The sequence below is a fragment of the Mobula birostris genome, chromosome 10 (genome assembly GCF_030028105.1).
Source record: "Mobula birostris isolate sMobBir1 chromosome 10, sMobBir1.hap1, whole genome shotgun sequence".
Lineage (NCBI taxonomy): Eukaryota > Metazoa > Chordata > Chondrichthyes > Myliobatiformes > Myliobatidae > Mobula > Mobula birostris.
This window is the reverse complement of record NC_092379.1, coordinates 41,639,955-41,712,043: the sequence shown is the minus strand read 5'-3', so window position 1 is coordinate 41,712,043 and position 72,089 is coordinate 41,639,955. Positions and strand designations below refer to the sequence as shown.

Below are 72,089 nucleotides of genomic sequence, written 5' to 3'. Positions count from 1 at the left end.
GACTGATAAACAATTAAATGAAACTATTGGATAAAAGGTCACCATATTGCTAAGAGTCTTACCATTCATACTATATTCTGTCATCATATTTGACCGACCAAAATGAACCATCTCTCACTTATCTGTGTTGAACTTCATCTATCACTTCTCAGTCCAGTTTTGCATCCTATCAATGTCCCGCTATCCACACCATCCACAACCCCGCCAACCACTGTGTCATCAGCAGATTTACTAACCTATCCCTCCACTTCCTCATCCAGGTCAATTTGTGGCCACTGAGAGGTCCTGTTTTCTTCTGCTGGATGGACTGTAAGTGCTCGTCGAAGTGGTCTCCGAGTCTGGGCCAGGTCTCACAGGTGAAATGTCGCCTCACCTGGAAGGATTGTTTGGGCCCCGAATGGTAGTGAGGGAGGAGATCCAGGGGCAGGTGTGGCACTTCTCCTGGTGGCCACCAATTTTAATTCTATTTCCCATTCCCATTCCAACATGTCGGTCCATGGCCTCCTCTACTGCCGCGATGAGGCCACACTCGGGTTGGAGGAACAACTCCTTATTCCGTCTGGGTAGCCTCCAACCTGATGGCATCAACATCAATTTCTCCTGCTTCCGGTAATGACCCCCCCACTTCACCATTCCCCATTCCCATTTTGCTCCCTCACCTTATCTCCTTACCTGCCCATCACCTCCCTCTGGTGCTCTTCCCCCTTCCCTTTCTTCTATGGCCTTCTGTCCTCTCCTGTCAGATTCCGGCTTCTCCAGCACTTTATCTCTTTCACCAATTTCTCAGCTCTTTACCTCACCACTCCCCATCTCCTGGTTTCTCCTCTCACCCACAACCTTGTACGTCTTCCCCCGCCTTCTTACTCTGATCTCATCTTTTTTTTTCTAGTCCTGATGAAGCATCTTGGCCCAAAACGACAACTGACTGGTACAAGCTGACAGGAAGGTGACAGTAACTCAAATCACCTCACGTTACAACAGTGGTGTGCAGAAGAGCATCTCTAAACACACATGTCGAACCTTGAAGTGGATGGTGAAGAATACCATTTTCACAATACCAGTAATATTATTGAAAAAAAAATAACGTTGACTTGCAGTCTATGCAGAAGTAAACATCATGGTACCTGCAGCTGCCTAAATTGACATACAGTGGCAGGAAAACGTTTGGGCACCCCGGTCAAAATTTCTGTTACTGTGAATAGTTAAGTGAGTAGAAGATGAACTGATCTCCAAAAATCATAACGTTGAAGATGAAACATTCTTTTCAACATTTTGAGCAAGATTAGTGTATTATTTTGGTTTTGTACAATTTTTGAGTGAAAAAAAGGAAAGGAGCACCATTGAAAAGTTTAGGCACCCCAAAAGATTTGAGCTCAGAGATAACTTTTACCAAGGTATCAGACCTTAATTAGCTTGTTAGGGTTATGGCTTGTTCACAGTCATCGTTATGAAAGGCCAGATGATGCAAATTTTAAAGCTTTATAAATACCCTGACTCCTCAAACCTTGTCCCAACAAACAGCAGCCATGGGCTCCTCTAAGCAGCTGCCTAGCACTCTGAAAATTAAAATAAATGATGCCCACAAAGCAGGAGAAGGCTATAAGATGATAGCAAAGCATTTTCAGATAGACATTTCCTCAGTTCGTAACGTAATTAAGAAATGGCAGTTAGCAGGAACGGTGGAGGTCAAGTTGAGGTCTGTAAGACCAAGAAAACTTTCCAAGAGAGCTACTCATAGGATTGCCAGAAAGGCAAATGAAAACCCCTGTTTGACTGCAAAAGACCTTCAGGAAGATTTAGCAGACTCTGGAGTGGTGGTGCACTGTTCTACTGTGCAGCGACACTGAAGAAATATGACCTTCATGGAAGAGTCATCAGAAGAAAACTTTTCCTGCATCGTTACCACAAATTTCAGCATCAGAAGTTTGCAAAGGAACATCTAAACAAGCCTGATGCATTTTGGAAACAAGTCAATGGTAGAATTGAGTTTTCTTCAGTTGGCAATTCTTCTAGAAGTGCCAGGATTTGTTTTCCTCAAAGACCATTTCTATATTTTAAAGATTCTTTGCTTCCTGCAGGGAGGAAGTGTGAGGCTATTTGGCTAACCATTGGTGGGAAGGTAATTTAGATTAGGAATCAATTAAAGCCAATTGTACGGACAAATGTCAACTTTCCCCTTATTATTCTTTTGCCTCGGAGAACAATTTAGAGTGATTTCTTTTTTTTAATCCTAACTTGCCCAAAGAGGTGAATATTAATGCACTGGGATCACGAATGTAATTCTGTGTCGTTTTCTTTTCTGTGTACATTGGAACAAAAAGTCTGTCAGACACAACTGTTTCATTCAATAAATCACGACCCACCCCAACTGAAATTTGTGGCCAATGATTATAATCAATGATGGGAAGGTTCAAATAATGAAGTGCTTCAAATATTTGGGATAGCATTTTATCAGATTGCATGTTTTAATTAGTTTTAATCAGTGGCTGATGTCATCACAGTGGGTCATGACATCACAATGGCTGATGTCATCACAATGGCTGATGACATCACAATAGCTGATGACATCACAGTGGCCAAATCAGAAACCATGAGAAATATTTTGGTGTTGATATCAGATAAGCACAATCTGTTGTGTCTCAGTCTTCAGCTAGGAAATAATAGAGAGCTAAAGAGGTGATAACTCCCGAACAAAATGGGGTTGGGATGGACCAGATGCTTGCTCAGGCAGGATGAAGAGGAAAGATCTCAGGTAATTCCAAACTTGTCAGCAAGTGTTCAGTGTCCAGCTGGCCCCCGTTCTTTGAACGTTCACTTTACGACTCCTCGCTGTTATGAAAGACCAAATTAGTTACTGGTTTTCGCTGACAAGAAGGTGTTTTCACTATTACAAAAAAATGCAGCGCGCACCCCGAGCAGCGAGAGTGGCGAAAATAGTGTTCAGCGTTTCTTGTGAAGCGAGCCGTTATAGAGGCAGCGCACACCCTGAGCAGCGAAAAGTGAAATAGCGTTCAGCGTTTTGTTTTGCAGCCAGCCGTTATAGAGGCAGCGCGCACCCCGAGTTGCGAGAGTGGCGAAAAGCCAAGCTTCTTCCCCGGGAACTACACTCAACATCTCAGCATTAGGCTGTCATAGCTTTGAACTGCGTGAGATTTTCACTACAATTGACAATGCTGCAATGATTGCAGAAAACTATGACTTTAACTTTGAAAGGGCACGTCGGTTCAGGGCAGGTTTGCAGGATGTTTTGAGTGCTTACAAAGAACTGTATGATAGAAAGATGTGTGAACGTTCCAGCGTGCTGGCTGTCTTCTTGACTGCTAAGTGAAACGACGCTGTACATCAGTGGTCCCCAACCTCCGGGCCGCGGACCGGTACTGATCCGCGAAGCATGCAGTGGTGCAGCGATAGCCGGAACGCACCCAGAAAAAAGCCGAAATAAACAAGCTAATTAATTAGGTGCTGCCTGGCATGTAAATGTCGGCCCAGATCAGAGACGATGCAATCAGCACCTAATTAATTAACACACATAAAAGTTGCTGGTGTACGCAGCAGGCCAGGCAGCATCTATAGGAAGAGGTGCAGTCGACATTTTGGGCCGAGACCCTTCGTCAGGACTAACTGAAGGAAGAGCTAGTAAGAGATTTGAAAGTGGGAGGGGGAGGGGGAGATCCGAAATGATAGGAGAAGACAGGAGGGGGAAGGATGGAGCCAAGAGCTGGACAGCTGATTGGCAAAAGGGATATGAGAGGATTATGGGACAGGAGGCCTAGGGAGAAAGAAAGGGGGAGGGGGGAAGCCCAGAGGATGGGCAATAATGGATGGGGTACGAGGGGGAGGTGGGGCATTAACGGAAGTTAGGGAAGTCACCGTTCATGCTATCAGGTTGGAGGCTACCCAGTCGGAATATAAGGTGTTGCTCCTCCAACCTGAGTACGGCTTCATCTTTACAGTAGAGGAGGCCATGGATAGACATATCGGAATGGGAATGGGAATGGGACATGGAATTAAAATGTGTGGCCACTGGGAAATCCTGCTTTCTCTGGTGGACAGAGCGTAGGTGTTCAGCGAAACGATCTCCCAGTCTGCATCGGGTCTCACCAATATATAGAAGGCTGCATCGGGAGCACGGGACGCAGTATATCACCCCAGCCGACTCACAGGTGAAGTGTCGCCTCACCTGGAAGGACTGTCTGGGGCCCTGAATGGTGGTAAGGGAGGAAGTGTAAGGGCGTGTGTAGCACTTGTTCCGCTTGCAAGGATAAGTGCCAGGAGGGAGATCGGTGGGGTGGGATGGTGGGGACAAATGGACAAGGGAGTCGCGTAGGGAGCCATCCCTGTGGAAAGCGGAGGGGGAGGGAAAGATGTGCTTAGTGGTGGGATCTCGTTGGAGCTGGCGGAAGTTACAGAGAATTATTTGTTGGACCTGGAGGCTGGTGGGGTGGTAGGTGAAGACAAGGGGAACCCTATCCCTAGTGGGGTGGTGGGAGGACGGGGTGAGAGCAGATGTGCGTGAAATGGCAGAGATGCGTTTGAGAGCAGAGTTGATGGTGGAGGAAGGGAAGCTCCTTTCTTTAAAAAAGGAGGACATCTCCTTCGTCCTGGAATGAAAAGCCTCATCCTGAAAGCAGATGCGGCGGAGATGGAGGATTTGCGAGAAGGGGATGGTATTTTTTCAAGAGACAGGGTGAGAAGAGGAATAGACCAGATAGCTGTGAGAGTCTGTAGGCTTATAGTAGGCATCAGTAGATAAGCTGTCTCTAGAGATAGAGACAGAAAGATCTAGAAAGGGGAGGGAGGTGTCAGAAATGGACCAGGTATTCAAGGACTCGGCAGCTAACCTCAATGAGTATGCCTCAGCTGTCACAGACTTCTTTGGAAATGCACGGAGAACTGTGTGTCTCACAAGACGATCCAGGTATTCCCTAACTGGAAACCATGGATGAATTATGAGGTCAAATCCCTTTTAAAGGCTAGGGCTGCGGCTTTTAGGTCCGGGGATACCAGTGGCTACACAGAATCCAGGCGTGAGCTCCGGAAAGCCATTAGGGGTGCCAAGAGGCAATATCGAGCCGAGTTGGAAGCCCAGGTTAACCAAAGGGATGCCAGTAGACTATGGCAGGGTCTAAATGAGATCACTGGGCACAAAGAAAAGGCTGGGAATTTCTTGTGTGATTCTTTCAAGGGTAACATGTTTGAGATGAACATTAAACTTTGAGGGTTTGGGCTAATAGGTTGCAGCAGGTTAGTGAAATATATGGAAGGATATAATGGGATGCATTGAAAGGGCAGGGAGGGGGCAATCCAGTGGACGGATGTACAGAATTTAAGTTGCTGGATGTTAAATGTTTGCAAGCTTCCTGCCCATCTAATCTTTATTTTATCAAATCAGAAAATACTAACAGCTCGGGAACTAATCTATTTCCATTCTCTTGCCCTTGTGCAGTCTGCTTCCTCAGAAGACAGTGCCCCTTCATCAAACAAAGCTGATAGAAAGACTAACACCAGCCCTAGTTTACAGTCATGCCAAGGATCCTGCAGCTCATCTGACGAATCTGTATCCATGACACAATCAGGTATGAAGTTTCTGACAGCTATGTGTGAGCTTTTCAGTATTTATACTCGGTAGGTACTCACAGAATTCCATGTAAGCACAGCTAACATTACAGCTCAGTACTGATGGGAGAGTCTCAGCAAATCTAGTTGCTCATGAAGGGTTGCAATTGTCCATATCAGCAGAATTGTATTCAGCTGCAAACTGTAATCTCGAGGCCTGGTCTATCACTCCTTTTGACCATTACTATCAAGCTAGGGACCAATGCCAGTTCAGTGGTGAGTATAGAAAGAAGTTTTACAAGTTGCATTGGGTGGATCTGAACTGAATAGAGCTGCTACACAGAACCATCAGCTTGTTAAATGGCAAAAGCAGCATGCAGTAAACAGATGCATCACACACAATGCTGGAGGAACTCAGCAGGCCAGACAGCATTAAAGGAAAAGAGTAAACAATCGATGTTTCAGGCCGAAAACCTTCACGACTGGAACGGAAGGAAGAAGGAGTCAGAAAAAGAAGGTGGGGGAAAGGAAGGAAGAGATACAAGTTGGCAGGTGATAGGTGATACTGGGAGAGGTGGAGCGGTTAAAGTAAAGAGCTGGGAAGTTGATTGGTGAAAGGGGTAAAGGGTTAGAGTAGGGGGTATTTGATAGGAGAGGACAGAGGACCATTGAAGAAGGGAAGGAGGAGGAGCCCCAGTGGGAGGTGATGGGCAGGTAAGGAGATGAGGTGAGAGAGGGAAACGAATGGAGAGGAGGAGGAGGCAGTTACTGGAAGTTTGAGAAATTGACGTTTGTGCCATCAGGTTGGAGATCACCCAAACAAAAAATAAGCTCTTTGCCGCTCCAACCTGAGGGTGGCCTCACAGTGACAGGAGACCATGGACTGACATAATGGAATGGAAAGTAGAGTTGGAATGGCTGGCCACCGGAAAATCCCGCTTTTTGTGGCAGATGGAGCGAAGCTGCTTGACAAATGTCTCCCAGTCTGGTCTGATCAATATATAGGAGGCAACACTAGATACTATAGGTGATCCCAACAGACTCACGGGTGAAGTGTCGCCTGGCGTGGAAGGGCTGTTTGAAGCCCTGAATGGTAGTGAGGAAGCAGGTGTAGGGGCAGGTGTGGCCCTTGTTCTGCTTGCAAGGATAAGTGCCAGGAGGGAAATCAGTGGGGAGGGATGAGTGGACAAGGGAGTCGTGTAAGGAGTGATTCCTACGGAAAGATGTGCTTGGTGGTGGGCTCCCTTTGGAGATAGCAGAAGTTGCAGAGAGTTACGTGCGGGATGCAGAGGCTTGTGTGGTGATAGGTGAGGACAAGAGGAACCCTATCCCTCGTGTGGTGGCAGGTGGAAGGGTTCAGGGTGATTTGTGCAATGTGGTTGAGGGCTACGTTGATAGTGGAGGAAAGGAAGCCCTTTTCTTTGAAGAAGGAGGATATCTCAGTTGTTCTGGAATGAAAAGCTTCATTCTGGGAGCAGATGCAGTGGAAATGGAGGAACTAAGGCCAGGGAATGGCATTTTTGCAAGTGATAGGGTGGGAAGATGTCTTGTCCAGAGAGCTGTGAGAGTCAGTGGGTTTGTAAAGAGTATCAGCAGATAAACTGTCTCCAAAGATGGAGACGGGGATCGAGAAAGGGGAGAGAGGTGCAAGAAGTGGGCCAGTTGAGGGCAGTGTGGAAATTGGAGAAAGTTGAGGAAATTGATGAGCTCAGCATGGGTGCTGGAAGCAGGACCAATGCAGTTATCTTTGTAGCGTAGGAAGAGTTGTGGAGTGATGCCCGTTTAGGTTCGAAACATGGACTGTTCCACAACTGTTAACTCTCTTCCGTAGCTGTTGCCTAGCCTGCTGAGTTCCTTCAGCATTTTCTGGGTATTACTTTGGATTTCCTATATCTGCAGATTTTCTCATCTTCAATGAAGAGTTCAGCAGTTCCCCAACCAATGGATCTGATCAAAGTTCTGCCACCCTGGATCACACAGTCGTGATGGTGATAGGTTAGCTAACATGAGGACACTTCTCCAGTGAAGATCCCCACCTTCAATTAAACCAGAGCCTGGAATGAACTTTGTGAAACTATATTCAACTCGAAGAACTGAGTGAATGATGCATCTGTGCTTCCTCCCAAAGTCCTCACTGTTATAATGGTAGTTTTCAGCCAAATCAAAGAATGAGCGAGTAGCAGGAACAGCAATAATAATGAAAAGGGACAACCTCCGATGTGTCGTGCTTAAAGTTGCACTTCAGAACTAAATGCCTAGCAAGCCAAGCATATCCAGTACAGGTCTGTCAGTGGCAACTACATGTCCCTAGTTATGTTCTATCCACCAAAAACAGAGTATATCCGATCTGGCTAATTACTGTCCTATCATAAAAGTAATGGGAGGTGTCACCAACTGTGCTCTTAAGGGACATTTGCTCTTCAGTAATCTGTTCCCCCATGCCCATTTTGACTTTCCAGGGTCAGAGTTAGTGCAGTATTTACAGGTGATTTGAGTGACTGCCTTTAATGAGGCTGTATTTGACAGGGTGTGGGATTAAATAGCCCGAATCAAATTGAACTCTGGAAATCAACATGAAAACTCACTGGCAAGATTTGTACCACACAAAGGAAAAGGTTTAAAAGCAGTGGTCAGTGAGTTCTAACTTTGGTTAGTGAAATGCTGCGTGTAATCTATTTTGCAGCAAGTATTTCTCTGCCTATTGATGCAATGCTCACCATTAGCTTCCATTTTTTTAAAAATCCAATTTTATATTTAAATTGTTTCCTGATGTTTCCCTGCTTATGATCTCAATGAGTCCACAACTGTATTTGCTGTTGAGAGTGTGAGCCATGTCTCCAACGAGGCCGTGACTCTGGCCGGTCAGTGTCCGACGAGGTTGGGGCTTCATGTGCGTAATTGGTATTTTGGGGGATATCAGTATTTCTTTCCTTCCCTGTTTGCCCTTCATCTATTGGCTTACTGGGCCAATTAAGAAGACATTTAAGAGTCTATTGCCTTGCTCAGCTGTGTGTTAGTAGTATTCTGAGCTTTAAGAGTGCATTTAGTGAGTTATGGATCTGATTGCACTGTACAGTGACAGCTTTTGATTATATTTACGGGAGAATGGTACCAGGAGGACAGTGTCAAAATCAAAATGCATTTCCTGTCACTGGGGATCTCAGGACATGTGTGATAAACAAAACAAAATGGTATGTGAGAGTTTCCATTCAATTCTGGCAGCTATTAATGCATTGAATCAGGTGGATTTTAATTCGAAATTTAAGCTTCAAGTAGCAATAAATGAATAGAAACTGAGTAAAATTGTTAGTTGATTTCACCCTGCTGAGGTATGTATTTTGAATGATAAATAATTGGTTGAATTGGAAGCTACTACCTATTATAACATTGATTTGATTGCATCCTGAACAGAGAAAGCATCTGAGCAGAGTGATATCGAGGGCAGGATTCATGCACCTAAAGATGATCTGAGGAAACATAAACCTATTGTAAACAAATTGAAGAAAGGGAAGAAGCTTCGGAAGGAGAGATTGAAGGCACAGGAGGTCAGTCTCATTAACGAACTAAGGGTAAGATTGTCGTCGTACTCACCTTGACTGCCCTGCCAGTCTTTGATTAGGGCAATAAGAACGTTGTATGTATATACTACCCCAAAATCAATTTGCTATCCACAATATTCATTTTTTAATTTGGAAAATTGTTGAGGAAATTCAGTAACACACATCAAAGTTGCTGGTGAATGTTTATGTGTGTTGCTTGAAATCCTAGCATCTGCAGATTTCCTGGTGTTTGAGGAAATTAAGTACATGATTATTCAAAGGACTTGATCTACCTTTATTCTTTTTGTTTCTGTTCCATTGCTGGAAAATCCTTTATATCACCCTCAACTCATTCTTAAGGCCCTTTGCATTGCTATATTGCTTCTGACTTTCAAGAGTCTTTGAAAAGTATGCAGCATTCCATAGTGCGTTCGGTTGTCTTTCCCCAGTTGCTGCTATTCTCCTGCTTTGTATCTGCTATGTTAAAGCAGCAGGAGGCAATGCTTTCTGAAAGTTTGGGGAAATCTGCATTGTTGCAGTCTTTACAATTTATTTTTTACAGCATTTAGCCAAATTGATTTGCCATCCTCTGAATATTTTCAGTTGTCAGCCTTGATTAATTTACCAACTAAAATTGGATTGATTAAGTTGAAAATGCTTTTGCTGATTTGTTGAGTTTGCAGCCACTGTCTTCGTATGCCGATGGAAAGCTGTTTCCAATATTCTGAGACATATGTGAATTTTGGACTGTACTTCATATTGCTTTCCTTCAGGTTTTGGTGTTTTGTTAATTGTGGCTGGTTGGTGGGTGGGTGAGCTGTAAATATTTTGTGTGTAAGGTGGGGTTGGGGGTTTCGATGTTACTGTGACTGGTCTGTTTTGCAGGCGAGGGGGTCGGGGATTGTTATTGTTTCTTATCTTTGTCGTACTGATGGTGGGGAGAGTTGGTGTCTTTTCTTTCATCAACTCTCATGGTCTTTCTGTATTTCAGGACTATCTGGAGAAGACAAGTATCAGAGTTGTACGTGCATACTTTGACAATAAAATGAACCTTTGAACATTTCACCGTTTTCTTTCTCTTGTATTACCAGTCCTGTGATGAATCGATTAAAAGGACTCCAGCAAAACTAAGCAAAGTGTCCAGTTCCACCAAACCACAAATCAAAACCCCTTCCTCCATTGCTGCTGAGAAGCCCAAGGCTGAACCACTTTCTCTACAAAGGTAATGTCACTGGGCAATACAGCCTTAGTTGGAAAAGGACTTCTCAGAATATTGGTAGTGTCACTGTTTTATAAGTTAAACATAATGGGATGCCTTCTCCCCTATTGAAAGTACTTATTTTTAAATTAGGTTGCACGTGACTGTTGTTCATTTATTTAGCAGACTTCTTTAAAGAGTAGTACAGTATTTTCTACTGAGGAGGTGGAGCATGAAACAATGACAGTGACTTTTGAAATATTATTTCAGTAATTTTGTTTCTCTCTTTTTAGACACTGCTTCACCTGCTGAATATTTTGTCATTCTCTTTACATTTCCAGCACCTGTGATTTTTTGATTTCTGTTTTCAAAAAGTTTACTAAATTTCTAGCAGGTTTTCTTTCAAGAGCTGATTGTTCCATCCAGTGACATAATTCATTCTATTCTGCAGTTTAATGATAATCTGTGAAATTTGCTGTGCTCCTGAGTCTGTGGGATTTGGCTCAGAAATGTTGTGAGTAGCTTGCTGTAACACGCACGGAATCAGGCAGAATTTGTGAAAAGAAAAGCAGTCTGCAATGTCGATCAGCGATCCTTCGTCACTGCAAAATTCCAAAGACAATATGATATTTATCTGCCAAGCTCTTAAGCTCAAAATTAGTTTTCTGCTTTTTGTTCTCAGGGCTGAATCTGAAAAGAGCTGGAAATCGCTTCCTGAGGGTGAAGGATCTAATGTGTCATTGAGTTGCTTTGTTAAAAAGGGTACGTCTGCATCTCAAAATGTTCTCTCTGTAAACACCTGAGATGACACATTCCAAAAACACTTGATAAAAGAAAGTTTTTTAAGTTGAAAGTTTCCAAGTATAAACACTTTTAAAAATTAGTTGAACAACTAAATTGTGTTTCTAAAAATAAAACCTACCTGCCTATTTCCTAAGCCAAGCTCATAGAACCATAAAAATAAATATGTTGGGAATTGCATCTGTGATGGTCAAGAAAAGAGCTACCCATTCTAATTCCACGTCCTACCTCAGGCTCTGTAGCCCAGTTGATCACAGCGCTTCAGATATTCATTTACTTTTTAAATATGAGGGGAAGTATTTCAGATCCCTCTACCATCCTCTGAGTGAAAATACTTTTAATACTACTAGCAGTTACGATGGACCTCAGTTTTTTTTTAATCCCCCTGTTCAGGAAATAAGCCCTTCTCATTTCTGCCATTTGATCCTCCCAATTTTATACATCTCAAGACTAGAAAACAACCCAAGCTTATCCAATCTTTCCTCCATAGCTACAATTTTCCAGGCTTAACATTATCTCTTGTAAGACCGACCTGGGCTCCCACAATCCAGGCTATTCATATGGTACGGTATTGAAGGATTACTCTACCAATAGAGATGCAATGGTAACCGGAAACCTGTCTGGTTTTATCAATGTAACAGATAATGTTATCCTAATTTTAAAAAGAAGTAGGAAGTGTTCTTCCTCCAGTTCTTGCCAATGTTTTTCTGGCAACCGACACTTAGAACATTATCTGGTCTGCAATCTCTCCATCACTTCAATCACTTTCAGTTACTTGGCCCAGATCACTTTATTTTCACTATGGGTTTAGTGTTTACACGTTTTCATCCCCTTCCAGGAAGTCCTTAATGTTCTGCTTCTTTCTAGACAACAGACCTCATCAGTTCCCCTTCATCACCATCTTTCCTCACCTGGTAGAACTAGTTCTTACTCTCAAGTTTGACTTAGGTTTCTCCCACTTTCTCCAAACTAAAGGTGAAGCCTCGGACAGTTGCATGGGCCCCAATTAAACATGCCTTTTCAGCAGTTATATGGGACAATCCATGTTTCAAGCCTTCACTAGTAACGCCTTGGCTTCCTGCATATGGCGTGCACGCAGTAGCTTCATTTCGGGTACAGTGAACCAGATGCCCGATATGTTAACTCCACCTGCTCTCCTTGCTGATCTCCAGGGTCCCAAGCTTAAACCTCTCAGGCTGGGGATTGCCCTGCAGGTGATAGGGCATGGTCCTCAATTTCTCAACTCCCAGCATGCCCAGTAACTCGTAGATGAGTCTACTCTCGAAGTCCCATCCCTGGTCGCTATGTATCCGCCTGGGGAAGGCCATAATGCATGAAATACTTCTCCCATAACACTTTTGCCACCGTAGTCGCCTTCTGGTCCTTGATAGGAAAAGCCTGAGCATATCCAGTGTAGTGGTCCGTGATGACTAAGACACTGTCCGTGTTGCTGGCATCGGGTTCTATAGACAGGAAATCCATACACACCAGGTCCAGGAGCCCTGCACTCTGCAGGTATGACAGAGGAGCTGCCTGCACAGGCAGTGTCTTCCAGCGTATGCAGCGAATGCACGACTTGCAGTCCTCTTCAACCTCCAACTTCATTCAGGGCCAGAAAAACCATAGGTCTTGTCCACCCCCAAATGTCCAGGATCATCATGAAGTGAACTCAACGCAATGCTCCGATACTTCTCAGGCAGAACCAGCTGGCAACGCCGAGGTCGGTCCGGGGCTGACATGGCCGGTATAAAATTTGGTTCTTTAACTTCAAACGAGGCTATTCTCTCAGTAATGGAGGTACTGAAGCTGGTTTTGTCTTCTCCGCCTGCGCCATATCCCCCTTTCCAAATACATACCAAATAGTGCCAGTGCCCGGATCACCTCACTGAGCAGCTGCCACTCCTCCAGAACTCAATTCCGGCAGCTGCTTGCTCTTCAGAGCAGTCAGGTTACAGTAAACTGGAGGTAGGGCATCATCAGAAGCCCCCAAATGATCCACTGCTCAATCCGCCCTTTCCTTTTCCTCGGCCTTCACGGTGATGGCAAACTGACACATGGCCTTTATAACCCTTATTTTGTTGTGTGGTTAGTAGAGAAACCAAATATAAAAGACAAAGACGCCACTCTTGTTAAAGTTAACAGTTTGTGCACAAAAATCTTTGGAGCTCACGCCTCCGGTGTTCCTCCTCAATGACCTCCGCCGAAACGTTGCCAACCGCTGGACCCTCGAATTCCCGTAGACTCCGTCCGGTGATCACCGAGCACTCCCCGCACTCGTTCTACCTCCTCACTCGCCTCGACCGAAAAACCACAAAAGCTCGGTTCCCAGACAAACAAGATAGAATAATGTGTCTCTCATTTGGTTAGTTCCCTGTTATCTGTAGTTAAAACCCAAATATCGCAGCTACAGAGAAACTATTACATCAGCAGTTAGCATTACAGAGACGCCATTTCATTAGCCTTAGCAGTTAACATTACCAAGAACCCTACATGTGTTAGTCGGTATGTGTTCTAAGACTGGGGCTCTCAGTACATGTGTGATAAACAAAACAAAATGGTATGTGAGAGTTTCCAATTAATTCTGGCAGCTATTACTGCGTTGAATCAGATAGATTTTAATTGGAAACTTAAGCTTCAGGTAGCGATAAATGAATAGAAACTAAGTAAAATTGTTAGTTGAGTTCTCCCTGCTGAGGTGTATATTTTGAATGATAAAGAATTGGTTGAATTGGAAGCTACTACCTATTATAACTTTGATTTGATTGCATCCCTAACAGGGACAGCATCTGCCAAGAGATCTAGTGTAGACAAATTGAAGGAAGTGCATGAAAAGTATCAGGAGGAGAGATTGAAGGCACAGGAGGCCAGACTCAGTAAAAAACTAGAGGTAAGATTATTGTTATACCTTCTTACCTTGACTGTCCTGCCAGTCTTTGATTAGGGCAATAAGAACGTTGTATGTATATACTACCCCAAAATCAATTTGCTATCCACAATATTCATTTTTTAATTTGGAAAATTGTTGAGGAAATTCAGTAACACACATCAAAGTTGCTGGTGAATGTTTATGTGTGTTGCTTGAAATCCTAGCATCTGCAGATTTCCTGGTGTTTGAGGAAATTAAGTACATGATTATTCAAAGGACTTGATCTACCTTTATTCTTTTTGTTTCTGTTCCATTGCTGGAAAATCCTTTATATCACCCTCAACTCATTCTTAAGGCCCTTTGCATTGCTATATTGCTTCTGACTTTCAAGAGTCTTTGAAAAGTATGCAGCATTCCATAGTGCGTTCGGTTGTCTTTCCCCAGTTGCTGCTATTCTCCTGCTTTGTATCTGCTATGTTAAAGCAGCAGGAGGCAATGCTTTCTGAAAGTTTGGGGAAATCTGCATTGTTGCAGTCTTTACAATTTATTTTTTACAGCATTTAGCCAAATTGATTTGCCATCCTCTGAATATTTTCAGTTGTCAGCCTTGATTAATTTACCAACTAAAATTGGATTGATTAAGTTGAAAATGCTTTTGCTGATTTGTTGAGTTTGCAGCCACTGTCTTCGTATGCCGATGGAAAGCTGTTTCCAATATTCTGAGACATATGTGAATTTTGGACTGTACTTCATATTGCTTTCCTTCAGGTTTTGGTGTTTTGTTAATTGTGGCTGGTTGGTGGGTGGGTGAGCTGTAAATATTTTGTGTGTAAGGTGGGGTTGGGGGTTTCGATGTTACTGTGACTGGTCTGTTTTGCAGGCGAGGGGGTCGGGGATTGTTATTGTTTCTTATCTTTGTCGTACTGATGGTGGGGAGAGTTGGTGTCTTTTCTTTCATCAACTCTCATGGTCTTTCTGTATTTCAGGACTATCTGGAGAAGACAAGTATCAGAGTTGTACGTGCATACTTTGACAATAAAATGAACCTTTGAACATTTCACCGTTTTCTTTCTCTTGTATTACCAGTCCTGTGATGAATCGATTAAAAGGACTCCAGCAAAACTAAGCAAAGTGTCCAGTTCCACCAAACCACAAATCAAAACCCCTTCCTCCATTGCTGCTGAGAAGCCCAAGGCTGAACCACTTTCTCTACAAAGGTAATGTCACTGGGCAATACAGCCTTAGTTGGAAAAGGACTTCTCAGAATATTGGTAGTGTCACTGTTTTATAAGTTAAACATAATGGGATGCCTTCTCCCCTATTGAAAGTACTTATTTTTAAATTAGGTTGCACGTGACTGTTGTTCATTTATTTAGCAGACTTCTTTAAAGAGTAGTACAGTATTTTCTACTGAGGAGGTGGAGCATGAAACAATGACAGTGACTTTTGAAATATTATTTCAGTAATTTTGTTTCTCTCTTTTTAGACACTGCTTCACCTGCTGAATATTTTGTCATTCTCTTTACATTTCCAGCACCTGTGATTTTTTGATTTCTGTTTTCAAAAAGTTTACTAAATTTCTAGCAGGTTTTCTTTCAAGAGCTGATTGTTCCATCCAGTGACATAATTCATTCTATTCTGCAGTTTAATGATAATCTGTGAAATTTGCTGTGCTCCTGAGTCTGTGGGATTTGGCTCAGAAATGTTGTGAGTAGCTTGCTGTAACACGCACGGAATCAGGCAGAATTTGTGAAAAGAAAAGCAGTCTGCAATGTCGATCAGCGATCCTTCGTCACTGCAAAATTCCAAAGACAATATGATATTTATCTGCCAAGCTCTTAAGCTCAAAATTAGTTTTCTGCTTTTTGTTCTCAGGGCTGAATCTGAAAAGAGCTGGAAATCGCTTCCTGAGGGTGAAGGATCTAATGTGTCATTGAGTTGCTTTGTTAAAAAGGGTACGTCTGCATCTCAAAATGTTCTCTCTGTAAACACCTGAGATGACACATTCCAAAAACACTTGATAAAAGAAAGTTTTTTAAGTTGAAAGTTTCCAAGTATAAACACTTTTAAAAATTAGTTGAACAACTAAATTGTGTTTCTAAAAATAAAACCTACCTGCCTATTTCCTAAGCCAAGCTCATAGAACCATAAAAATAAATATGTTGGGAATTGCATCTGTGATGGTCAAGAAAAGAGCTACCCATTCTAATTCCACGTCCTACCTCAGGCTCTGTAGCCCAGTTGATCACAGCGCTTCAGATATTCATTTACTTTTTAAATATGAGGGGAAGTATTTCAGATCCCTCTACCATCCTCTGAGTGAAAATACTTTTAATACTACTAGCAGTTACGATGGACCTCAGTTTTTTTTTAATCCCCCTGTTCAGGAAATAAGCCCTTCTCATTTCTGCCATTTGATCCTCCCAATTTTATACATCTCAAGACTAGAAAACAACCCAAGCTTATCCAATCTTTCCTCCATAGCTACAATTTTCCAGGCTTAACATTATCTCTTGTAAGACCGACCTGGGCTCCCACAATCCAGGCTATTCATATGGTACGGTATTGAAGGATTACTCTACCAATAGAGATGCAATGGTAACCGGAAACCTGTCTGGTTTTATCAATGTAACAGATAATGTTATCCTAATTTTAAAAAGAAGTAGGAAGTGTTCTTCCTCCAGTTCTTGCCAATGTTTTTCTGGCAACCGACACTTAGAACATTATCTGGTCTGCAATCTCTCCATCACTTCAATCACTTTCAGTTACTTGGCCCAGATCACTTTATTTTCACTATGGGTTTAGTGTTTACACGTTTTCATCCCCTTCCAGGAAGTCCTTAATGTTCTGCTTCTTTCTAGACAACAGACCTCATCAGTTCCCCTTCATCACCATCTTTCCTCACCTGGTAGAACTAGTTCTTACTCTCAAGTTTGACTTAGGTTTCTCCCACTTTCTCCAAACTAAAGGTGAAGCCTCGGACAGTTGCATGGGCCCCAATTAAACATGCCTTTTCAGCAGTTATATGGGACAATCCATGTTTCAAGCCTTCACTAGTAACGCCTTGGCTTCCTGCATATGGCGTGCACGCAGTAGCTTCATTTCGGGTACAGTGAACCAGATGCCCGATATGTTAACTCCACCTGCTCTCCTTGCTGATCTCCAGGGTCCCAAGCTTAAACCTCTCAGGCTGGGGATTGCCCTGCAGGTGATAGGGCATGGTCCTCAATTTCTCAACTCCCAGCATGCCCAGTAACTCGTAGATGAGTCTACTCTCGAAGTCCCATCCCTGGTCGCTATGTATCCGCCTGGGGAAGGCCATAATGCATGAAATACTTCTCCCATAACACTTTTGCCACCGTAGTCGCCTTCTGGTCCTTGATAGGAAAAGCCTGAGCATATCCAGTGTAGTGGTCCGTGATGACTAAGACACTGTCCGTGTTGCTGGCATCGGGTTCTATAGACAGGAAATCCATACACACCAGGTCCAGGAGCCCTGCACTCTGCAGGTATGACAGAGGAGCTGCCTGCACAGGCAGTGTCTTCCAGCGTATGCAGCGAATGCACGACTTGCAGTCCTCTTCAACCTCCAACTTCATTCAGGGCCAGAAAAACCATAGGTCTTTTCCACCCCCAAATGTCCAGGATCATCATGAAGTGAACTCAACGCAATGCTCCGATACTTCTCAGGCAGAACCAGCTGGCAAGGCCGAGGTCGGTCCGGGGCTGACATGGCCGGTATAAAATTTGGTTCTTTAACTTCAAACGAGGCTATTCTCTCAGTAATGGAGGTACTGAAGCTGGTTTTGTCTTCTCCGCCTGCGCCATATCCCCCTTTCCAAATACATACCAAATAGTGCCAGTGCCCGGATCACCTCACTGAGCAGCTGCCACTCCTCCAGAACTCAATTCCGGCAGCTGCTTGCTCTTCAGAGCAGTCAGGTTACAGTAAACTGGAGGTAGGGCATCATCAGAAGCCCCCAAATGATCCACTGCTCAATCCGCCCTTTCCTTTTCGTCGGCCTTCACGGTGATGGCAAACTGACACATGGCCTTTATAACCCTTATTTTGTTGTGTGGTTAGTAGAGAAACCAAATATAAAAGACAAAGACGCCACTCTTGTTAAAGTTAACAGTTTGTGCACAAAAATCTTTGGAGCTCACGCCTCCGGTGTTCCTCCTCAATGACCTCCGCCGAAACGTTGCCAACCGCTGGACCCTCGAATTCCCGTAGACTCCGTCCGGTGATCACCGAGCACTCCCCGCACTCGTTCTACCTCCTCACTCGCCTCGACCGAAAAACCACAAAAGCTCGGTTCCCAGACAAACAAGATAGAATAATGTGTCTCTCATTTGGTTAGTTCCCTGTTATCTGTAGTTAAAACCCAAATATCGCAGCTACAGAGAAACTATTACATCAGCAGTTAGCATTACAGAGACGCCATTTCATTAGCCTTAGCAGTTAACATTACCAAGAACCCTACATGTGTTAGTCGGTATGTGTTCTAAGACTGGGGCTCTCAGTACATGTGTGATAAACAAAACAAAATGGTATGTGAGAGTTTCCAATTAATTCTGGCAGCTATTACTGCGTTGAATCAGATAGATTTTAATTGGAAACTTAAGCTTCAGGTAGCGATAAATGAATAGAAACTAAGTAAAATTGTTAGTTGAGTTCTCCCTGCTGAGGTGTATATTTTGAATGATAAAGAATTGGTTGAATTGGAAGCTACTACCTATTATAACTTTGATTTGATTGCATCCCTAACAGGGACAGCATCTGCCAAGAGATCTAGTGTAGACAAATTGAAGGAAGTGCATGAAAAGTATCAGGAGGAGAGATTGAAGGCACAGGAGGCCAGACTCAGTAAAAAACTAGAGGTAAGATTATTGTTATACCTTCTTACCTTGACTGTCCTGCCAGTCTTTGATTAGGGCAATAAGAAAGTTGTCTGTATATACTACTCCAAAATCAATTTGCTATCCACAATATTCATTGTTTAATTTGGAAAACTGTTGAGGAAATTAAGTATATGGTTATTCAAAGGACTTGATCTAGCTTTATTCTTTTTGTTTCTGTTCCATTGCTGGAAGATCCTTCATATCACCCTCAACTTATTCTTAAGGCCCTTTGCATTGCTATATTGCTTCTGACGTTCACAAGTTTTTGAAAAGTATGTAGCTCATTCCACACTCTCACCACCTTCTGAGTGAAGAAACTCCCCCCTCATGTTCTCCTTAAACCTCTCACCTTTCACTCTTAAACCATGGCCTCTGGTTGTAGTCCCACCCAACCTAAGTGGCAAAAATCTGCTTGCATTTACCCTAGATCCTTCATACCTCTGTCAAATCTCCTCTCAATCTTCTATGTTCCAAGCAATAAGGGCCTAACCTATTCAATCTTCCCTCATAACTCAGGTCCTCCAGTCCTGGCACCATCCTTCTAAACCTTCTCTGTACTCTTTCAACTTTACTGACATCTTTCCTGTGGGTGGGCAGCTGAAAGTGCACATGACACTCCAAATTAGGTCTTACTACTGTCTTATAGAATTTCAACATAACATCCAAACTTACCTTGATTTATGAAGCCCAAGGTGCCAGAAGCTTTCTTCATGACCATATCTACCCATGGTACCACTTTCAGTGAATTATGGTCCTGTATTCATGGAAATGGATGACCAAAGCAGAGGCTCGGCATCTGTAGAAAGAGAAACCATTTAATGACTGGGCTCGGGACTTGTGCTGACGAGAATAATGTTGTGCAGTGCCCAGTGGAGTGGCCAGTAATATCTTTTTTTTTCCAGAATTCTGTTCAGGGTTGGATGGCATTGATCAATTTCATTTCTTTCCTTTCCCCAGTCACGGTTGAACAACATAAAGCAACTGTCCACAATTGCCTTGGCCTTGGGGGTAGAGCATACCCGGAATGAGCTGCTCCCACTTCTGACTGGTAGGTACAAAGCTGCGTGTGGTTGGGCTGCTTCGGTTTGAACAATCGCCTCTCAGAGTCACCTTGCCACTGATTTCTCGTCTAGATGCAGACACCATTTTCGATGAAGACGAGGCACTGCTGGCATTAGCGGAGCAACTAGGGAGCTTCACGGTGCTCGTTGGCGGACCGGAGTATGTTCACTGTTTGCTGGTAAGAGCGGTCGTACATTTACAAAGCACTGCACAAGACGGACACGCGGTTAATGCCATTGAAGTGGTATTACTGTCTTAATAAAGGTTAATTTCCAGAAGATGATTCTCAAAGCAGCAGGGTACCACAGGCAATGATAAAGTAAGTGACTTTATAATGAGTCATAGAAAAGTTCAGCACATGTTCCCCTTAAACATTTCACCTTTCACCCTTAACCCATGACCTCTAGCTGCAGTCTCATCCAACCTCAGTGGACAATGACTGCTTGCATTTACCCTATCTAAACCCCTCATAATCTTGTCTCCTTCTGTCATATCTCTTTGCAATCTTCTATGTTCCAAGTTAAAAAGAAGTCCTAACATATTCAATCTTTCCATATAACTCAGGTCCTCCAAACCCGGCAATGGCCCTGTAATCTTTCTTTGTTATGATGGGTTGCATGAATGAGGGGTAAACGGACACATACAGAACCCTCTCTGCTTTTATTGTTTGCAATAAAATCTTTGAGGCAGATGAGGCTTTGTGCCACCCCAACACATTTGTAGGCACGAGAAAGTCTGCAGATGCTGGAAATCCAAATCAACTCTCACAAAACGCTGGAGGAACTCAGCAGCTCAGGCAGCGTCTGTGGAAAAGAGTAAGCGGTCGATGTTTCTGGCCGAGACCCTTCTTCAGGACCTGGTTGAAATATTGGAGGGGTGTATCATTGAGAATTGCTACAGTGAAGTGTAGTTACTCTACCCCTGATCCAGGTTCACCCACGCAGCCTGTTGGAAAACATACACGGACTGATACCGTCCCCCGAACACTGAAACCTCTGCTCTGTATTGACCAAATATACGTTCAACATGAGCCCAACTGGGGGAAACAAAACACAGATTTTAATGCCCAGATGCAATGGTCCTATGCATTAAATATTTATTTAAAATAACATACTTGTATTGTTTTTAAATACCCGTAATGGGGAACAAGATTCTGAAATTAAATAACGAGGGCCTCAGGCTATTACAGGGCATAGATCAAATTGAAATGATTTTCAGTGATCAGTTCATCATAGGACAATTCAGAATTTAAACAATGAAATCAATTTATGAAACCACCAAAGTAGCTCGATCAATGAGGTTTAACCAGGATGCTGCCTGCTTTAGAGGAAGTGCTGCAACTTTATCAGACTCTGGGTGGGCCACGTCTGGAGTATTGCATGCAGTTCTGATTGTCCCACTATAGGAAAGATGTTGGGGCTTTGGGGTCGATGCGGAAGAGGTTCGCCAGAATGTTGCCTGGTTTAGAGGACGTGTGATCATGAGAGCTGGATAAACTTATGTTGTTTTCTCTGAAGCGCTGGAGGCCGAGGGGAGATCTGCTAGAGGTTTGTAAGATTATGAGGAGCATGTGCATAGATTAAGTAAAGAGGAGTATCTGTTTCCCAGGATTTAAATGTCTAATACCAGAGGTATGCATTAAAGGTGAGAGTGGGTAGGTAGGTTCAAGGGGGATGTGAGGGGTAAGTTTTTTTTACCATCAGAGTGGTGGATGCCTGGAATACATTGACTGGTATGATGGTAGAGACTTTTCAGAGACTTTTGGATAGGCGCATGGGTATGAAAAAGATGGAGGGAGATGGACATTGTGTAGGTAGGAGGGATTAGTTCTTGGTGGTTTTTGATTTTCTTTTTAGCTGGTTCAGCACAACATTGTGGGCCGAATGGCCTGTTTCTGTACTTTACTATTCCATGTTTTACTTTATTGATTGCAGTGGTTTCAAATTAGACATTCCAGCGTCAGTATGTTGCGTATAGAGTGTGTACGTTCTTTTGTATTGATACTCCTTTCAAAAATGTTTTCTTTTTGTGTAAAATTACCTGCGAGTACAGGCAGAGAATTCTTAAAGCATTTACGTAAGGAATCCAATTTGCTCATGTGTGGGTGGGGGCTGTATATAAAATATCACAAACTTTTAGCAGTGTTTCTTGAAGAACGCTGAGATGGCGTGGCTTTGTATTATAGAAAATAGCAATTCAGAAACGTTTTCTCGGAGCCCCTGTGATGCCTGCAATTCTAAACTGAAACGTGGGCACAGTTGTTGTTTGAATAGTTATATAAGATATAGGTGCAGAGTTAGGCTATTTGGCCCATCGATCCATTTTCCCCTCTCAGCCCCAATCTCCTGCCTTCTCCCTGTATCCTTCCATGCTGCGATTAATCAAGAGTCTTATCAATTTGTCTTTCAATCATGGCTGATCCTTTTTTCCCCTCCTCTGCCCCACTCCCCAGTCTTCTCCCAGTAACCTTTGATGCCATGAACCTATCAAGAACCTATCAATCTCTGCCTTAAATATACCCAATGACTTGTCCGCCACAGCCACCTGTGGCAGAGAATTCCACATATTCACCACCCTCTGGCTAAAGAAATTCCTCATCATTTTCATTCTAAAAGCATATCCCTCTATTCTGGGGCTGTGCCCTCTAGCCTTAGACTCCCCTGCCATAGGAAACATCCTCTCCACATCCACTCTATTCAGACCTTCCAACATTTGATAGGTTTCAATGAGGTCTCTTCTCATTCTTCTGAACTCCAGCGAGTACAGGCCCAGAGCCATCAAAGGCTCCTCACGTGACAAGCCTTTCATTCCCAGTATTATTTTTGTGAATCTCCTTGAAACTCTGCACACTGTCAGCACCTCCTTTCTTAGATGAGGGGCCCAAATCTCCTCATAATACTCTAAATGATGCCTCACCAATACATTATAAAACCTTAACATTACATCCCTGCTTTTATATTCTAGTCCTCTCGAAATGACTGCTAACATTGCATTTGCCTTCCTCAGCCTGCAAGTTAACCTTTAGTGAATGCTGCACGAGGACTCCCAAGTCCCTTTGCACCTCGGATTCTTGAATTTTCTCCCAATTTAGAAAGTAGTTTACACTTTTATTTCTTCTAACAAAGTGGATGACCATGGACTTCCCTCAAACTTTGGCAAAATTATTCTGACAGGCAGCTTCATGTTTATTTGCATATTAAAACCTCATAGGATGAACAATTATTGGTACTTAATTTGAAGATGAAATAGTAATTACTGGTAATTAGGAATGTGTCAGTGTAATTTCCATTTAATATTAGTACAGAGTTTTCTGGTTAGGAACCTTGGGAATTTCTGTGATTGAGAAAATATGTCCTTTGATTTATACAGTTTTTGGTAGTTTGTGTTTTGTCCTCCAGCACGGCTCTATATTCTTCTGCCTTTAAATGTTTCTCTGTCTCATTTTCTTTATGAGAATTCCTAATTCTCAGCAATGTAAGAATTTATCTTAAAGATTGTTTCTAAATATTGTGTTTCTTAGAAGTAGAGTAAAAAGAAGATGTGTTTCAGTTTAATTCTTTCCCACTAATCAGCCTCCCTTGGAGAACCTGGCAACGGTGGAAAAATCGGTAGTACGAAATAAAGCCATCGATTCACTGCGAGCCATCTCCCACGAGCACTCTCCTGCAGACCTAGAAGTCCACTTTGTGCCACTGGTCAAGCGCCTGACTTGTGGTGACTGGTTCACGTCCAGGACTTCGGCATGCAGCCTTTTCAGTGTCTGCTACCCTCGGGTATCCAGCTGTGTAAAGACCGAGCTGCGTCAGTAAGTACTTTCCTCCCTTGGAATGCTGGAGATGAACATGATTGAAGTTGGCTAGGAATATTACAGTATTATTGTAGAAAATCTACATCCTGTAGTATCGCTCATTATGTACCGTGTCGTATGGTGTGGGCGATCGTGGGTCTTTCCGTGGACAGGATTGTTCTTGGCGAAGTTTTCTACACAAGTGGTTTGCCATTGCCTTCTTTCTGGGCAGCGTGTGTCTTTACAAGACGGGTGACCCCCAGCCCATTATCAATACGCTTCCGAGACTGTCTGCCTGGTGTCAGTGTCAGGAGTTGAGATCTGCACCTGCTGCTCATACAACCGTCCACCACCTGCTCCCACGGCTTCACGTAGTCCTGATCGGGGAGGCTAAGCGGGTGCTACACCTTGCCCTAGGGTGACCTGCAGGCTAGTGGAGGGAAGGAGTGCCTTACACCTCCTTTGGCAGGGACGTATTTCCTTCCTGCCACCCAATTTCGGTATAATTTGGTTTTATTGGCGATAAGATGCTACCACCATGGTGGACGGGACCTTGTTTTAACTGAGTGGGTAGAAGTTTCTAGTTTAGAGAATAATCAGCCCCAAAATAGCACAGAAAGTGTGGCATTTTTGTTTTTAATGACATAAACTGAAGGTTTTTTGTGTGTTTTTAGTGAGGAAGGAGCAAAAGCCGAGGTGCATCATAGTCGAGTGGTGCTCATCGCTTACTCTCGGCTGTGGGGTTGAAGTGGCCTTGTCATTTACAAAGGCGTGCTCTTTTTGAGAGCCGTGTCTTGTCAAGCCTGTTGCTCTGCTTCAGGGCCATTTTGATTAATCTGGCGCGCAGAGGATTTCACTTGTTCGGAGGTGTTTGAGTTTTGTCGGACGAGAAGGTTGCTTTGGTAACTGTGTGCCCCTGCAGTCCACAACCAATGGCTCTGTTCTGCTCCAAGTGCGGGAGTCCCACATCTGGGGTTCAGTTCCAGCCGCTTTACTCCCTGAATTAAAATTTTTTGTGGTGTCATTTGTGTAAACTTTCAGATACAGTCAGTTGTTTCAGAAAAAGACAGGGCTGTATGGTGGGGAAATTCTAGGCAGCTTCTAGAGTAGGTTACGTGGTCAGCACAACATTGTGGGCTGAAGGGTCTGTAATGTGCAGTAAATTTCTATATTCTGTTGCTATCTTGAAGTATTTCTCAGGATAAAATCTGAATACCACAAATATTGGATTTTTGGATGGTGTGGTGGAGATGCGTCTCTACCAAAGGAGGTGTAAGGCTTCCTTCTGCTGGTCTGCAGGCCACCCTTGGGCAAGGTGTAGCTCCTGCTTCGATACCATCGACCCCTCCCGACCGCCCCCGCCCCGATCAGGGTCAGGTGAAGCCATGGGGTCAGGTGGTGGATGAGCAGTCGGTGCAGATCACAAGTCCCGGTTATGCGACACCTGACGCCAGGTAGACAGTTTCTGAAGTGCATTGATAATGGGCTGGGGGTCACCCACCTTGTACAGACACACACTGCCCAGAAGGCGGAAATGACAAACCACTTCTGTAGAAAACTTTACGGAGAACAATCAGGGTCATGGAAAGACCGTGACCACCCATAGCATATGACACAGCACATAATGATGATGGGTTTAGCAAAATATTTTAGTAGCTTCTGATTTAGAAACATTAATTGCAAAAATGTCAATTTTTAGTGCTTGTATTTCTGCTTGCGAATTGTTAAGTTCTGCATCAATGGGCGACTACTCCTATGTGACCTTTAATTTTATTTTTTCTGCAGACTTTTCCACAGCTTGTGCTCAGATGACACACCAGTGGTCCGCCAGGCAGCAGCATCAAAGTTGGGTGAATTTGCAAAGGTTGTGGAGCTGGAGTTTTTGAAAAGTGACATTATACCCCTCTTCACTTCCCTGGCTTCTGATGAGCAGGTATGTAGTTGTAGAGCAGACACTGGGGTGGCAGCGGGAAGTCGAATTGAAGTGGGTGGCCATTGGGATACCCCGGCTGTCGCAGCGGAACCAGAGAAGGTGCTCGTTGAAGAAGCCGCCCCCCCAACCCCATCTGTGTTGGTCCTCCGATGTCGAGGAGGCCACGGCAGGAGCTCCAGATACAGCGAATAGCCCCGAGAGGAAAGCACCGCTTCGCCTGCAAGAACTGTTTGCAGCCCTGAACGGAGGCAAATGGGCGACTGTAGACCTTGTCTTGCTTTCGGGGAGAGCGGCGAGGATGAATGAGTGGCGTGGAACCCTGAAGGGTGGGGTGAGGAAAGTGGGGTGTGATTAGTGGCAGAGACCTCTTGCAGATAGCGGAGGATTGAGATTAGTCTAGGAGTCTATTGTGGATGGTGGGGGCTACAGACACTGATGCGCTGGAAAGGCTTGTGGGGTGGGAATGCAGGTGACGTGGATGAAGGAAGCGTGGATTATAGTGAAGAAAGGTGATCTTATTCCCCATGGCTTGTCATGATTTATCTTGCTGAAGCTGCTGCTGTCACCTTGGCTTTATGTCACATGTGTATCAATTGCTTGTACTGAGGAGCCTCTGTATCCCACACGTCATGGCAGTGTGTGAAATAACGGAGAGCACTTGGCTCATTCCGGTAACAGGCTGTCTGTCATTCCGCTCACTGGAGCAATTGCATGATTTCACACCTCCCCCCCCAACATTACCGCTTGCATTTTACTGTATGGATGAGCTGGAGGTGGGAAAGATTAGTACGGATGGTGTGTCCGTGGCAAAGAACTGAGTTGCATCCGGTTAATACGTCCATGTACTCAATATGCTACGCCTTGTTAATGCCACTTCCTGCTTGCAAAGTTTCTGTTGTCGTAGTCTGCACCATCTGTTCACCTTTGTAACCGGGGTTCACAACCCTCTTTTACGCCATCGACCCCCTACCATCAACCGAGGGGCCCCAGGTTGGGAGCCTCTGCTTTATAAAGTTCCTTTGTCCACAGCAGATGGAAGCAGTGCCTGTCAATCTATTGGCATGATTACACCATTCCAGTACTCCAGCTGGAGATGCTCCTCCAAGAAGGTGGTTATCTTGAGGCTTTTGCCTGAAGAGCGAACTGTTTAATCAGTGTGTGTCCTTTCATATTCCTCCAACCTCAAGTATCCCGGGCAAAAGGCTTGACGCAGTCCGCAGTATCCTCGTGTACTAAGGAGCCAGAGTCGTACAGAAATGGTATGCTGAAGGGGAGCTGGGATGGACACTTTGACCCTCACCTAGCTTCTGGTTAACGGTTGGACGTGTGCTCCTTGGTGTTGAGGAAGCTTCTCTTCTGGTTACTATCCAGTGACTCCTGGAAATAAACCTTCACATCTGTAGCCAAGGAGATGTTCACACTTGCTCCAGGTTCAGACCCCACCAATGATGGCTAGCGTATCAAAACAAGGATGCAATGTTCACATTTTATAAGGCTTCACTTGGAATATTGAAGGTAGTTTTGGGCCCCTTATCTAACAAAGGGTTTGCCAAGACAGGAGTGGGTTCAACGGAGGGTCACGAAAGTGATTGAAAGGTCCAGGATTGAAAGGCTTGTCGTTCAAGGAGCATTCGATGGCTCTGTTCCTGTACTCATTTGAATTCAGAAGAATGAGGGGGAGGGATCTCATTGTAACCTGTCAAATACTAAAAGGCCTCTAGAGTGCATATGGGGAGGATGTTTTTTATGGTGGGACAGCCTAAGACCAGAGGAAGCAATCTCAGAGCAGAGGTTTGTCCATTTAGAATGGAGATGAGGAAGGATTTCCTTATCCAGAGAATCTGTGGAATTCATTGTCACAGAGGAGAAGTCATTGGGTATATTCAGGGCAGAGAGGTTGATAGATTCTTGATTAGTCAGGGCATGAGAAGTGACCTGGTTGAAGCGTGTAAGATGATAAGAGGTATTAATTGTGTGGATAGCCGGAGACTTTTTCCCAGGGCTGAAATGGCTAACATGAGGGGGCATAGTTTTAAGGTGCTTGAAAGTAGGTATAAGGGGGACGTCAGAGGTAAGTTTCTCACCTAGAGAGTGGTGGGTGTGTGGAATGCACTGACAACAAAGGTGGTAGAGATGGATACAGGGTTTTTTAAGAGACTCTTAGATAGGTACATGGAGCTTAGGAAAATAGAGGGCTATGCGGTAGGGAAATTCTAGGCAGTTTCTTGAGTAGGTTACTTGGTCTGCACAACTTTGGGGCTGGATAGCCTGTAAAGTGCTGTAGATTTCCGTGTTTCGATGAAGAGATATGGGGAGAAGGCAGGAGATTGGGCTGAAGGTGAAATGGATCAACCATGATGAAATGTCAGAGGAGACTCGATGTGCCAAATGGCCTAATTCAGCTCCTACATCCTACGGTGAAAAGTGACCACTTGGGTGATTAGCTTGGAGATTCACTCAGCAGAGAATGGTGCTTCAAGAGCAGGAGAAAGAAAATTGATTTATCAATAAATTTTTGCACTGTCATGACATTTGCTAATATACTAATCCAAGGAATGCTTCCATCAAAGGTTGCATGTTGATACACTCCAAATTTCCATTCCAGTACTTGTATCCTGGGAAGATTCCAGCACACATTGCAAAGTAATGAAACCTGTTGCTACTTTCTAGGTGATCTGAACGGATATCATCTGGGAAACAATTGTTATATTGTCAGTATTTATTTTTATGATTTTTTTGATGAGATTAGTTCTTCCTAATGTTAACTTCAGGAAATTAATTTTGTTTTTTAATGAAGAACCAGCTCAAACCCGGTTTGAACATCTTTTTCACAGGATTCGGTGAGGCTGTTGGCAGTTGAGGCTTGTGTGAGCATAGCCCAGCTGCTGCCCCAGGAAGACCTGGCAACGTTGGTGATGCCGACCCTCCGGCAGGCAGTGGACGATGAATCCTGGCGTGTTCGCTATGTGGTGGCAGACAAATTTTCTGAGGTACGTGTTATTGCTAAAGCACAAAATGCATCTCTTTGGTATGATGATATGGTGCATTTATGTTTTAAAGCTAGTCTTTAAGTTTTCTGTTCCAGCTGGAATCCCTTCTGATTCTGTCAAAAGTCATGAAAACACGATTAGTTCCTCTAATATAGTTTTAAAAAATCATTAAATCAAGCACCTGCGTATTTTTAATATAATTGACTGACATGCCAAAAGGTGCTGAGATTTCTTTCCAGATTCATTTAATTAGCCTGTTTTTAAACATGGATCTGAAATAGAACAAAGTTGGTCTGAATTGAGCTCAGATCTTTTTCAGTGTATCTGAAGGATAATCCTGTGACAGGGGTTTAGAACAAACTTGTTGGCATAGTGCCAGGGATCTGGGGATTCAGCACGTGCACAGGTTGATGACACTGATATTTTTCACTTTCGACTGGAGGAAGTCAAGGGGAACTTCAGTTCTGTTTAAAAATGAGCCGAAAGGTTGAAAAGCCAGGACGATCCTCAGAGACTTTGACACTCAGGAACTTGAAATTACTCACCCTTTCCACAGTCCCCTTGATTAGGACTGACGTATGTTCCCTTGACTTCCCCTTCCTGACGTCCACAATCATTGGTTTTACTGTCATTGTGGTAAATTTTGTGATGTAGGGCATTAATTAATTAATTTAATTAAAATTTTGATGGACTGGACTTTGCTGGTTCCTTCCCACTGCTGACTTCACACAAACCAGGTATGGTGTAGGGAGGTGGTGATTCAACTTCACCCTCCTGTGGTCCACAATCAGTTCCTTGGTCTTACTGACAAAGTGCCAGATTGTTGCCACACCACTCAACCAGCTGATCTATCTCACTCCTCTTCGGCTCCTTGTCACCATCTGAAATTCTGCCAACAATAGTTGTGTCATCGGCAGATTTATAGTCCCGAAGAGCAGTCTCGGCCCGAAAGATCGACTGTTTATTTCATTTCCATAGATGCTGCCTGGCCTGCTGAGTTCCTCCAGTATTTTGTGCTGGGTTTCCAGCATCTGCAGAATCTCCTGTGTGTTTATAGTTTTTGAACCAGATGGTCTTTGTTCTCGGTATAAAACTTGTTGCCTCAGGCTTCCTCCTGTTGCTCCGGTTTCCTCGCACAGTCCAAAAGCATTCCGGTTAGTAGGTTAAAGGGTCATTGTAGATTGTTGCACAAGTTGGTGGGTTACTGGCGGTGCAGTTTGAAGGGCCGGAACAGCTTGTTGCGTTCTGTGTCTCCAATTAAATCTATGCCCTTTAGTCTTAGGCTTTCCCAGCCTGGGAAAACACTCGGATCAACTGAAATCTCCGTGCTTTTCTCACCACAATGTAATACAAATCCTCAAAATAAAGGCACATTGCCTACACAGGTTAATTGCAAACATTAACAATCAGGTTAACATTATTTAACAATTAAGAAGCATTATTTAATGATTAAATAACATTATTTAGTTGTTTCTTTTGACCTGAGAAATTAGCTGATTACAATTGCTCACGTTGTTGTCTGTGTACCATACTTTCGGATTCAGAGCCATCAACGACAATATTTTCTCAACTTTGCCTTTCTTTAAAAATTTAAAATTCCGTCTCTTTAGGCCAGGAAAATCCGGTCCCACCCCAAAGCATTGAGATTAAATCTTTCTGTTCTGTATGAGTGTAAAATCTGTACTGAAGCAGCTGGTTTATCTGTGGATATTTTATCAAGGATAGATCATTACAGCTGTTTTACCTGGGTAACACTAAAGAATGCTGCTTCTAAATGGACACCATTTATCTGACCATTCCCTTTTTCTCCCCACTCATTTATTTCTTTACCAGAGCATGGGGTATCCACTCATTGATAAACATCTGAACACAATGGCAACATTTCTCTGGGTTTCTTTCCTCTTACCCCATGGCTTCACGTGACCCTGATTGGGGGGGTGGGGTTGGCTAAGCAGGTGCTACACCTTGCCCAAGGGTGACCTGCAGGCTAGCGGAGGGAAGGAACGCCTTACATGTCTCTTGGTAGAGATGTATTTCCACCCTGCCACCCATGATAAAATTACATAATTCAAAACTGTAAACCTGATCGAAAATTAAAGCAAATTACAGATGGACCAGTGTTCAAAAGGACACAGAAAACACAGCCATTTTGTCAGCTTAGGATTGTTACCCTTGGAACAGGCAAAGACGTTATATTGTCTGTCTTTATACGATAACTAACCCGTGTTCAAAAATAAGCTCCATATAAGGTAACACACACAAAAATGCTGGAAGAACTCAGCAGGTCAGGCTGCATCTATGGAAGTGAATAAACAGTTGACGTTTTGGGCCAAGACCTTTCATCAGGACTGGAAAGGAAGGGGAAATATGCCAGAACAAGATAAAGGTTGCCAGAGCACTTGTGAAATTGGCACCAACCCATTATTGGAAAACAATTGCATTAGAACGATACAGAGTTTATTGTATTTATAAAGTTCTGCTATCATTGCTAATGACAGACCATCACAAAAGGCACTTTCTATGCTCAAGATCACGTATAAACTAATCTTGCAATGAAGTCTGTAGCTAAAGTATAGTTCAGATTTTTAATTTTGAAGTTCATATTTTCAGAGTACATACATGTCACCACATAAAACCCTGAGATTCATTTTCCTGTGGGCATACTCAGCAATTTCTATAGAATAGTAACTGTAAACAGGATCAATAAAAGATAAAGTACAAATGCAAATATAAATAAATAGCAATAAATAACAAGAGTATGAAATAACAAGATAAAGAGTAATTAAAGTAAGATCATTGCTCGTGGGAACATCTCAATTGATTAAGTGTACTGATCCCCTGTAGTTCAAGATCCTTATGGTTGAGGGGTAATAACTGTTCTTGAACCTGGTGGTGTGGGTCCTGAGGCTCCTGCAGCTTCTACCTGATAGTTGAGGGGTAATAGCTGTTCTCGAGCCTGGAGGTGTGGGTCCTGAGGCTCCTGTACCTTCTACCTGATGATTGAGGGATAGTGACTGTTCTTGAACCTGGTGGTGAGGGTCCTGAGGCTCCTGCACCTTCTACCTGATGGCAGCAGCGAGACCAGTGTGGAAAAGAAAGATGGTGTTGTCTTTGTGATTCCTCTGTTCATGTGTTAATGCACAGATTGCTGCTATTGAAACCCGCTCTATCTTTGTTACTCATTTGGTTTCTCTTGCCTTTAAAGCTTCAGAAAACCGTGGGTCCTGAAATTGTGGAAAATGATCTGGTTCCTGCTTTCCAAAACCTGTTGAAAGATTGTGAGGCTGAAGTGCGAGCAGCTGGGGCCAACAAAGTTAAAGGTTGGTTGGGAATTCTCATTCTTGTCTTTTCCATCCGGTTTAAGATGTTGTTGGTGAAGCACAGTGACAACTTTCTGGCAGCAGAAACAACTATCAATTACTTCATTAATAGACTCTTGTTCTGGGCAATGACACTGCAATCTGTGCCTGTAACTTTCCTAGTGGAGACGAGGCCTTTGATCCAGCTGTACAACCTGGCATTTTGCAGTGCAGTCCTGAACATTATTTGCTTACTTTTCTTGTCTGCACAATTTGTCTTTTTTTCCTGCGCATTGTGTGATTGATGGTTTTCTGTCTTTAATGGGTTCTGTTGGGTTCCTTTGCTTTGTGGCTGCCTGTAAGGAGACAAATGTCAAGGTTGTGTATAGTACGCATGGTGGTTGCACATTTTGTCCGACGATGACAGGAAACCTGTGCGGGAGAGTTTTTAAAATGGAAAAGCCTTTGCACTGTGGCAGTTCCACTCTCTTGGCCTCAGAAGTCCGGGTCCAGTGGTATGAACACGTGCCAGAAGAAACAGGGGTCTTCTTGTTTGCAGTGGATGACCAGGACGCTTTCTGTGTCTTTTCATGCCCCTCGCTCTCCACAGAGCGATGCAGAGCCACCTTCCTGGCCGTTGGGCTTTACTGTAGATCGCACCCGCCCAGTCCGCTGAGGCTGACTTTGCGTGCTAGGACTGGCTTGTCCCAATCTCACCGGAGTATGAGACTGCTGTCACGTGCAAATGGCTGCTTGCAGCCACAGGGGAGAGATGAGTGTCCGGTGGGGAGCGAAGGTGAGTGAGCTGCCCCGGAATGGACACGACAAGCCCCTTCACCAGAGGTGCGACCCCTTCCCTGGACACCCCTGAACTTTGAACTCCTGTGAAAGATGTAAACAAGGTTGAAAGAATGCAGAGAAAATTTATAAGGATGTTGCCTGGTCTGGAGGACCTGACTAAGAAGGAAAGATTGAATAGGTTAGGACTGTATTCTTCAGAATGCAGAAGATGAGAAGAGATTTGATGGAGGTACAATATTATGGGGGGGTATGGATGGGATAAATGCAAGCAGGTTTTTTCCACTGTGGTTGGGTTGGACTACAACCAGAGGTCATGGGTTAAGAGTGAAAGGTGACAAATTTAAGGGGAACATGAGGGGAAACTTCTTCACACAGAGGGTCATGAGAGTGGAACGAGCTGCCAGCACAAGTGGCCCATGCAGTTTTGATTTCAATATTTAAGAGAAGTTTGAATAGGTACATGGATAGTAGGGATATGGGGGTGGTGGTGGTGTTATGGACCTGGTGTAGGCAGATGGGAGTAGATAGTTTGAATTGTTCAGAATGGACGAGAGGGGCCAAAGGGCCTTTTCTGCGCTGTGCTTTTCTATGACTCTATTTAATGTGGTACCACATATCCAGGTGACACTTCTCCAAGTGAGAACAGCATGCCAGCATGCCTCCCCTTTGGCATCCTGATCTGATCCTAGAACTGGATGACAGCAAATGGAAAGGAATTGTGTGCCACTTGACTTCATGTTTCGATGGTGGCTGCTCCTTACAAATTGCACTTCATTGCTTGTGCAGAGTCTTGAAAGGTTGTGAGATTGTGAAAAAGAGTGAGTGGTGTTCTTTACGTTTGTACCACTGACTGCCTAACCCGAGGCCCTCCGTTGGTCAGGGTCCACCATGGATGTTACGTGCAGCTGTCTACGTGATACGTAAGCCAGGGCAGTATGATATGGAGAGTAAGCTGTTGCCCATGTAGCAGGCTCCCCCTCTCCACACATCTGATGAGTCCAAAGGATCGGCAGAGACCGATACAGTTTGGTACCAGTGGCATCGCAGGAGTTGCCAGTCAGCGTTGAACTCAACGTAGGATTGCCTCGGAGAATCCGGCTCCGGATTTTTCCCTCGGGGTTTACTCCAGGGAAAATGTACAGATGTACCAAAATTGAACCTGTGCTGACTCTTGATGTTTACACTGTAGGTGCTGGCCTTGCTTTTCCTTGTGCGACTTAAATAGTGCTTCAGAATGTATGTTTTCTCTTGCCACTATCTTGTGAGAAGATACAAATATTAAGGCAGATGCTTTTCAGCAATTGCTTAATCTGTTAAACTTTATTGATTTATCATTGTGGTGAGAGTGTGGAACGAGCTGCCAGCGCAAGTGGTGCGTGCAAGCTCGATTTCAACGTTTAAGAGAAGTTCGGATGGGTACGCAGATGGTAGTGGTATTGAGGGCTATGGTCCAGATGCAGGTTGATGGGAGTAGGCAATTTAAATGGATCGGCACAGAATAGATGGGCTGAAGGGCCTATTTCTGTGCTGTACTTTTCTCTGACTCCATTGTTTTGTTTGAGAATAACTCTCTAACATGCAGTACTCTATCTTGCAGATTTCTGTGAAAACTTGCCAGTAGATTGCAGGGAGACTGTCATAATATGTCACATCTTGCCGTATGTTAAGGTAATATACCTTCTCAAATTCTTGGCTGGTTATACAGTCTATCTAAAATTAATGTAGCAACTCATCTCATTCACTTCAGGAAAAAGTCCCTCAGTATTTTGGGTGGGTCTGAAACGACGATTCAGGCACCATTTATCAGTGTGAACTGCTTGTAACTGGAAAAGCTCAGTGTCCAAGCACGAGTCACATCTTGCCCCCTCTCCTGTCCCATTCTCCTCTCCTGTCCCATCCCTCTCTCCCACTCCCTCCCCATCCCCCTCTCCTGCTCCCTCCCCCTCTCCCAAAGGGCTGAGTCCTGCCGAAGGGTTTTGGACTGAAATGCCGACTGTCCTTTTCTCCATGGGTGCTGCCTGGCCTGCTGAGTTCCTCCAGCATCTTGTGTGTGTTGCTGGTTTTTTAACATGGTGTTGGCTGCCTGGAGTGATGGGAGAGGCAGATATATCGGGGACTTTTAATGACGTTTAGATAAGCACACGAATGTGAGGAAAACGGAAGAATATGGACATCGTGTAGATTAGATTGCCCACTTGATTAGGAATTTAAGTATAACATTGTGGGTTATAGGGCCGGTTCTGTTCCATGATTTATATAAACTAGAATATCAAACTGTAAAAGAAATTATTTAAGAATGATCCGTGACTGACCAGGTGGATCATAAGAACGTGGAGCAGGATGGCATCATGAGTGAGATATCTAATGACAAACAAGAGAAAATCTGCAGATGCTGGAAATCCGAGCAACACACACAAAATGCTGAAGGGACTCAGCAGGCCAGGCAGCTTCTATGGGGAACAGTACAGTCGACGCTTCTGTAGGTGCTGCCTGGCCTGCTGAGTTCCTCTAGCATTTTGTGCGTGTTGACTGAGATACCTGTCTGGGTTTTCATTTGATCATTTTTTGTGTTTCTTTTCCAGGAACTTGTGTCTGACACCAATCAACACGTGAAGTCAGCTCTGGCCTCTGTTATTATGGGCTTGTCCACCATCCTGGGCAAGGACAGCACTGTTGAGCACCTGCTTCCCCTGGTCTTGGCTCAGCTCAAAGATAAGGTAATTTTATCATGAAGTACAAACTTTAACATACCCCTTGCGTGACTGGTGGCCATCGTGGATAATATTTGATTAGCCTACCGAAATCAGGCAAACACCAATGGAGAGCTTTCTTCTGTGTGCTGTTTGGAAGCTGTTGTCAAGTCCAGAGTGCTGAGGAAAGGTCGCTTATTGTTCATCAGGCGATCAAAAAGTTGGTTGTCGTCTCTGGAACTTGTACATCTGCTGAAGGTGACGAGCAGTCCATGCTCCACCACAAGATACAGGTATCTGGATAAGTGTGCCAGAATGGGACGTGTTGCAACACAGACTGATGTGTCTAGGCTTTTACTCTCACTGATATCGATTCCTGGAAGGGGACAGCAGTTGGCCCATGTTCATCTGCTTTCTTTCCTGTTGACAAACATTGTAACTGCCGTTTGCTTGGAGCTGTGCGGTGATGTCCAGCATTCTAAAGTGTTATAATCACAGATTCTGCAGATGCTGGCAATCCACAGCCACACGCGTGCACACACACATACACACACACACAATGCTGGAGGAACTCAGCAGGTCAGGCAGCATCTATGGAGGGGAATGAACCCTTGGGCTGACACCCTTCGTCAGGACTGGAAAGGAAGGGGGAAGGCACCAGAATAAGAAGGTTGGGAGGATGGGGGGAGTACAAGCTGGTAGGTGATAGGTAGACCAGGTGATGGGAAAGGTTGGTGTGTAGGGGAGGGGAGTTGAAGGCAGGTGATGGGTGGGAAAGGTAAAGGGCTGGAGAGGATAGATAGTAGGGGAATTAAGGGTTATGGGGAAAAGGCAGGTAGATGAAGCTGAGTTTATGGACAGGTCAGCCATGATCTTACTGAATGGCGGGGCAGGCTTGATGGGCCGGATGGCCTACTCCTGCTCCGATTTCTTATGCTTTTATGAATCATGAATGGAATAACAACTGTTTCTTCCACCGGAGTCTCTCGAACTGTTCTTTTAGTTTGAGAGCTTCAGATAAGAGCAAATGTGCAGTGCGTTCTTTAGAAGCAGTGATGTGAGCTGGTTTGTAATCTGAGTGCATATTGGATTAAAGATGAATCGGTTAATGGTGTGATGGAGCTGTTATTTCTCCATCCATCAAGTTCCTTGTTTATTTTGGCGTGAACTTAAACAAAACTGTTGCATGTGCAAATTCTGGATTTTTTAATTTATATGGAAATTTGCATTCTTTCATTATTTTTACAGAATTAAGATTATTTTTAAAAATGTAAAAAAAATCTCTCCCCTCTCCTCTCTTTCCTCAATTCCCCACTCTGAACTTTTACTTCTCACCTGTCTATTACTTCTCCCTGGGTCCCCACCTCCTTCCATCTCTCCTGTGGTCCACTCTCTTCTCCTCTCCTCTCTCAGATTCTTTCTTCTCCAGCCATTGACCTTTCCCACCCACCTGTCTTCACCTAACACCTTCCAGCTGGCCTCCTTCCCCTCTCCTCACCTTTATATCCTAGCATCTTCTGCCTCCCTTTACAGTCCCGATAAAAGGCCTCGGCCTGAAACACCGACTGTTTACTCATTCCCATAGATGCTGCCTGAGCTGCTGAGTTCCTCCAGCGTTTTGGGTGAATTGCTCTGGATTTCCAATGTCTGCAGACTTGATTCCCTTCATGTGCTACACCCGAAAAGATTCCCCAAATGTCAGAAATGCCTCGATTTTCCAGGCACAGCTGACAGATTCAAAGTGTACATCTTCAAATTGGCAGCTGTTAATTCAAGCCTTGAATTATTTGTTAGTTTGAAATGAAATCAAGAAAAAAGCCTGCCGAATCATGATTTGAACTGTTGGATAATTTAATAGTAATTAGTATCTTGCATCTATTTATGCCAAAGGTGCAGAAAGATTTCTCAAACGCAGAAATTCAAGTGTTTTTCTTTTGTGAAATGCAGCTTTTCACAAAATGACCGTTGTTTCCTCCCATGGCCCTCCCGAGGAGCTCGCCTGCACTCAGGGAGAGTGAACGGACAATAAATTAAGACTCAGGAACAGAATTAGGCCACTCAGCCCATCGTGTCTGCTTAGCCATTCCATCATGGCTGGCTTATTACCCTCTCGGCCCCATTCTCCTGCCTTCTCCCCCGTAACCTTTAACACCCTGACTAATCAAGAACCTGTCACCCTCCACGTTAGGTATACCCAATGACTCGTCCTCCACAGCCTTCAGCGTTGATGGATTCCACAGATCCACCGCCCTTTCCTGAAGAAATTTCCTCTCAGCTCTGTTCTAAATGGACGTCCCTCTATTCTGAGGCTGTGCCCTCTGGTCACAGGAAACCTCCTCTCTGTTCTAGGCCTCTTAATATTCCATAAGTTTCAATGAGATTCACCCCTCTTCCTTCCCGTCTGAACTCCATCGAGGACAGAGCCGGAGCCGTCAAGCACTCCTCCTGTATGTTTCATTCCCAGGATCATACTCGTGAACCCTCTCTAATATCAGCACATCTTAGATAAAGGGCCCAAAGCTGCTCACTATACCCCCAACTGCGTTCTGACCAATGCCTTATAAAGCTTCAGCATTACCCTTATATCTTTTCTAGTCCTCTCAAAATGAATGCCAACATTCCATTTTCTTTCCGTACCACCAACTCAGCCTGCAAGATAACGTTTAGGGAACCCTGCACGAGGTCTCCCAATTTCCTTTGCACGTCTGATTTCTGAATTTTCTGCCCATTTGGAAAATAGTACACGTCTTTACTCCTTCTACCAAAGTGCATGGCCATACGTTTCTGGTAGTAGGCACCCTTCGATCCCGGGGATGATGGGTTTGTGCCTCTGGTGGACTGTGTCCTCTACTGGGCAGGAAGGTTTGAAGGACCGGCTCTTCCCATGCAGCAGGCTCCCCCTCTCCACATCACTCATGTTGTCGAAGGGAAGGGCAAGCGCCAATACAGCTCGGCACCAGTGTCATCGCAGAGGTTGCCAGAGTGAAGCTGTAAACAACATCAAACTGCCTTAGGGGTTTACCCCCAAAGCCTTTCCCATGGGTGGGCATGACTGCAAGGCAGTGGAGGTTTAAAATCAGGGTTTTCCCTCTCCTAAGCGGGCTGCCGCCCAAGGCTGAGGAATCCTACCTACCAGAAACACTTTCAGTCAGTGCAGTATATTCCAACTGCCACTGCCTTGCTATTCTCCCAATCTATCAAGTCCTTCTACAGACTCTCTGCCCCTCCACCTATCTTGGTATCATCCACAAATGTGACCACCAAGCCATCAATTCCGTTGTCCAGATCATTGACATCTGCTTGAAAAGAAACGGTCACAATACCAACCCCTGTGGAACACTAATGGTCACCTGCAGTCAACCAGAAAAGGCCCCTTTCATTTGCAACTCTTTGCTTCCCGTCAGTCAGGCAATCTTCTATCTTTACTAGGATATCTTCTGTAATACCATGGGCTCTTAACTTGTTAAGGAGTCTCATGTGCGGCATCTTGTCAAACTCCAAGTAAACAACATCCACTGACCCTCCTTTCTCTATCCTGCCTGTAATTTCCCCTTAAGGAAACCATGCACTTCCAAGTACTGGGAGCCTCGTCCTTAATAATGGACTCCCAACATTCTCCCAACCACTGAAGTCAGGCTGAAGGGCCTATAGTTTCATGTCTTTTGCCTCCCTCCCTTCAGAGTGAAGTGACATTTGGAAATTTCCAGTCCTCTGGAACCATTCCAGATTCTAATGACTCTTGAAAGATCATTACTCATGCCTCCCCAATCTCTACAGCTGCCTCTTTCAGAACCCTGCGGTGTAGCCCATCTAGTCCAGGTGACTTGACTACCTTCAAAACTTTCAGCTTCCCAAGCACCTTCTCCTTAATAAAAGCAACTGCACTCACTTCTGCTAACTGACTCTCGAATTTCTGGCATACTGCTCGTGTGACCATAACTTGGACCATAATGTATAGTACTGTGCAAAAGTCTTAGGCTGGTGTATATACCTAGGGTGTCTGAGTTTTGCACGGTCCTGTAGTAATTCTTATATACTGCACTGTGCTGCTGCTGCCGCAAAAAAAAATCAAATTTCTTGACATCTGTGAGTGATGATAAACCTCGCAGATGTCTGATATGGGTCTCTGATGTGGACTGAGAGTGGGAAGGGGGCAGGGAGAGGGGAGTTGTGTCCCTGTCCCCCTCTTTTGGTGAATGTCGGTGATAGCGTAGGATGATATCGTGGTTCTGCATTTGTGTTTATGGACTGTGGACTTTTTCAGATTTAGGGTTTTTATATTCTGTTTTTTTCATCGCCTTATTCTTTTCGTTTTGTTGTGTGAGAGGAGGGTGTTTGGGGGTAAAATGCTCTGTTAGTTTTTCGTGCGGGGGATGGATTGGGGGGGGTCGATGTTGCTATTCCATTTTGTGTGTGGCGGGAGGGGTAGTTTTGGGGATCAGATGATCAGGATGCCATTATTTTTTGTACCAGGGCTGGGGAGGTGTAGGTTTCATGCTTCTCTCTGAGTGACTTTCATCTTCTTTCTTTGCTTCGTGGCTATCTGGAGAAGACAAATTTCAGGGTTGTATTTGGATATGTGCTTTGATCATAAACAAACCTTTGACTCTTTGGTTGGGAAAAGGGGGAAGGGAGCGGGAAGCACCAGAGAGACATTCTGTAATGACCAATAGACCAATTGTTTGGAATCAAATGCCCTTGCTTGTGTTCTCAGGGCTGAGTGTGTCTGCACTCGCACCACCCCCTCCTGCCCCTGGCAGTCCACCTCAGCCACCTCTCTCACACCCCTCCCGTGGGTGCTCCACTCTCACCATTCCCAACATCCTGTGCTCCCGCCAGATTTACAAACTTGCTCTCCACTGCACGTTGGCAAGTACAGTTCTGTGCAAAAGTCATTGGCACCCTGGCTAGATGTGCATGTGCCTAAGTACTGTAAGTGTGAAAGTGGCATTCATATTTCTTTTGTGGGATTAATATTTCATAAATGTCCAAGATGATACTTTGAAAGCAGAGAGTCTGGGGAGCACCAGTGTGTTTGTCAGACAGCGTTCGCAGTATGAATGTTTTTCACCTTTGCTGTACTCAGAAAATTGCCTTTCCTTCCTAGTGCCCTGAGGTCCGTTTGAACATAATCTCCAATCTGGACTGCGTGAATGAAGTTGTTGGAATTCACCAGTTATCACAGTCTCTCCTGCCAGCCATTGTAGAATTAGCAGAAGATGCCAAATGGAGAGTGCGCCTTGCGATAATCGAGTACATGCCTCTGCTTGCAGGGCTGCTGGTGGGTGGTTTATTCTAAAATGTTTTTATAGTCTATTAGCAATGCTTCCATATGGATGATTTGCAGAATGGAAATGATTGCCCATATCAAATTGATACTTTAGTTTAAAGACGGAAATAACTTTGAACATCTTCTTTCCTTTTGCGCCAGAAGCAAATGTGCGATAGTAACAATTATACTTGTAGCCCACTGACATGGGTAGTCTTACTTTAGACTCGGGGCTCCCAACCTTTTTTTTAATTGACCATTAACCAAGTAGGGGTGGAAACCTCTGGTTTAGACAATCAGGTTTAGACCCCTGTTTAAGGACTGCGGACTTTGTCAGACTTAGGGATTTTATATTCTGTTTTTATATTGTCTGTTTCTTTTCATTTTGTTGTGCGAGGGGAGGGTGTTTCGGGGTAAAATGTTCTGTTAGTTTTTGTGTGGGGGATGGGCTGGGGTTGTTGCTGTTCCATTTTCTGTGTGGAGGGAGGGGTGGTTTTGGGGGGGGCTGATGATCAGGATGCCATTCAATGACTTTCATGTTTTTTCTTTGTTTCATGGCTATCTGGGGAAGACAAATCTCAGAGTTGTACATGATAATAAGTGAACATTTGGCCTGCACATCAAACAGACACAAACAGAAAGGGCAATAAACTCCATACAATCAGATGAGGGGGTGACAACGGTTGTCGCAGAGGAAATAAACAATATCTTTTTGAGATTTTACCAAGATCTGTACAGCTCAGAATATTCAGATTCAGCTCCACAAATACAAAAGGAATTTCTCGACTTGTTACAATTTATACCCCGAGATGAAACGTCCTTGACCTGACTGGAGTTTAACTTAGAGGCTAAAGAATTGTCTGCAGCTATAACTAACATGAAGGGAGGGAAAACTCCTGGGCCCAATGGAAATTCCGATTGAAATATATAAAATCTTTAAGACTAAACTAATACCACCTCTGCTTGATATGTATCAGGAGTCATTTGACAATGGATCCCTTCCCTCCTCTCTTAATATGGCAGCAATCACACTACTGTTAAAACCTGGAAAACCACCATCCCTTTGTGGATCTTATAGGTCAATCTCACATCTGAACAATGATCTCAAAATTCTCTGTAAGGTATTAGCTAGGAGGCTGGAGCCACTGTTGCCAAAAATGGTCCACCCTGACCAAAATGGGTTTGTAAGGGAAGGCAGGGCTTCCACAACATTCGAAGAGTGCTTAATATACTTTAAGAAAAATCTGGAAGCTCTGATAGCGCTATTCTGTCATTGGATGCCAAGAAAGCCTTCGACAGAGTGGAGTGGAATAGGGGGAAAATTTCTAAGATACAGCTTCTGTATTCTAACCCACAGGCTGAAGTTTTAACTAACCTGCTTTTTTCAGCATCTTTTAAACTCCAACGGGGAACAAGACAGGGATCTCCCCTCCTGTTTATCCTGGCCATTGCGCCACTTGCTATGGCAATTTGAAAACAGGCTAACATAGCAGGAATAACTATAGGAGATGTAGAACATCGCATAGCCCTGTACATGGATGACGTAATTTTGTCAGAACAGGGTTTACCTATTTGGGTGTTAAAATTACTCCTACTATTGGTAAAATTATCCCAACTAATTATAACCCTCTCCATTGCAGGTGTTTATATCCTAATTTGTTCATGCTTGCTCCTGCCCGCAGACATAATTATCCAATCCCTATGTACTTATTTACTCTTTCTTTTATTTATTAAAGAAATGTTTTTCTAATTTCATCTGGAATAATAGATGTCCAAGACTCAGGCTTTCCCTGTTATATCTGCCGTATGATAGAGGTGGCTTACAGCTACCAAATCTTATATGGTATTTCTGGGCGGCCCAAATTAGAGCAGGAATGTTTTATTTTGTTAAGGATCACTCCCCTCCTTGGGTCTCAATGGAATCCCAGTTGATCAATATCCCTCTAGAACTATATATGTATTCAGCAAATAAGAAAAACCTGGTCACACAATCTAAAATCCCTTTCTTAAAAAATACAATAATGATTTGGCACGATGCTCTTGCGGAAATGGGTGAGACATCACAGTTATCCCAGTTTACTCCTATCTTTGGTAATGATAGCTCCAGCCCGGCAGAGCGGATCCTAGTTTTAAAACTTGGCCGCCCCGAGGCATAGCTAAGGTGTCTGATCTTTATAATGGCAATTCATTTATGTCTTTTGAAGAACTCAAGGCCACATATGGAATTCCAACAAAACACTTTTTTAAATGCCTTTAGTTGCAAAGGTTTATTATGTCCAGGCAAAGTTACAGTTTGAAGCTCCCTCCTTTATTTACCCTAGAAGACATCACTCTGAAATTATCTGAAGCTCGGGGACAAGTGTCTGAATTATACATGTAAGGGTTTCTTCTTTTATGTTACTTGCTAAGGCTAATAAAATGGCTTCTCTGTACTATTAACTGCTGAGACAGTGGTTCTCTATAGCAACTTGTTTGGGTTATAATTACTGATACAGGAATTGTATTCATTTGCTAACCAATTGGGATAGATGGTATTCTTTCTTGTGTGTCTGTAAGCTATTCTTTTTCGTGGGCTTTGGGCAGAAGGCGTGATGGGGACAGAGAGAGGAGACACGAGGAGAGAGATGCTGTAAGCTGGGCAATGGCACGGACCCCGAGCAGGAGTCCGCAGCCCAGGGTCTTCAGCGAGGATAGGAGGCGAGGACAGACTCGTGTGGAGTGTTTGGTGGATCACCGAGGGTGGTCCCATTCGTGAGTTGGCGGAGTTCAGAGGACGTTGATTGGAGGAAGGGAGACCCGGTTCTGTAAGAGCTCCAACGAGTGTGCACCGAACTGATAGTTACTGACTTGGCACCTTTATTGTATTTGTTTCTACTAACCCATCACCAAGAAATACTTATAAAGTGTAATCATTTAATGGCATATGGCGTACTGTCTGTTAATTGGCGGTGTGGGGTACATCACACAGCATCCACACAGACCTGATCACCCCGTTTGGCGGGGCTGAAGGCTGCTCCCCCTAGACGAAAGCGAGCTGAGCGAGTCTGAGGCTTACCAGGGGGCTACATACAAATTGTTTGCAAGTAAATGCAAAGAGTCATCAAACAACATGCTACAAGCATGGAGAACTGACTTGCATGAGAATCTGTCAGAAAAAGAGTGGTCAGAAGCTTGTTCCTTCGTTCAAACCCAGTCAGTGAACACTCATTCTAAGCGGATAACCAGACAGTACATTACTCCAGTCAGGTTTCGTCACTTTAACCCCAACATTCCAGACACATGCTTTAAATGTAATCACTAAAAGGGGTCTCTGTTCCATTGTATGTGCGAGTGCCCCCAGATAATCTGCTTCTGGAAGAAGGTGCTGGATTTGATTAGTCAGATTATTGGAAAAGGGCCAGCGATGGAGGATTTGGAGAGCGCTGCGGCGGACGAGCGTGATCAGGAGAACCGGCAAAGCGTGCAGCTCGACGCCGAGGCTGAAGCGGAGCGGCCGAACTCGGGCGCACAACAGAAGCTGCTCCGCCTGCCGCTCAGCCGTATCAAGGGGCTGATAAAAGCGGATCCCGAGGTGACGCTGGCGAGTCAGGAGGCCGTATTCGCCATCGGCAAGGCCACGGAGCTGTTTGTTGAAGTGATTGCAAAGGATGCATGCACATATGCTCTGCAAGCAAAGCGTAAAACAATCCAGCGCAAGGACTTGGATAATGCAGTAGATGCTGCAGATGAATTCGCATTTTTAGAAGGAACCCTGGAGTGAAATGGAGACAAGTTTCATGAGGCCAAAATAACTCCATAAAAGGAGAGCTGCCATCAAATTTGCTCATTATAGATGTATATTTGTACAATTTGTAAAAAGGAAGTTATACTTATTGTATGAGTAAATGTATGATTTCAAGTGTGAGTGTTTTCAGATTAAATAACTTGTATCACAAAAAAAAAAAAAAAATTGGAAAAAAGGTGCTCCTTGATCCTAAATTATGTATTCTGAACATTTATCCAAAGGACTTTGTAACCTCCAAAAGTGCAAGGTCTCTGCTTAATATTTGTTTTTTGAAAGCCAGACGTTGCATAGCCTATTCATGGAAGAAACCCACAACCAGTGGACTTTCACAATGGCTGAAAGGAGTGACTTCGTATCTTGCTCTAGAAAAGATCAACTACATCACAGAAAAACAAACTTGGCAAATGTCGGGAAATTTGGGATATTTTCTACAAGTTTCTGGAGAACAATATTTGGGATGATGAAAGTAACAAATTGAATTGACAGCTTGTTTTTAATGGCCGGGTGTTTGCTTTTTTTGTGCGTTGTTTTTCCTTTTATTTCTGATGTATTTTATTTTTCCCTTTTTCTTTAACCTTGTTGCACTTTCAAACCTATGGATGATCGAATGTGTTTACTTTTCATTCTGTAAAAGCAATAAAGAGATGTTTGAAAACAAATAAGTGAACCTTTGAATCTTTGATTGGGAAAAGGGGAAGGGAGAGGGAAGCACCAGAGAGATATTCTGTAATGATCAATAAACCAATTGTTTGGAAGCAAATGACCTTGAGAGCAGAATTAGTCCATTCAGCCCATTGAGTCTGCTCCAACATTCCACCATGGCTGATTTGTGATCCCTCTCAACCCTATTCTCCTGCCTTCTCCACATATCCTTTCACACCCTGATTAATGAAGAGCCTGTCAGCCTCCATTTTAATTATACCCAATATCTTGGCTTCCACGGTTGTTCATGGAAAAAAATTCCACAGATTCACCACCCTCTGGCTGAAGAAATCACTCCTCATCTCTGTTTCTGCCAGGTGCTCCGATTTCCTCCTCCATCCCAAAGACGTGCTGGTTGTAAACTGGTTGTTGTAGATTCCTCCTCTGTGTCGGTAACTAGCAGGAGTAGTGAGGTAGTGTTCATGGGTTCGGTGTCCACTCAAAAATCGTATGGCAAAGGGGAGGAAGCTGGTCCTGAATCAGTGAGTGTGTCTTCAGACAAATTGTCCCTCCTTTCTGGTAGTAGCAATGAGAAGAGGCTGGTGGGGCCCTTAATGATGGACACTGCCTTTGTGAGGCACCGCTCCTTGAAGATGTCCTGGATAATATGGAGGCTGGAGCACACGATGGAGCTGACTAATTTTATAACTCTCTGTAGCTTACTTAAGCTCTCCTGTATCATACCAGATTTAGTATGTATTTGGTTTTAAGGAAGCAAATCGCTCTCAGTTTCGGTGTGCAAACAGAAAGTAGATTTTCTTCAGTAAGGCCTTTGACAAGGTCCCGCATGGGAGGTTAGTTAGGAAAATTCAATTGCTAGGTATACATGGAGAGGTGGTAAATTGGATTAGACATTGGCTCAATGGAAGAAGCCAAAGAGTGGTAGTAGAGAATAGCTTCTCTGAGTGGAGGCCTGTGACTAGTGGTGTGCCACAGGGATCAGTGCTGGGTCCATTGTTATTTGTCATCTATATCAATGATCTGGATGATAATGTGGTAAATTGGATCAGCAAATTTGCTGATGACACAAAGATTGGAGGTGTAGTAGACAGTGAGGAAGGTTTCCAGAGCCTGCAGAGGGACTTGGACCAGCTGGAAAAATGGGCTGAAAAATGGCAGATGGAGTTTAATACAGACAAGTGTGAGGTATTGCATGTTGGAAGGACAAACCAAGGTAGAACATACAGGGTTAATAGTAAGGCACTGAGGAGTGCAGTGGAACAGAGGGATCTGGGAATACAGATAGAAAATTCCCTAAAAGTAGTGTCACAGGTAGATAGGGTCGTAAAGAGAGCTTTTGGTACATTGGCCTTTATTAATCAAATTATTAAGAGCTGGAATGTTATGATGAGGTTGTATAAGGCATTGGTGAGGCCGAATCTGGAATATTGTGTTCAGTTTTGGTCACCAAATTACAGGAAGGATATAAATAAGGTTGAAAGAGTGCAGAGAAGGTTTACAAGGATGTTGCCAGGACTTGAGAAACTCAGTTACAGAGAAAGGTTGAATAGGTTAGGACTATTCCCTGGAGCGTAGAAGAACGAGGGGAGATTTGATAGAGGTATATAAAATTATGATGGGTATAGATAGAGTGAATGCAAGCAGGCTTTTTCCACTGAGGCAAGGGGAGAAAAAAACCAGAGGACATGGGTTAAAGGTGAGGGGGGGTAATGTTTAAAGGGAACATTGGTGGGGGCTTCTTCACACAGACAGTGGTGAGAGTATGGAATGAGCTGCCAGACGAGGTGGTAAATATGGGTTCTTTTTTAATATTTAAGAATAAATTGGACAGATACATGGATGGGAGGTGTATGGAGGGATATGGTCCTTGTGCAGGTCAGTGGGACTAGGCAGAAAATGGTTTGGCACATCCAAGAAGGGCCAAAGGGCCTGTTTCTGTGCTGTACTTTCTATGGTAAAGAGTTGTCAAGGTCTGAGTCAGAGTCACGGGCAGAGCTTGTGGTTGGACTACTCAGCCACGTGGTTACCCTGGGAATTATTAGCTGTGCTGGATATGAAGCAAAGTAACCTGAGAATTATGCAAAGACTAACTTGTTCCCAGTGACTGAATGTAGAAAGTGGAATGTATTAACCACATGGGAGACGTGAATGTAGAATGGTGCACTGTCATGTCGAAGAGAGATACTGTGCGGGTCAGGAGTGTGGGATCTGTAATCTAAATAATCCAGCACATGCATAATTACGTTTAAATCGTGAAGTTGAAATAACATCCTGCTGTGGATGTGGTAGCATAGGATTCACTGGGTTATTTATTTAAAGGTACACTGAGGAATAAGGCCCTTCCCGCCCTTTGAACCGTGCTGCCCAGCAATCTCTGATCCAACCCTAGCCTAAACAGGGACAGGTAACAGTGATGAATTAACCTCCCAACTGGTGCGTCTTTGGATTGTGAGAGGAAACCCGCGCGTTCTGCAGGGAAAATTTACTGGCTCCTTACAGGTGACATCAGAATTCCCAAGCTGTAATAGTGTCACGCCAACTGCTACGCCACCGATAGTGGTTAGTAACGTTCTTACTGTCTGCATTAAACCATCGGACACTTTTAAGATTTTTCCTATTTTTCATGGATCATAGTCCTGGTATTGACACAAAGAAATTAATTAAGGATAGTCAAAATACTAGATGCAAGTACCTTAGATAGGGTATCTTCTGTGTAGCCTTCTGCCACGGCACAATCCAGTTTTGTGCAGTTTATTAGAGCACGTTGCCAGTCTTTCTTGTGTGACCCCTTCACCATTGGCTCAAAGGAGTTAGCAAACTGTACTGGTAAGTAGCGAAAGGTGAAGACGGCTAGAATGCAAATGTGGCAAGTTGGCATGTTCTACTAGAAATTCGAGGGGTTATTTTATCAACATTCTTTCTTTTGTCAAAACCTGTTTAGGGAGTGGAGTTTTTTGATGAGAAGTTGAACTGCTTGTGCATGACGTGGCTGGTGGATCGCGGTGAGTATAGCCTTGATGAATCGTTACTTTTGTTGAACGAAAGTCCTTCAAAGTTGTCCATGTCATCTTACTGGTGCTTCCATGATGCTGAGTGACCCTACCAGGTGCCTAACCAAAAATCCTTCATCGTGCTTTGTCACATCCTCAAAGGATTGGGTCAGGCTCAAGACACGACATGCCCCTCACAAAGCCATGCTGACTCTCCGGAATCAGACTATGCTTCTTGTAAATCCTGTCTGTAGGAATCTTCTCCTGTAATTTGCCCACTGGTGAAGTAAAACTGACTGGTCTATAATTCCCAGGGTCATCCCTACTCTCTTTCCTGAACAAGAAAATAACATTTGCCAACTTCCAATCATCTGGTACTTCCTCCAGTGAGGGCTGGCCAGTGAGGATGCCCAGATCGTCACTAAAGGTGCAGCAATCTCTTCCCTTGCTTCCCGTAGTAACCCTGGGGTATATCACATCTGGCCCCGGGGACTTATCTATCCTAGGGCTTTTCAAAATTCCAGAACATCCTCTTTCTCAATGTCAACATGTTGCAGCATATCACTGCTCTCGCAAGCATCAAGGTCCCTCTCACTGGTGATTACTAAAGAAAAGTATTCATTGCGGATCTCCCCCAAAGTCCACTGACTCCAAACATTTTGCCTCTTTTAGCTCTGGCCGGCCCAGACTCTCACTCTGGCCATCCTCCTGTTCTTCAAGTTTGTTCTTCTGAATCCAACTCACCAAGTCCTTCTCGTGGCCCCTCCTAGTTCTCCGAAGTCCATTCTTCACTCCCTCCCTGGCCACATTGTAACCCTCTGGAGCCCAGGCTGATCTTTGCATCCTACGCTTCTAGACTAGCTGTTGCACATCTCTTGTCAAGCATGGCTCCTTCACCCTTCTGTTCTTTCCCTGTCTCAGTGGGACAAAACTCTGCAGAGCCTCATCCAAGTGAAGCCCAAAATGACTTCCACATTTCAATTGTGTGTTTCTGAGTGTGTTCATCCCAGTTTTTACTCCCAGGTTCCTGCCCAATGTCCAATACCATCATAGTTCAAACACCGGCGCCCCCCTCCCCCCCAGTTATTACTGCTGCAAGCAATCTTGTCGTACTCTTGTACACATGGCAACAAGAAACAGACTTGACTTTGACCGATACATTTATTTATTTAATTATTCGAGAATAGCATGGAACGGGCCCAACAAGACGCACTGCCCAGCAACCGGCCGATTTAACCCTCGCCTCATCACAGGACAGTTTACAATGACCAATCAGACTACTAAGTAATAAATAATGGTAATCTATTCGAAGTATTTTTTAAGTATCTAATGGGGCAACACAGTGGCGTCTGGTTAGCGCAACACTTTGCAATTGGGTTCGATTCCCACTGCCACCTGTGAGGAGTTTATACGTTCTCAGCTTGACTGCGTGGGTTTCCTCCGGGTGCTCCTGTTTCCTCCCAGAGACCTACTGGTTGGTAGGTTAACTGGACATTGTAAATTGTCCTGTAATTAGGCTAGGGTTAATCGGGGGTGGCTCGCAGGGCAAGAAGGGCCTGTTCCACGCTGTATCTCAATAAATAATCAATGATAAGTAAGTATATTAAAATGCTACTCTCCAAGTGCATAATTTCCTCCACTGTGTGTAACTTGGTATGGAACAGGTTGACACTTTGAAGAAGGTGGTACGAGCATTTCATTTCGGAACTTTGTATTTTATCAGCAAGGTACATATTTGAAAATCAAGTAGTAACAGCGATCAGATCATTTCTTGACCTGTCAATGCTGTCTTGCAGTGTACGCCATTCGCGAGGCCGCGACCAACAACTTGACCAAGTTGGTGGAGAAGTTTGGCAAAGACTGGGCAGAATCCACCATTGTGCCGAAAGTACTTGCCATGGCCAGTGACCCCAACTACCATCACAGAATGACCACCCTCTTCTGCATTAACGTGAGTATAGCTTTGACAATGTACTTGCCCATGGCCAGTGACCCCAACTACCTTCACAGAATGACCACCCTGTTCTGCATTAACGTGAATATAGCTTTGACAATGTACTTGCCCATGGCCAGTGACCCCAACTACCATCACAGAATGACCACCCTGTTCTGCATTAACGTGAGTATAGCTTTGACAATGTACTTGCCCATGGCCAGTGACCCCAACTACCTTCACAGAATGACCACCCTGTTCTGCATTAACGTGAGTATAGCTTTGACAATGTACTTGCAATGGCCAGTGACCCCAACTACCATCACAGAATGACCACCCTGTTCTGCATTAACGTGAGTATAGCTTTGAAAATGTACTTGCCCATGGCCAGTGACCCCAACTACCATCACAGAATGACCACCCTGTTCTGCATTAACGTGAGTATAGCTTTGACAATGTACTTGCCCATGGCCAGTGACCCCAACTACCATCACAGAATGACCACCCTGTTCTGCATTAACGTGAGTATAGCTTTGACAATGTACTTGCCCAAGGCCAGTGACCCCAACTACCTTCACAGAATGACCACCCTCTTCTGCATTAACGTGAGTATAGCTTTGACAATGTATTTGCCCATGGCTAGTGACTCCAACTACCATTGCAGAATGACCACTCTGTTCTGCATAACGTGAGTATAACTTTGACAATACTTCCATTACACTTCACAAGCTGCTAAAATATTTCATGAATAAAACGTACAGTTAGAACAGACACTAAAGAATAAAGAATTTAACAAAAATAATATGGATTTGTTTAAAATGTTCTTTTAATATATTCTTTGTGAATGTTTAGATTCTGCAAAAAATCAATTAACACTTTGCCAAAGCTGCTCCTTCCAATATTGACATCTGCTTGATACGAGCTTCTGTGCTTGCGTTATTTGCTGAGGTGTAGTGGTGTTTTGTGTTTAATCTGCAAGGTGTCTGGAGTAAAAATTGAGTTGAGGGTGAGACTTTTTATGATTTCGTGGAGCAGAGTTCCTAACCGTCCCTGTGGAAATGGACTGATGGTGTTAGCTGAAGGACAACTGATTTAATGACCTGTTGACCCACCAGATGGCTTACAGCTTTCAAGTTTTATTTCACAAGGCTCTGTTTCCGTGCTGTAGTGGACTATGGCTGTCTTTTGCTTAGAGATCTGAGTACCTTGAAATGGACATTATACATTATCTGGCTGAGGGAATTGTAAGTTTTTTGACGCAACTAGTTTCAATTTACAAGTGTACTTAAAGGCCCCCACAGTCATTCCAGTTGCGGAATTAACTTCTTTCCCTGGATTTATTTGATGGGCCTGGGCTTTGCTGGAGTTTGGACAAGGTGATGGAGAGATTCAGTTGAAATGCCCAGATAAAATGGATGTTTCTAAAGTGGGTGAGTCTCGGACTGGAGGGCACAGCCTTTGGAACAGAGGGATATCCCTTTAGAACGGAGATGAAGAATTTCTTTAGCCAAAGCGTGGTGAGTCTACAGAATTCATCGCCACAGGCGGCGATGGGAGGCCAAGTAATTGGGTGTATTTAAAGTGGAGCTTGATAGGTTCTGGAGGGTGTCGAGAGGTCTGCACGACCTGGCGTTTTTGCGGTATCCTCAAGGATTTGGCAAGCTGGACTCTCAAGAATGCAGGTGCAGCGGCCGCGGCCATTGCTGGGAGTGGACTTCAGGTTGGATGAGAGTGGCCTGAGAGGGGAAAATGAAGTGGTGTTCAGTCGATTTCAACAACGAGCCAGGTTAAAAAGTTTAAAGAGTCGCAGGGGGAAAGACTAACTTCTCTGTGAGGCTTTACACACCTCAGCAGTGAACCGACTGTCACTGTCAGCACTTGTCTCCGCACTGAATTGACTTGCTGGCTGTGCCCTGCGACCATTGACACCCTGGCTCAGATAAAATGCTGAACTGGCTCCTTGGCTGTGGACTGCAACCATTGGGCCCCTGGACTGGTTTCACTTCTCTCAGCACAGAACTGACTCCCTTGCTGTGGCCTGCAGCCATCTACTGATCTGAACTGGCTCCCTGCCTGTGGGCCTAATTTCGGCGACCCTGCGGTTCATGTTCTGTTTCTTACTGGTTTACTATTTTTTGATTCTTGTTTGCCCGATTTGTTCTTTTTGGGCACATTGCGTGTCTGACGGTCTTTGCTGTGTAGGATTCTTTCTTTTTCCATGGATTCTCTTGTGTTTCTTTGCTTTATGGCTGCCTGCAAGAAGACGAATCTCCTGCTTGTATATGGAGTTCATACTTTGGTAGCAATGTACTTTGAAATTTAGACCTCTGGATCAGCAGGAACACCTCAGAAAGATATGCCTGCGCGGGCTGGACCAAAACAGGGCTAACAGCCTGCGGGAGTGCTCGCTGGGATTCAAACTCATAGGGATGGGCCACAGGCCACATTTACAGTTGAGGTGGCAGTGGAGTTAAATATCAAAGGGAAACAAAGCAAGCCCAGTAAGGAGAGCAAACCTCAGTCTGATAAGAAATGCAAGATTATATTTATTTTGGTGTAAGCAACATTACTAGTAAAGCAAATGAGCTCACAGGAGGGTGATATTGTTACTGTCATAGAGAGGGTTGAATGGCTGAACGATTCACTCAGTGAATGGTGTGGTGGGCGTGGCACCGTAATATTGATTTATTGCTGAAATATCGAGGAGGAGGACATTCTGGGACACACCTTACTAATCCACAAGCCTCTACTGGTGAACTTCCGGTAAGATGGCGGTGTGCTGGGGCGCGGCGGGTTCTACAGGGCCAGCCAAACGTGTTACTATCTTTTGTTTATTTCTTTACAATCTCAAGACCCTGCTGGAAGTTAAGCACTTAAAGAGTGCTGCGGCCTACCCCAACGGCGTAGAAACTGAAGAAGCTGGACTTGGGGCAGATCGTTCTGCTCCCTGTGTCAGAGAGTCAGCAATGTGGTTGGCGTGCAGACTGGCAGCGAGCAATTGTCTTAGTCTCTTTTCTTGTGATTGCAAAACCCTGTTGAGCATTGTTAATGTGTAATGCTGCAAGTCTGGTCTTCTGATTTATTGCGGACTACAGGGGCTGGCAGCAGGGGTGACTGACACCCCTGCAGGGTGAGCGGATGTGGCCTCAAGCCATGGGGCCGCCTGTTTGCAGCCACCCAGGAGAGAGGCATCAAGAGCTGGCACTGGAGGTGGTGTAGCGCAGCGTTTAAGCTAACGTTGGTGCTGTCCCTCTCCCCCAAAGTGTTTGCTTGGCAGAAGGCAGGATGTATGTGTTCGACTACAGACTGCTGCAACATTCATGGACTCAGGGACTTGGACTATATTTGTTGTGTGACTATATTTTACTGCTATATGTGCCACGTGCTGTGTATGACTGTTGGTACTGTTTTGTACCTTGACCCTGAAAGAACACTGTTTCGTTTGGATGTATTCATGGGTATTCATGAATGACAATTAAACTTGAACTTGATGTAAACAGCCAAGAACAGCAAAACATTGGAATATTACCTGCAAGCTGCACACCAACCGGACTTGGAAATATATTGCCATTACTTCTGAAACCCCCTTTTCACTGGGCGTCTCTGGAAATGCAGCCTTTTAACCCCTCGCAAACAGCCACCGGACTCCGCGGGGAGAAACTTCAGGCTTCGTACATCTAAGGTGTATGTGACTTTGGTCCCGCAAAATCCGTCAGGTTGGTATGTCTCGCCTACCCAAACCCCGGTTTGTGTGAATGCTGTGTGATTTACTGCCCCTGGCAATCGCCTGTCAGCAAAAAATAGCAGATTGTTCACTGCATAGAATTATTCAGGAGTATATTTAAGAATGTTAACTTAAGCAAACAGTTATTAAAGGAAAGAAAGAGAGAAAAAACAAGAAGGGCCCATTCTACTTAAAAAGTCACAAGTGCACAGTGGAGTTCAAATCTTGAACTTCTCTGTAAATCGCGCACTGGACCCTCCCTCGGCCTGCGTGAAAGCACACAACACCTTCCGAAGGTCACTGGAAATCCATCTTGAACAAAGAGGCTTTCCCACAGGATTATTGGTCCTTCCTCCTTGAAGCCATTCATCTGCAGAAAGCACCCTCATCGTCCACCATCTTTCCTCCTGTCTTCTCCCAGCTCCGGCCAAACAAAGACCTCTCTGCCCAGTAATCTCTAGCACCTTCTCCCAATTCTACCATCCTGATTGGATGACACCTCATTCCTGAGCTCAGACCCAAACAGGCTGAAAGCAGAACAGATTGCTCTTACAGAACTGCTAAAATGAAATGCCTACAGCATAGCAGTAAAAATCTGAACCAGGGCATTGACTCTGACTGGGTCAGAATCCTGGATCACCCACCCTAACTGCATTGTGGGTGCACCCACACCTCAAGGGCTGCAGCCCACCACAAAGGAATTAAATACCACTTCAACCTGTGATGCCCACACATTCCTTGGAGGAATATGCAAAAAGAGCTTCAAGTAACAGTGTACAGGTAGTCCCTAGGAGTGGTCACATGTGACAGCTCTCCCAGTATTCAGCATGAGGTACAGGAGCAAGGATATCAGAATCAGTTTTAACGTCACCGGCATAATGTCGTGAAATTTGCTGTCTTTGTGGCAGCAGCACAGTGCAACACATAATAATAGAGAAAACTGTGAATTACAGTAAATATATAAAATAATAGTGTGGAAACAGAAATAAAAAGTAGTGAAGTAGAGCATGGGTTCAGTGTCCATTCAGAAATGGCAGAGGGGAAGAGACTGTTCTGGAATCGCTGAGTGTGTGCCTTCAGACTTCTGTGCCTCCTTCCTGAGGGTAGCAGTGAGAAGAGGGCATGTCCTGGGTGGCAGGGGTCCTTCACCATGGATGCCGCCTTTTTGAGGCATCGCTCCTCAAAGATGTCCTGGATACGAAGGAGAAAGGCAAAGCACAGTTGTGCGAGTTATCAGGTTATAGCAGTACAGAACCTCAACTTCTCTGATATCAGCACGAACGATTTCAAAGGGAATGGCCCAAAGGAGGGGGGATCCAGGAAAACTTCGTGAGAAACAGAGTGAGAGAAGGATGTGGCTGGAAAACTCGAGCAGGGCAAGAAACCGAGTTATTAGGAGTCTTTAGTGGGGTTGGATATGGATATGTTTCCAAGGCCTGATGAAATGTATCCTTGGCTGTTATGGGAAGGAAGAGCTGAGCTCCCAAGGTCTCTTTGAGAGTTTAGTGAAACCCTCTCTCATTGCTCCCCCTCCGTGATCTCTGCTTCCCTTCAACGGGAGTCAGTGAAACCTTCTCTCACTCTGTGATATCTGCTCAGCTCTTTAATTCATCCCTCCCCCCTCCTGGTTTCACCCAGCACCTTGTATTTCTTTCTCCACTCACGTTCCACCCCCCCCCCACAACTTTTAAATCTACTCATCTTTTTTCTCCACTCCTGCCGAAAGGTCTCGGCTGGAAATGTCGACTGTACTCTTTTCCACCGATGCTGCCTGGCCTGCAGAGTTCCTCCAGCATTTTGTGTGTGTTCAAGGATCCTGGTTGTTTAAAATCCGAAATTGTCACAGAACAGGTGCCAGGTAACTGGATCCCAGCAGTACGGTGCCGTTCTTCGACGAAGGCAGCAACTGGTAACTACAGAGCTGTGAATCTAACATCAGTGGTAGAAAGGGTGTTGTAAAAAGTCTCGAGGGACGGGATTCAGCTGCACTTGGGCAGAGCTTCATCAGAAATGGTCAGCGTGCAAGTGGTGATTCTGTCGGCCAGTTTGAGTTTCTTGGAGTTACGGGTGTTCTCATGCAGTTGGTGTTGTCTACAGGGACTTCGGTAAATATTTTGACAAAATCCCCAAATGAGCAAGAGACCGAGGGATCCGAAGTAACTTCACAAATTGGGTTCAAAGTTGATTTGCTGATCAGCTTTTGTGATTACCCCGTGGTGTACCACAGGAATCTGTGCTGGAACTCTCCTGCAAATGATTTGGATGTGGCTAGAAGGTTAGAAGATGACATAAAAATGTGAGCTTTGTCTTGCAGTGTTAGTGCTAATGATGGTGAATTGGTTAGTTGGCAAACTAGGCAGAGCAATTGTACCTAGAACATAGAACGTTAAAGCACTGTGTTAAAGTGCTGTGCTGATCTTTTAACCTACTCTGAGATCAATCTAACCGTTCCCTCCTACATAGCCCTCCATTTTTCTATCATCTGTGTGCCTATCTAAGAATTTGTCAAATGCCCCTAATGCATCTGCCTCTACCATCACGCCTGGCGGGGCATTCCACACACCCACCCACTCTGTGTGTGTGAAACAAAAATCTTACCTCTGTACCTTCCTCCAATCATCTCAAAATTATGCCTCTGGTATTGGCCATTTCTGCCTTGGGAAAAAGTCTCTGGCTGTCCACTCTATCCACACTTCTCATCCTCCTTCACCCCAAACAGAAAAAGCCCCAACTCACTCAACCTTTCCTCATAAGACACGCTCTCTAATGCAGGCAGCCTCCTGGCAAGTCTCCCCTGTGTCCCCTCTAGATATTCTCCATGCTTCCTATGACAAGAAGGAAGAAAAAGAAAATATTTAAAGAAAAACTGGATAGGTATATGGACAGGAAAGGAATGGAGGGTTATGGGCTGAGTGCAGGTCGGTGGGACTAGGTGAGAGTGGAGTTCGGCACGGACTAGAAGGGCCGAGATGGCCTGTTTCCGTGCTGTAATTGTTGTATGGTTCTACAAGTCACTTATAAATCAATAGCATCATAACATTTTAAGTAACATTTGGATATTAAACACACAGCACGTATTTTCCCCGCATGAGCATATAAAATCATTGCAACACACCAATATCGCTGATTCAGTGGGAGCCCTGGGCTTGTTTCCCTGCAACAAGACGGTCCTATCACGGGCTGATGGGAGTCAGCGATACTCGAAGGGGGTTCCTTATGTCCAGTCTTTTCCGCAATTTAGTTTTCGTTGCATTCATTGCAGAGATATGTTGGAAATGGAAGCACCGTTTTCAGTGTTTTCATGGCTATCTCAGGATATTTAGCCTTGACTTTGATCCAGAATGTCGCCAGAGATGTTATGTCAAACATACTTTTCAGCCCGCCGTCATTTGCAAGCTCGAGGAGCTGATCTTATTCCTGTGCTGACATGGATGATGTGCGAGTAATGACCTCGCGTGTGTTCAAGCTGAACAGTGGGTGAGAGGGAATGAAGAAAGGTGCAGCGACTCCTATCGCCAAATCATGTCGTTTCCTCGCGGCCCGGTAGCACATGCTTTGTGGCTTGGTACTGGTCCGCAGCACGGTGGTTGGGGACTGCTGCGCTAGGGAAATTCTAAGCAGTTTCTAGAGTAGGTTACCTGGTCGGCACAACATTGTGGGCCGAAGGGCTTGTAATGTGCTGTGAATTTCTATGTTCAGAAACATGTGGTTAAACCTCCCAGCCCTCTCGTGCTTTCCCACTTATTTCTGCCTTCTCTGCTTACCGGACCTGCCTGTTCAGTGAGTTTGACATAGAATTCTGAGTTAACACCTGCTACACTAGTATCCTGTGTCCCAGCCCTGCTGCCTCACCAGCTTGAACCCTCCCAAAGTGCTCGAGCAAAGATATGGATAAAAGGGACGCACAGAGGCGGTTTCCAATAGCGCAAGAGTCTGGGGCCAGAGGGCACAGCCTCAGAATAGAAGGACGTCCCTTTACAGCAGAAGTGAGGAGGAATTTCTTTAGCCAGAGGGTACTGAATCGGTGGAATTCATTGTCACAGACGGCTTTGGAGGCCAAGTCATTGAGTATATCTAAAGTGGAGGTTGATAGATTCTTGATTTGTTAAGGGCGTGAAAAGATATGGGAGGAGGCAGAAGAATGGGGTTGGGAGGAAAAATAAATCAGCCATGATGGAATGGCAGAGGAGACTCATAGAAACAAAGAAAACCTACAGCACAATACAGGCCCTTCGGCCCACAAAGCTGTGCCGAACATGTCCTTACCTTAGAAATTACTCCGCTTACCTATAGCCCTCTATTTTTCTAAGCTCCATGTATCCATTCAGGTGTCTCTTCAAAGACCCGATCGTTTCCGCCTCCACCGCCGCCTCTGGCAGCCCATCCCACACACTCACCACTCTCTGCATAAAAAAAACTTGCATTGAAACATAGAAAACCACAGCACAATACAGGTCCTTCAGCCCGCAAGGTTGTGCCGAACATGTCCCTACCTTAGAAATTACTCGGCTTACCTGTAGCCACCTATTTTGCTAAGCTCCATGTACCTATCCAAAAGTCTCTTAAAAGACTCTATCATATCTGGCTCCACCACCGATGCCGGTAGCCCATTCCACACACTCACCACTCTCTGAGTAAAAAACTTACCCCTGATATTTCCTCTGTACCTACTCCCCAGCACCTTAAACCTGTGTCCTCTTGTGGCAACCATTTCAGACCTGGGAAAAGGCTCTGACTATCCACATGATCAATGCCTCTCATCATCTTACACACCTGTATCAGGTAACCTCTCATCCTCCATCGTTCCAAGGAGAAAAGGCCGAGTTCACTCAACCCATTCTCATAAGTCATGCTCCCCAATCCAGGCAACATCCTTGTAAATCTCCTCTGCACCCTGTCTATGGCTTCCACATTCTTCTTGTAGTGAGGCGACCACAGTACTACAAGTGGGGTCTGACCAGGGTCCTATATAGCTGCAACATTACCTCTCGGCTTCTAAATTCAGTTCCATGGTTGATGAAGGCCAATACAGCGTATGCCTTCTTAACCACAGAGTCAACCTGCGCAGCAGCTTTGAGCGTCCTATGGACTCGGACCCCAAGATCCCTCTAATCTTCCACACTGCCAAGAGTTTTACCTTTAATACTATATTCTGCCATCATATTTGACCTACCAAAATGAACCACTTCACACTTATCTGGGTTGAATTCCGTCTGCCACTTCTCAGTCCAGTTTTGCATTCTATCAATGTCCCGCTCTAACCTCTGACAGCCCTCTACACTACCCACAACACCTCCAACCTTTGTGTCTCAGCAAACTTACTAAGCCATCCCTCCACTTCCACTTCCTCATCCAGGTCATTTATAAAAATCACGAAGAGTAAGGGTCCCAGAACATAACTGAGGCCGACCTCCATGCAGAATATGACCTGCCTACAACCACTCTTTGCCTTCTGTGGCAAGCCAGTTCTGATCCACAAAACAATGTCCCCTTGGATTCCATGCCTCCTTACTTTCTGAATAAGCCTTGCATGGGGTACCTTATTAAATGCCTTGCTGAAATCCATATACACTATGTCTACTGCTCTTCCTTCATCATTGTGTTTAGTCACATCCTCAAAAAATTAAATCAGGCTTGTAAAGCACGACCTGCCCTTGACAAAGCCATACTGACTATTCCTAATCATGTTATACCTCTCCAAATGTTCATAAATCCTGCCTCTCAGGATCTTCTCCATCAACTTACTGAGGTAGGACTCTTTGGTCTATAACTTCCAGGGCTATCTCTACTCCCTTTCTTGAATAAAGGAACAATATCGGCAACCCTCCAATCCTCTAGAACCTCTCCCATCCCCATTGATGATTCAAAGATCATCACCAGAGGCTCAACAATCTCCTCCCTCGCCTCCCACGGTAGCCTGGGGTACATCTCATCCAGTCCTAGCGATTTATCCAACTTGATGCTTTCCAAAAGCTCCAGCACATCCTCTTTCTTAATATCTACATGCACAAGCTTTTCAATCTGCTGCAAGTCATCACAACAATCACTAAGATCCTTTTCTATAGTGAATACGGAAGTATTCATTAAGTACCTCTGCTATTTCCTCTGGTTTCATACATACTTTCCCACTGTCACACTTGATAGGTCCTATTCTTTCACGTCTTATCCTCTTGCTCTTCACATACTTGTAGAATGCCTTGGGATTTTCCTTAACCCTGCCTGCCAAGGCCTTCTCATGGCCTCTTCTGGCTCTCCTAATTTCCTTCTTAAGCTCCTTCCTATTAGCCTTGTGCTGTGGTAAAGGAGATAGAATTGTGATCACTATCTCCAAAATGCTCTCCCACTGAGAGACCTGACACCTGACCAGGTTCATTTCCGAATACCAGATCAAGTACAGCGTCTTCTCTTATAGGCTTATCTACATATTGTGTCAAGAAACCTTCCTGAACACACCTAACAAATTCCACCCCATCTTAAACCCCTTGCTCTTGGGATCCACCAATCGATATTTGGGAAATTAAAGCCTCCCATCATGACAACTCTGTTATTATTACACCTTTCCAGGATCTGTTTCCCTATCTGCTCCTCGATATCCCTGTTACTATTGGGCGGCCTATGAAAAACACCCAGTAAAGTTATTGACCCCTTTCTGTTCCTAACCTCCACCCACAGAGACTCCGTAGACAATCCCTCCATGGCGTCCACCTTTCCTGCAGCTGTGACACTATCTCTGATCAACAGTGCCACGCCCCCACCTCTTTTGCCTCCCTCCCTGTCCTTGTTGAAACATCTAAAACCCAGCAGTTGAAGTAACCATTCCTGTCCCTGAGCCATCCTAGTCTCTAATGGCCACCACATCATGTCTCCAAGTACTGATCCACGCTCTAAGCTCATCCGCTTTGTTCACAACACTCCTTGCGTTAAAATAGACGTATCTCAAACATTCGGTCTGAGAGCATCCTTTCTCTATCACCTGCCTATCCTCCCTCTCGCACTGTCTACAAGCTTTCTCTGTTTGTGAGCCAACCCCCTCTTCCCTAGTCTCTTCAGTTCGGTTCCCAGCCCCCAACCATTCTAGTTTAAACTCTCCCCAGCAGCCTTAGCAAACCTCCCTGCCAGGATATTGGTCCCCCTCAGATTGAAGTGCAACCCGTCCTTTTTGTACAGGGCACACCTGCCCCAAGAGAGGTCCCAATGATGTAGAAATCTGAATCCCTGCCCCCTGCTCCAATCTGTCAGCCACGCATTTATCCTCCACCTCATTAACCACTGACATCTCCTCTGTACCCACTCCCAAGCACCTTAAAACTATGCCCTCTCGTTCTAGCCATTTCAGCCCTGGGAAAAAGCCTCTGACAATCCACACAATCAATGCCTCTCATTATCTTGTTCACCTCTATCAGGTCACCTCTCATCCTCGTACGCTGCAAAGAGAAAAGGCCGAGTTCACTCAACCTATTCTTATAAAGCATGCTCCACAATCCAGGCAACATCCTTGTAAATCTCCTCTGCACCCTTTCTATGGCTTCCACGTCATTCCTGTAGTGAGGCAACTAGAATTGAGCACAGTACTCCAAGTGGGGTCTGACCAGGGCCCTACATAGCTGTAACATTACCTCTCGGGTCTTAAACTCAATCCCACGATTGATGAAGGCCAATGCACCGTATGCCTCCTTAACCGCAGAGTCAACCGCATAGCAGCTTTGAGTGTCCTATGGACCCTGACCACAAGATTCCTCTGATCCTCCACAGTGCCAGGAGTCTGACCACTAATGCTATATTCTGCCATCATATATGACTCGGTAGCCGAATTCCGCTCTTGCGTCTTATAATCCTGGTTCTCTCTTGGCTCGGGTCACCTTGTCATGGAAGAGATCCCAGTGATGCTGTCTGCTCTGCACCCACACTTTGTACATTTCAGCCGTCCTGCCTTCCTGTTTCTAAACTCGCTCGTACATGGCAGAAGGGGTAGTCCAGCGATTACAATATACCAGCACTTTTTCTTTACAACTTGTCTATTGATCTGTAAATCTCCGTTGCAGGACCTCATCTCTCTCCTTGCGGGTGATCATTGGTGCCAGTGTGGACTATGCCTTTTTATCATGGGGCAAAATACATTCTGAGCGTCGCACAAATCAGATCGATGACCTTTTCTTCAGTCTTGCTTCGTGAAGTTCGGGGCTGTGAATGAACGTTTGCATTTTCTGCTGTTTTTTTTTAGGTGTTGTCTGAAGCCTGTGGCCAAGAAATCACAGCAAAGCACATGCTGCCGACGGTTCTCCAGATGGCAGGCGATCAGGTGGCAAACATTCGCTTCAACGTGGCTAAATCATTGCAGAAAATAGGACCGGTTTTAGATGCCAGGTAAGTATTTGAGTTGGGGCTTATAACCCGGCCTGTGGAGAATGTTTCACCTCCAGTTTGGAATGGAAATTGAGACGCCACTGTGGTGGCATTTAGTGATGGAGTCGCACCGTCTTTTGTACCCACAGGTCCAATCCGGCCAAGACCACCGTCTCCGCCGGTCCCATCGTCCCAGGTTCTCAACCTGGGGTTCATGGACCCCTAGCGTAATGATCCATGGCACCAAAATAGTTGTGCACCCTCGCTCTAAACCTTTCCTGCCCGCGTACCTGTGCTTATTGAAGTTGTTAATGTGCCTGCCTCAACCAGTTCCTCTGGCAGCTCATTCCATGTACTGCATGGGGGAGGGGCATAAACTTAACCCTCGGGCCTCCCCCTCCCCTGTGGTGTTTGCCTCACTTTCCTGCTTGACCTTGATCCTTTGGTACCCTTAAACGATCTTCTTCTCTATCCAGAGGTTAAGGCCATAAGACACAGGAGCAGAACCAGGCCGTTCGGCCCATCGATACTGCACGGCCATTCTATCATGGCTGATTTATTATTCCCCTCAACCCCACTCGTCTGCCTTCTCCCCTTTTTTTTAAAGAAAGGACATCCTCACCAAGAACATTTAGTAGCCCGTTTCTACCCTCCAAATTACCTGTTTAAGGTCTCTCCACTGCCTTTGTATTCCAAGGGCCTCATTTTACTACAGCTTTCCCAAGCAATGCGCAATATTCCTTTGGGTTCTGGATACAGTCAGTTGTACTGTATAGAAGCATGACCTCTTGTCCATTGCATCTATACTGACAATCACTCCTTGCTATTGTAAACCCACTCAGCCACACTAACTCCACATCCCTCTGTCTTGCTCACTGAACCTGTAGAACAGGCCCGTTGGCCCACAATGTTGTACCAAACTAATTCTTCCTTTTCAGTCCGGACAAAGGGTCTGGGCCCGAAACGTCACCTGTTTATTCATTTCCATAGGTGCTACCTGACCTGCTGAGGTCCTCCAGCATTTTGTGTGTGTTGCTCTGGGTTTCCAACACCTGCAGACTTTACAAATAAAGCAGCGCCTAATTGAACCGTGTCCTTTTGCCCGCACGTGGCCGATATCCTCCATTCTCCGCACGTTCATTTGCCTGTCTAACAGTGTCTTAAATACGTCAATGCTCACACAAAACGCTGGAGGAACTCAGCAGATCAGGCAGCGTCCATGGAAATGAATAACCAGTCGCTGTTTCAGACCGTGACCCTTCATTGGATCGTAAACACTTGTTCTTGTTTCATACCTGCATCCACTTCCACCAGACCCGTCGGTGTGTTCCAGGTACTCAAATCCTCAGCACATCTTTGAGCTGTTCTCTTCTGGCTTTTACATCTCAACTGTGAGCCGTTTGCCTTTGCCTCAGAATTTTGTAAACTTCTGTCAACTCGTCCCTCCCTCAGACTCCATCACCCTGGAGAAAGCAACCTCTCCGGTAACATCTGCAGTACCAGCCAGCATGTCTTCTGTACCTTTTTCAGATCCTTTAAAGGGGAGGCCAGAGCTGAATTCAGTACTCCAAATGTGACCTAACCAGAGATTTATCACAGGCAACGTCCTGTAAACATCTTCTGTACCTTCTCCAAAGTATCCACACCCTTTAAAGGGGAGGCCAGAGCTGAATTCAGTACTCCAAATGTGACGTAAGCAGAGATTTATCACAGGCAACGTCCTGTAAACATCTTCTATACCTTCTCCAAAGTCTCCACACCCTTTAAAGAGCTGGCCAGAGCTGAATTCAGTACTCCAAATGTGACCTAACCAGAGGTTTATCACAGGCAACGTCCTGTAAACATCTTCTGTACCTTCTTCAAAGTTTCCACGCCCTTTAGAGGGGAGACCAGAGCTGAATTCAGTACTCCAAATGTGACCTAACCAGAGGTTTATCAAGTGACTGTCCAGGTTTTTGTTCCGGCCTGCACCACCACCACCTCCTTTGGCAGCTCAGCTACCAACTCCTGCATGAAAAGTTTGCTCCTCCAATCTTCTTTAATACATTTTCCCTCTCTCCTTCAACCACTGATGGATAAATCCTGGTTAGAAGTGAAAACCGCACAGTGAGATTTCAGTTAACGCCACCACCATCTTCATCAGCATGTGACGTGGGCGATCGTGGTCTCTCCATGGCCACGGTTGTTCTTGGCAAATTATCCTGCAGAACTGGTTTGTGCCATTGACGCCTTCTGGGCCGTGTGTGTTTTTACAAGATGAGGTGACCCCCCCCCCCCACCCCCCAGCCATCATCAGTGCTCTTCAGAGATTGTCTGCCCGGCATCAGTGGTCGCACAACCAGGACTTGTGATCTGCACCGGCTGCACACATGACTGTCCACCATCTGCTCCCACGGCATTGCGTGACCCTGATCAGGTGGGGGGTCTTAAGCAGGTGTTGCACCTTGCCCAAGGGTGAGCTGCAGGTCTGCGGAGGGAAGGAGCACCCTGCACCTCCTTTGGTAGCAACGTATCTCCGCCAACCCGTCCGGTGAACGATTTTTGTGAAATTGTGCGTTTGTGATTTGATTGGAATTTGTGTGGAAAGCAATAACAGACGGATTGCATTAAAAGGAAGTTTATGCATTCAGTGCCCCCTCTCTTCAACGGCATAAAAATGCGGCATCCGAATTATTCTCCTTTTGCATCCACTAACCCAAATGAGCTCAGCTGCAGTTTGTGACTATAGTCTGCTAGTTGAGCTCTGACCCTTATCTGGCCAGTAAACGATCAGTTGTGGTAGTGGGAGCCTGCGTGAGAGGCAGAAAGAGGAGATTTTAATCTGGGTAATATCCAGTATCGCTTTAGATTTAAGTGAATGTGCTGCTGTCTTCTTTTGAAGGTCACAGGTACTAAAAATTGCTTTTAAATCACAGCACTTTACAGAACAAGTTCAAACCAATACTGGAGAAATTGGGTCAGGACCAAGATATGGACGTAAAGTACTTTGCGCAGGAAGCCATGACTGGTAAGTTGTGGCTTTGGACCCAGCTCGGTACGAGCATAAGCATTCTCCCTTCGAGCAGTTGTGGCCTGCATTGTCCCAGAGTCTGTCACTGGGTCTCTGAAGATGAGCACAAGACAAGATGGGTGTCTGCTGGGTTCCTGCTGTGGGGGCACTGATGGTAGAAAAGGCTCTTTAAGCTAAAGATGTGTGTTTTGTAATCTGCACGTGTAACGAGTGAGGGTCGGGGAAAAACATGCAGTCCTCAGCACGTTCATTAAAGGGGATAAAACACAAATTATGGATTCAAAACTCTGAACCAGCAAGAGGGTTATTCGAGCTGCTGGAACAATGCTGTGATATTTGGAACTGTTTCCAGTTAAAGGGATTTACTAATTGTTCAGAATTATAAACCTTGTTATAGAGCCAAGCATGAAGTTCTCAGTTCTGTCTCTTACTTGCCTCCCTGTTTCTGTAAGCTGAATATTTTAAGAACCAATCCAGAGTTTTGAGTACAATCCTCAGTAAAGAGTTCTGTGTTTATATTAGGTGATTTTTAGGGTTTAGGAACGGGTGTTAAAATCTAGTGCCAGACATCCCACCCTGCAAAAACTCATTTCAGGGAGGTAGCAGTACGATATGGAGAGCAAGCTGTTGCCCCATGTAGCAAGCTCCCCGTCTGCATGCACCGAAAGGAACGGCAGATTGAGTTTGGTACCAGGAGCATCACAGGAGTTGTCATTCAGCGTAGGACTGCCTTAGCGACTCCAGCTCCGGGTTTACTCCCGAAGCCTTCCCTGTGAGTGGGTACAGCCGCAAGGCAGCAGAGGTTTGAGATCAGAATTTTCCTTCTCCTAGATGAGCTGACGAGTCCCATCTCCCCGAATAGGTCTTGAAGCAACAGGAATTAAGAGTTGGCAATTGTATGAATTCACTTGCAATATTTTAGAAATGACATACTCCATCGCTAGAATTCCCACAAGTTGTCATCATAGCTTACAGATAGATGCGTGTTCTGATTATCTTCAGAAACGTTCCCATTTTGTCTCCTTTTAATATCTAATCTGCATGTTTTCCTTCTTATCTAGTGCTTGCCTTATCGTAGAAAGGAGTGAAGAAACGGCCCTCCAGACTTGCAACGAGATCTGCCGCTGACATCTTTGAAAACCTTCTTCACTCTCTCTTTGTACCGTATAGGGAAAAGGAAAGTTACGTCACATCCGGAGTTTCTCCAGTTGCCGGACGATTTCCCTCCACGCCTCTCTGACGGAGTGGGGAACCGCGTACGAGGCAAGTTACAGCAGTGGTTTGCCATTGCCTTCTGCCGGGTGAGTTTCCAAAGAGATCACCAGCTCGTAACCCAGCATGGATGGAAAGCGTGCATGGGAGCCGGCTGGATTCAAACTCGGGGTGACGCCACTACAGCATCAGCCGGGTCAGCCTACTGTATAATATGGGGACTACTTTATGTTGTAGTAACACATCGTTGCATGCGCTATTAGGCGCACATTGATACGTATGTGTGTGTTCTGCATCATTTTCTACTAGTAAAGAACCATGAAACTTCGCTCCTGTCTCCAGCATTTTTATTAATAGCATTGTTGTGCAGCCAGGCCACACACACAACACTCTTTAAAGAATTACCCCTGGAAATGTAAACGTCTCATACGTAGTGTCACTGGATTTTAGCTGCCTTGTAGATTCTAGTTCTGCAGTCTTTCTGCTGTCTCAATTTAGCTTGAGATATCAAGCTGTCTACTCCCCCTATTTATTTTCATTGACTGTAGTGTACCCAGTGGCATTGTGTATCCGATGGGTTTAACTGTTAACAAGGATGTGAGGTTATTAGCTTTGCTGCTCTGTCGACAGTCACTTGTATCCAGTATGCCTCCTCCTCCTTTCCCAAAACACCTTCGCTTGTATTCCCAGCATCCAGTGGCAAATGCTCGAATTAAAACTGAAGATGTTGTCCAATCTGAAAGTGTTCTCGGATGGGGTGGCAGAGGAGGGGCCCAGTGAGGGGCCCACGTTGGATGGGCCTTGGCTTGGGGAAGTGGTCCACATTAATGGGTCCTGACCCTGATGTAGGAGAGGGTTTCGCATTTCATGGGGCCTGGTGAAGGGGTGGGTTCCACATTGATGGGTCCGAAGGTGGGGCCTCATGTGTCTGCACTGCATTGTCCCCAGGTTGCTGAATGATATGCTATAAGTTTTGACCTACCTTAATTTCCATTTTAATCATTTTTAACATTAAAAGAAAGAGTGCCCGTTAGACAGTTATTGAAATGACTTTCAATGCCGACCTCATTATTCCAGTGACTTGAACAGCAGTACCAGTGGATGCTGTGATTACCTGATGGTTTGGTTAGGCAGCCATTGCTTCTGTACGTATTAGTTAAAGTAGATTTTTCAATAGCTAAGCTTCTCTTCCCGACCAGAATTACACAATATTGTATCATTCCAGTGGTCTAGTCACATTTGGGATGCCATTTCAATATTGCAAATCACGTAATTTAATGTCTGTTAGTTTTTTGAATGATTTTAGAGATTGTGTTAGGCACATTTACCCTGTTACCGGTGGACGTCTTTCTCCTAATTTGTTGTTTTGACTGCTTTCCCTAATAAAGTGGATTAAGGTAAACGCTGCTTCGTGTTGCACACCAGAGAGGTGCAGGATTTACCTCCTTGCGACTTTTGCGGAGCAGAAACACGTAAAAAGCATGTCATGTGTTCCGTTTTCAAAGTGGCAGGGTGAAGAGATACTGCATCTCCAGTATGAGATCCACAAACACTAGAGGGATATTTTGCCCACTGCCCGCATACCCTCACCCTCACCCTCACCCTCGCCCTCGCACTGGATGAGATAATGGAGAGGGAGAGAGAAGTACAGGATAAGCCCGATTTAACTAGGAAGGAGAGAACAGCCCTGAAAGAGCTGAAGGAAAATATGGATATTGTTATCAAACCAGCAGATAAAGGGAGCAGCATAGTTATCATGGACAAACAGCAATATCTATTTGAGGCACACAGAGAATTAAACAACACCGAACACTACACTAAACTAAAGGAACCCAAATACTGGGAAACACACAGAAATTAGGAACATTCTGCGAGAACTAGGAAGGACTAGATACCTCAGGAAGAAGCAGGTGGAGTACCTGACAGGGATACAGCCACGAGCAAGAAAGTTCTATATCCTCCCCAAAATACACAGGAACCCAGACTCATGGACTGTTCCTGGAGAAATACCACCCGGCAGGCCCATCGTGTCGGACTGCAGCAGTGAGTCATACAGGATAGCAGAATACATTGATGCCTTCCATATAACCATATAACAATCACAGCACGGAAACAGGCCATCTGGGTCCTTCTAGTCCATGCCGAACTCTTCCCCAATCCTAGTCCCACCGACCTGCACTCAGCCCATAACCCTCCATTCCTTTCCTGTCCATATAGCTGTCCAATAACGACAACATTGAACCTGACTCAAACACTTCTGCTGGAAGCTCGTTCCACACAGCTACCACTTTCTGAGTAAACAAGTTCATAGAACATAGAATAGTACAGCACAGTACAGGCCCTTCGGCCCACAATGTTATGCTGACCCTCAAACCCTGCCTCCCATATAAGCCCCCACCTTAGATTCCTCCATATACCTGTCTAGTAGTCTCTTAAACTTCACTAGTGTATCTGCCTCCACCACTGACTCAGGCAGTGCATTCCACACACCAACCACTCTCTGAGTAAAGAACCTTCCTCTAATATCCCCCTTGAACTTCCCACCCCTTACCTTAAAGCCATGTCCTCTTGTATTGAGCAGTGGCGCCCTGGGAAAGAGGCACTGGCTATCCACTCTATCTATTCCTCTTATTATTTTAAAAAGAGCAGAGAGGATATGGATTGAAAGACTACAGACGTATTCCCCAAACAGCCTAAACGAGGCCTAAAAAGCTAAGCCCACAATATAAAATATACCCACTGGAGGGCCAACACTGCACCCAATAATTAAAAACATTGACTTCCAGTGAGGCACAAGGCAAGATGGCGGCACGGCACTGAGCGCTGACATACAACCCTCCTTTTTCAAGTTCTTCAGGGCTCATAGACGGTCTTAATACAAGGCTGAGTTGGAGAAAGATCTAACTAAAGACATGGCTTCAAAAAAAGATACAAATTCAACCAGGAAACAAGATACCAGCAGGCGACAACAAGCTAGCGATTCATCCGAAGAAATAGTTATGCTAATTAAACAAACAATGGTAAGGGAGATGGAGTCGCTGCAAGAAATGGTAGCCCACGTGCTAAGGGAGTTGCTGGAAAAGGCTCACGACCCCATACAGAAGCGTATGGCAGAGAATGGCAACATTCTCCGGTCGTTAAAGGAGCAAGCGGACATTCACGCTAAAACATTTAACGGTCTTCAATAAAATAGAGGAAGTTTTGCGGAGGTGTCTAAGATATGGAAGAAGTTAAACGACTTGGAGGACAGATCCAGGAGAAACAACGTGCGGCCGGTCGACTTACCGACAGGCGCTGAGGGCAACAATCCAAGAGGTTACCTCCAGAAGATGCTGCCTGATTGGATTCCAGCGCTCAAGAATTCCCACAGCACTCCACTGGAGATCGATAGAGCACATAGGATCTTTTCCAACAACTCCTCAAGACCGCGGACCATGGTTTTTAGGCTTCTAGGGTACACCGACCGGCAGGCTATCCTGGAGGGTGCGAGGAAAGCCAAACCTACTCTCCCTGATGGCACCCAGCTACAGTTCTTCGCCGACTACAGCCCCGGCACGATGCAGGAACGGCAGGGATACAAGGAGATCCGCGCTAAGCTTCGACAGAAGGGGATCGACTCGTTCCTCATATACCCAGCGATCTTGAAAGTGACTATCAAGGGCATGAAGATGTCGTTTAACTCGGCAGAGGAAGCAAAAGGAGTTCTGAAATCATCGGTGCTGGGAGATATGGAAGAAGACCCTGGGCAAAGTCCACACGCCCCTCGGGAAGAGATGGAACGGCATTAAACACAGCCCTGATCACAGTTATACCTAAGCCCGGTAAGGACCCCTTGGAGTGTGCCAATTACCGTCCAATCTCCTTGATAAATGCCGACCTCAAGATATTTTCCAAAGTCTTAGCCAGTAGACTTGAGACAGTAGTTGGGAAAATAATCAACCCAAATCAAATGGGCTTTATCAGGGGGTGTCTCGCATCTGATAATATTCGCTGGCTCTTACACGTACTGAGTGCAACACATAAAATCCCGGCTGCCTGTGGCCTGCTATTTCTAGATGCTGAAAAAGTGTTCAATCGCCTTGAATGGCCATACCTTTTGAGAGTTCTAAAAGAATTTAAGTTCGGCGATAAATTTATCAATATGATTCAAACACGGTATGCTAATCCTTCAGCCCAGGTATGTGTGGGAGGAGGTTTCTCAGAATTATTTGACATAGGACGGGGCACACGACAAGGGGACCCTTTGTCTCCTTTAATTTTTAATATATCTATTGAACTGCTTGCACAAACTCTCCTCAGATCTCCCCTATTACAATAGGTACAACATTGCATTCAATATCAGTTTACGCGGATGACACGCTAGTTTATATGGCGAATGTTCGACAAACTCTCCCCTATGTTTTAAAAACACTGGAGGAATTTGGATTTCTTTCAGGATACAAAGTTAATTTGTTAAAATCAGACCTGATGCTGATTAATACGGATAAAAGTAAGGTGTCTCTTCCTCCCCAGATTAAAGTTACAAATGAGGTCCTCTACTTGGGTATTAAAGTTAATATTTCCATATCAGCTGTGGCTGAAACAAATTACTCTTTAATTCTAAAAAAAAGAGGAAGATATTAATAGATGGAGACACTTGCCAGCATCAGTCCCGGCCCGTATTTCGGTCATTAAAATGAACATCTTACCCTGCATTAATTTTATCAGCTCAATGATCCCACTTGCACCTCCGGCAGGATATTGGCAAAAACTGGACTCCTTACTACGATGCTATGTTTGGAATGGTAAACGACCCAATATAAAATGGTCAGTTCTACAATTCAAAAAGTCGAATGGGGGATTGGCATGTCCAAATTTTAAATTGCATCACTGAGCATTTGTATTAAAAAGTCTTAGCTATTGGATGGAGGAGGATAAAGTTTCGTCCTGGAAAAATATAGAACTGGAGCTAATAGCACCAATAAGGTTGAAGGACTTTCTCCTTATAGGTATGTCTACCAAAAAATGTGATTTGTATTACGATCCAATTTTAACCCATATGCTACAAGTGTTTAGGGCAGCAGAAAAATTCCTAAAATTTAAAAGTGTATGGTGTAAATCATCTCCATTATGGAACAATAATCGTTTTCTATCTGGGGGGAAACCATTCACTAACAGAACTTGGGTGGATAAAGGTATTACTACTCTTCAAGATATTAATGGGGCAAGTACTATCCTTGGCTTTCAAGAACTGGTATCTCGATATAATATTGATAAACATTCTCTTTTTTGCTACTTTCAAGTAAGATCAGCTTGTAAAGCCTACGGCGTTCCCTGGGGGTCAGATTTAAAGGACCATCCCATTTTAAATTGGATACAGAGTCCTCCAGGACAGATAGTGTTGTATATCTATGATAAATTAAACTCCCAGAAATATATGCCCACATCGGGAATGAAAGCTTGGGATAGGGACATATCTGAATTGGGACAAGACTTGGACTGGGTTGCGATTTGGGATAATGCTGCCGGTGCTTCGAAAAACCCAAATCATTGGTATATACACTTGAAATTTTTGTCATAGAGCATATTTAACACCGAGAATTAGACATCAAATGGGACTGGTTCCTGACTCTTATTGCTCATTTTGCCCCATGGAGCCATTGGCACTTTTATACATGTTGTATGGGAATGTCCAGGGGATTTTGGTTTGTGGGGGAAGGTTATCAGTACTCTTACAGAACTAACGGGGGTACAATTA

At 44.7% G+C, this 72,089-nt stretch overlaps 2 protein-coding genes across 2 annotated transcripts; both read left to right on the top strand.

Annotated features, from left to right (window-relative positions):
- Positions 1 to 12,885: 12,885 nt before the first annotated feature.
- Positions 12,886 to 70,140, top strand: LOC140203621 (serine/threonine-protein phosphatase 2A 65 kDa regulatory subunit A beta isoform-like). The gene is made up of 15 exons (XM_072269669.1): positions 12,886 to 12,891; positions 19,820 to 19,910; positions 20,002 to 20,102; positions 23,497 to 23,729; positions 25,497 to 25,644; positions 28,479 to 28,634; positions 31,840 to 31,954; positions 34,332 to 34,402; positions 35,317 to 35,451; positions 40,532 to 40,705; positions 48,082 to 48,142; positions 49,927 to 50,081; positions 62,009 to 62,151; positions 65,046 to 65,137; positions 69,806 to 70,140. The coding sequence occupies exons 1-15, from the start codon at positions 12,886 to 12,888 to the stop codon at positions 70,138 to 70,140; spliced, it is 2,016 nt and encodes a 671-aa protein (XP_072125770.1).
- On the top strand, positions 44,092 to 44,621 carry LOC140204487 (DNA polymerase epsilon subunit 4-like). The gene has a single exon (XM_072271195.1). The coding sequence runs from the start codon at positions 44,097 to 44,099 to the stop codon at positions 44,451 to 44,453; it is 357 nt and encodes a 118-aa protein (XP_072127296.1). The 5' UTR covers positions 44,092 to 44,096; the 3' UTR covers positions 44,454 to 44,621.
- Positions 70,141 to 72,089: the final 1,949 nt, after the last annotated feature.

Coding starts and splice junctions, on each gene's coding strand:
- LOC140203621 (XM_072269669.1), top strand. Junction 28,635..31,839: donor TGGCAGACAAATTTTCTGAG/GTACGTGTTATT, acceptor TTGCCTTTAAAG/CTTCAGAAAACCGTGGGTCC. Junction 65,138..69,805: donor TGCGCAGGAAGCCATGACTG/GTAAGTTGTGGC, acceptor TTAGGCTTCTAG/GGTACACCGACCGGCAGGCT.
- LOC140204487 (XM_072271195.1), top strand. CDS start 44,097: ATGGAGGATTTGGAGAGCGCTGCGGCGGACGAGCGTGATCAGGAGAAC.